Source organism: Protopterus annectens, chromosome 7.part0 (assembly GCF_019279795.1).
Source record: "Protopterus annectens isolate FY-2018-M chromosome 7.part0, PAN1.0, whole genome shotgun sequence".
In the NCBI taxonomy this organism is placed as follows: Eukaryota; Metazoa; Chordata; order Ceratodontiformes; family Protopteridae; genus Protopterus; species Protopterus annectens.
In genome coordinates, this window is record NC_056739.1 from 836835134 (window position 1) to 836907222 (window position 72089).

Genomic DNA, 72089 nt, shown 5'->3' on the forward strand with positions numbered 1-72089 from the left:
AACTGTTTTCAAATGATGTAATTGATGTCAAGGAAGTCTCGGTAATAGAACTGTTGTTCATGAATGAAACTAACTGCTAATGATGAAACAATGCAAATGATGTCCATGATCTCTGTATAATGGAGCTTTTCTCCCAACGTCTCCACTGGGAAAAGCATTGCTCAATCTGACTTTCTCAGTAAACAAATGCCAGTAGATGAATAAATGTCACTTTTTGGCTAACTAAAATTTTCTTTGACCCGTTAATTACAAGCAGTAAACTGAAAAAAATATATAGTTTCAGAAATGCATTTATCTTCTTTGACATGCACACACATGTTTATTTAATGTTTTATGTATTAATTATTGCTACTGTTTGGCCAGGTTGGTCCCACTAGGTCTATGGTCTTTTTTCAAGGGAAAATATGGGGTGGTATGTAAACGTTAGGATAAATGTAACCATGGTAATGGTAAAAGTCCCTCTTCTTCCTGTGGATATGCATTTTGTGAGTTCAAATAGACTTGTCATTTTTAAGCTAATTTCAAAAGATTTGTCTAAAGAAAGTCAAATCGATTTGAAGAACTGTCAGATATTATTGAGTTTCAGACCATACCTGAAGAGATGAGCACAGAAGTAATGAAGCTCACCAGCGAAGAATTAAGCTCTGAAAAGTGTACAAAGTAGTAATAAAAATAACTTGTAGAATCGGGGTGAAGTTACAAATTAAATGGATGAAACAGAAACAAGAATGCAGCCTATTGTTCTGTAAGCAGAATATTTGCAGAAAAGAAAAAGATCTCTGGATTTTTTTAAACCTTTGAGTCCTACACACTGCAACTATTAATGGGAACACTTCTAGAAGATACAAGACTAAATATAAGTAAAACTACAACAATAAAGCAATTGGAGTAGAATGAAATTGATACAAATGACAGTAACATGAAAAAAGTCCATGGTGAAACTTTTTTTACAATGAACAAGAAAAGGACATTGTGGGAAACACTGTTAACCTCCAGTGAAATTCTCGCATTCTTCTCCAACAGCTCACAAAAGATTCATTCTCCACCAGAGAAAACTGGCTAGTGAAATCAGACCAAATACTAAACCCAAAAAGACAAAACTTCACCTTTTCACTCTTAAGTGTTATACCAAATGCAAATCTAACTTTAAATCACCTCTGCAAATAAAACAAATATTAAGGTAGTCTACAATATTAAATTGCTGGCGGTTACAGTAGATGAAATGGTTTACTATCAAAATGTTGAAATTCATTTGTTCTAATGTCCATATGATCGACCCATATGGTCGACACATGAATATTAAGTACTTCATTTGGTCGACAGGAAGTGCATGCACATTACCTGTCGACATTATGTTGCAAACGGGGCAAGGATTTTGCCTTGTCTGCACTGTTGTACAATCTCAGAGTTGTAATATATAAGTAGCAGGGGGTGTGGGGGGCATTAGTTTGCAGGTGTTTTTCGACTATTTAAATTTAGACATTTTTTTCAGTATTTTGAACATTCGATGTAATGAATTCCAACATTATGAATGTTGACCATTGGAATTTCAACATTTTGATAGTAAACCAGATGAAACCATCCATGACATTCAACCTCCCCATCCAACAAGCAATCAAAAACCTCATCAGAAATTAGGTCTGCTATATAGAGCCAAACATCTGACTGAAAGCAACCAGATAACATAAGCATCACCTGCCTGCTGCCTACAGTTCTATATGCCTCTCCTGTTTTTACCAACCTCCATTTCACCCTCACAACTACACCAGAGCAATGCCATAATAAAATATGCAAATTTACTTCCAACAAACCATAGGCCATACATCAGTGTATTGTCCTCAGGCACCTACATTGGCTTGAACTATATCACCTCTTCAACTACTCTCAGCTTCAATTTGCACGTAGATTAGTCTTTCACCCTGAAAAATACACTGCCTTAAGTGGTATACCACAATTCCACTTCACCAGAAGAACTCTCAGCTCTACTGACAAACATCTGCTCTGAATTCACAAAGCTCACAACAAAGCAGGAAATGCTCTTTACTTTAATTGTATTACAAAATCCTGAAACTCAATTCCTTCGCCAGTCAGACTTCTCAACAATGCAAATACCTTCAAAATTATTTGCAACTGTTCCTGCTTGACTTATGTCTATGCCTTTGCTATCCCCAGGCTAAATTATTCTTAAACTACCTCTCTTATGTACACATACATATCCGTGATTTCCTCTGTCTTCTTATTTTTCTGTTGTTTACTCTTCTTATGACTAAATCCATATAATTGTATCTGATCTAATATACTACTAAACTGTATCCAATGCTGATTATGTTGCTGTAACATATACTTGCTTATTTCATAATTATCTGTTACATTCATCATCACTTTGTATGTAATGCTGCCAATGTTACCTGAGTATTCTGTGTGTTATAAAAATACTACTGTTAATAGTCCCTGTGGGGCTTTGTAAGTAATGCTGCTAAATATTACTTGAGTATTCTTTATGTTGTATAAGTATTACTTTAAATAGTTTTCTTGGAGTTTTGTATGCAATGCTGTCCAATGTTACCTGATTATTTTGAATGTTGTATAGGTACTACTGTTAAACTTTGTGGAGATTTTCTCCCTGGGTCTCTGCTGAAAAGGGGCTTGTTTGTCCAGTTGTACTCTCCTGATAAACAAATGTAATTAATACATAAATAAAATGATGCACAGCACATAGGTTACTAGGCTAGCAGCCCTAGAACCTTTACAAGCATAGCCATGTTAATCCCAAGTATCCCCATTTGTTCTTTTTGAGCAGTTTGCAGAACAAATTTATGAACAGAGTGGATCTGTGATCAACAGCTACTACACCTGTCCATGAGGAACATGGGTGCCAAACCAGGGGTGAATCTGTGGTCTCTCATCCAATTATCTAGGTTGAATTTGACTAGGGTCAGTGAGGAGCTTTGTTTATGTGAATAGGAAGTCTATTCTAGAGAAGTGGCAGTCTCTGGAAGACATAACTGTCTCTCCAGTATGTTCTGTTAATGTCACAGGCTAGGTTGAGATCCCTATAGTGAATGATTCTTGTGCCATTTGACTTGTAAATGTGCAGCATTTCCATTAGGGCAGTGTCAGTGCCTGCCCTATAGGTCAGGCACAAGTCTCTTCTCAGCAGCCTATAAGATATAGAGTAAAGTGACAGGGCTTTCAGCATGTCGGTGTAGATCATGGGTTGGAGTCCCTTTATTTTTTAGTGAGAAGCCTCTGAGGTCTCTCCAGCTGCTTCAGGTGTCTGGTAAGGTACATGCAAAAGGGTGCATTATACTCTATTACTGGTCTGCTGAGGGTCAAGTACAGTGGAGTTATGACATTCCTTGACCTGGATGCTATGCTTTTGCTTATGAGGTACGCTATGTAGAAGTCTTTCCTTACCACTGTGGAAACCTGGTGGTCAAAGTTCAGATTCTTATCAGCCTGTGTTCCCAAGTCTCACACCACTGGATTGGAACTCAGGCGGGTGTTGTCAATATTGCAATTTGTGTGGAATTCAGTTTTGCCCAACTGAATAATAATGCATTTGTGTTAGCCCTTCTTGTAATATGTTGACATCATTGGGGGACTCCGTGATTGCTCCCAGTTTGCAATCATCAGTGAACTTGGTGAGCCTGAGGCCATTTACTTTGGCCACACAGACCCCTGTGGTACTCCACTGGTGACAGGTCTACCAGTGGAGGTGGAGTCACCGATTTTGACAGAGTGCATTCTGTCGGTGAGCTAACTGGCTACTCATCTAGTAATGTAAGAGTTAATCACCAGCTGGGAGAGTTTCTCAATGATGCCAGAGTGAGGGATTGTGTCGAAAGTCTTGGCAAGGTCAAGATAGGATGTGTGCACTGTCTTACCTTCATCCATGGCTTAGGTGATATTCTCAAAGAAGTCTACTAAGTTTAATAAGCATGATCTACTCTTAATGAAGCCAAATGGGGTCGGGTCCATCTTTTGGAAGTTGCCTATGTCCTTGTTGATAAGGTCCATGATAATTCTTTCCATGGCCTTACAAATGAGTCTGGTTAGACTTCTGGGTTTGTAGTTCCCAAAGTCAGTTGATGGCACCCCTTTGTGGAGGGGACTTATTGTTGCTTCTTCAGGAACATAGCTAGTTCTCAAGCTATCATTAAAGAAAATGCCTAGTGGGTCTGCTAGGTCTTTTTTTAGCTTGTTTAGTAAACAACCTGGAAAATTATCTCAACCTGGGATACTATCTGGTCCCATTGAGGCCATGTTTTTGGCCTTGGTGAGCTCAGAGAAGACCTCTTCTCTGGAAATACTAGGTAGAAGGCTGGTGTCAGGTATGCTTTGGGATATGGTAGGTGAGGATAGGCGGGTGAAGTTTGTACTGTATCTGTCAGCTAGCAGGTTGGCGATATCTGCCAGTGTAGTATGAGTAATCCCATCTACAACCAGTTTGGTACATAGCTGGGCATTCTCTTTTACACTTGGACATAGTTAAAGAATGTCTTATGATTATTCTTGGCTAGGGATCTGATTTTAGTTTCATAATTTGCTTTAGAAGACTTTACAAGGTTTCTGATTTTCTATTTAAGGCTTAGGAGGGAACTCTTCCTCTTCAGAGTGATATCCCACTTGCTTTTGGACAACAGTTTCTTCATCTTGTTATATAATCTGTTTATACTTGAAGTCCACCATAGTGACTTGTTTTTATGGGAAGACCTGGTTTTGTTCCAGTCAGGCTCAGCAGAGTTTATGCAGTCGCTTAAGTGTTTATATAGGGCATTTCCATACACTTCTGAATAGTGATCTTTGATGCCTGTGATTGTGGGTGGCATGAAGCTTTTTATACCATCACTGGGGTGGGAGGATGGCATAATGGTTAAGGTGTTTACCTTACAAACACAAGGTGCAGGGTTTGATTCTTACATGGGCTAACCGGATAGGCTTGAAATGACCCACAAGGGTAGTTAGCCTAGTACTAATCTATGAACCTATGAACCTTAGTAGGTTGCAGTCAGCTTTGGTAAAGTTTTTTTATCATTTTTGTTCCTTTGAGAGTGTCAGTTCCAGTAGTTACTTCAAACAAGACTGATTTGTGCTCTTCCTACCCAGGGAGGGCATCACGCATGAGGAAGTACAGTGACCCGCCCCCCATGTTGGTGAGTACTATGTCCAGAACATAAGAGACCATAGTGGGGGTGCAGACTATCTGTTCCAGAGCATTTGTGATAACAAAATCCAGGAACCTCTGGATGAGCGTGTTTTTGCTCGTGTATGTCTCCCAGTCTATGGAAGGAAAGTTAAAATCTCCCATGACTAAGGTGTTGGGCTGTATGGTGAGAAATTCCAGTAAATCGAGGTAGGCAATGTGCTTATCCTGGTTTATGGTGGTGGATTTATAGCTAGCAGTAATATGGTATGGTACTTTCTCAATACTTATTTGGACATGGAGTAGTTTGAGGGAGTCATGCTGTTTGACCAGTCTCAAAGTTTATTTGGTTTTAATGAAGATGGATGCAATTCCACCTTTGGTTCTTTCACATTCATTTTGAGGTCTGAACACGTGGAAGGCATTGTAGCCTTGCACAGCTGGGGTGCTCTAAGTGGCCTTGAACCATGTCTCGGTAATTGCACAGAAGTCAGCATCCTCCAATGTGAGGAGTGCTTCCAGGGAGTGCAGTTTCATGTTTAAACTCCTAGCATTAAGCAGCATGATGCTGAGTTTGTCTTGACTGGATTTTGTTATTTTGGAAAATGTGTTCTTTTGACATTGCCTAAAAAAGGCACTATGTGGAAGGTCAGGGCCTTTACCAGTACCCAAAAGACTACAGGGGAAGAGGTGCAGCCCATCTGTAGCAAAGCAGTGAGATCTGTCTGCCATATCCTCCCAGGCTGACAGAGACTGGATCCTGTGGACTGACACCAGAAGCTAAGCCAATTGCTGAAGACAATCATTTTTTGTTTATATTGTGGCATCATCCTGGGTGAGTGAAGGATACTGCTTAGGGCTAGGAACATACCTGTCTAGAACACATAATCAGAGAGTTCTGCCATGTCTCTTTTTATATAGTCCAGAGAGGTACATCTCAGGTCATTCACTCCATCATAGACTACGACAGAGTGAGTGCCTGCATGATTTGTTGGATCCTGGCAGCTGATAAGCAGCTGACCGTGACCTTCTCCTTGTCCATTCTGGTGAGGGGGACATGTGTGTGCCTCACTATGGAGTTGCCTATGACCAAGATATTTGATGTGTTTTGCCTTAGGAGCTTATTTGTTGAGACATGTATGTGTGTGTTGATATGTGTAGTGATTTATTTTTGCTTAGTGGTGAGTGTGGGTGGTGTGCGTTTGGGAGATCTTTGTTCTTTTGGTAGGGTTTTAGAGAGTGCCTCCACTTATGTGGGTTTGTGTCTCGTGACCTTATTTTGTGTGAGAGGTGAGGTTTGCATGAGAGGTGAAGCATGTGTGCTGACAACCTGTTTGATATCTGGTTTGTTTTTACGACAGAGAATTGTCTCAAATTCCAGTGTATTTGTGTAGATCAGAGTGTAAAATGTGTGTGCTTATGTCTTTAAGAAGCATGTGAGGCTGTATGTGTACATAACCCACACACGTGCAGTCCCTTAGTGCCATTTTGAAGGAGCAGCTAGGGAGTGAGCATACATGATCATAGTCATTAATTGTATATAAGTTACTTATGTTACAGTCAATAGTCAACAATAGTCATGTGTTTGCATGAAATAAAGCTGCTTGAACAGAATCCACAAAGACTTGTTTATTCGTGTCCTATCACAAAAGCGACATGGTGTCAGAACCAGGATGGAAGGGCGAAGAATATTCGGAGCCATGAGATGCAAAGAAGACAGTGAAGCTAAAACCAAGAGAAAAGAGCACAAACATAGCCAGAAAGAATCAAAGGTAATGAGAAAAAACACAAACTATAAACTCAATGGGAAAGACAATAAAAGGGGCATTACAAGGGCACAAACCACATTATCAGGCAAGCAGAAAGTATGGAAAGTTTGTTAAATAAAGAAAATGTTTAAGATAAAAGTATTTGATGAAATTATTGTAAAGCAAAACAAGTATGTCTAAAGCAAAAACGAGCATGTTTAAAGCAAAATGAGTGTGTTTAAGGCAAAGCTGGGCATGTTTAGAGTCAAATGAGCACAAGAAAAGTACATTGCGCATGAAAAGGGCTTAAATGAGCAAAACAATTACAATAAGAAAAGAAAAGGTTACGTTAAGAGAAAATAAAGCAAGGTGACAGTATGTGTTTTGGCAAAGTGCTGTATTTGGGCATAACTATGACTTTGTATTGTATAAAGGGCATAACTAGAGTTATTCAAAGTATCTCAGAGTGTGTAAAAGTGCTTAGAGTGTGTGCTTCTTACAGTGCGTGTATTTTGAAGAGTTTATTGCGTACAAAGTGCAACTATTTTGTGCACTACAGTCAAAGTATAGCTATTTTGAAAAGTGTCTTGTGCTGGGTATGTCTATTCGCAAAGTACCGCCATTACAGAGTGCTTTTTGTACTGTAAAGAGTTGCCTAGCAAGGTACTGCCACTTTGGGGACATTTTAGTGTGCTGTATGAAGTTATTCACAAAGTGCAACTACTATGAAAAGTTATTGAGTTTAAGGCAACAGATGTTCAATTTATTCGCATTGTGCAGTTGCTTGGTGTGTTTCTTATACTGAAAAGAGGTGTTTTCTTGCAAAAGATGACATTACAAGAGTATTACAGTGAGGGTGAGTTACCCAGTCACATCATAAAGTTCTGGAATGTTTCTTAAAGTGATGACTTTAGCAAAGGGTGGTATGACTGTAGCATTTCTGCCTTTACGGATAATATTCCGAAAGTATTGAAACACCCGAGACGTTTATTTAGCAAAGTCCAGTTATTCGAAAGTACTACGAGTTTGTTAATTTGCATAATTCCAATAAGCCCAATGAAAATAGAAGTTCAGAGTATGAAGGCATTGGATAAGTTCTGTTTATGCCAGAAAATTCTGCATATGTGCATGTGTGTATGTTTATCTTTATTTGTAAATACCCTTCACTGGTATGTGTTAATATGGCAGAAAAATTTCAAAAACCTCTACCACTTGTGTTTGATCAGAATATTGCAGAGAACTGGAGAATATTTGAGCAAGAGTACAATATTTTCATACAAGCAGCTTATGCAGATAAAGATGCATGCACAAGGGCATTCATTTTTCTAAAACTAGCAGGGTCAGAGGCCATAGAATGAGAGCGTTCTTCTGTGTATGCACCAGCAGTAGATGAAGGAGAAGGTGCAGACCACCTGGTCTATATTATATGTTCGAAGTTTGAAAACTTCAAACGTTAAATAATCAAATTTAAATGTTTGAAGTTTCAAACATCAAACATATAATTAAAAAAAAAAAAAAAAAAACAAACGGAACTTACCTGACTAGTGTAGGTAAGGGGGCAAGCACTCCTGCATCCTCCACATTGGGGTCTGCGCCCCCACATCCCCTCTCTTTAAATATACCAACTCCAAGACCACACTATAGTGTGGTAAAGGGAAGATTTCCCTTGCCCCCTGCCTACAGCCTTTAGTTTTGGGTTTGGGTTTTTTTTTTTTTGTTATATGTTTGATGTTTGAAACTTCGAACATTTAAATTCGATTATTTAACGTTCAAAGTTTTCAAACGTCAAACATATAATATAGACCCCAGACCACCATATTGTTGTACAAGCTGAATGAAGGGAAGACCCTGAGTGTTTGAAGTGCAAGTTTAGAGAAATGTGCAAACCCCAGATGAATATTACATTAGAGTGACATTTGTTTTACACAAGTGATCAGAAACCAGGGGAAACATTTGCAGCTTATATAAGTGACTTGAGAAACAGAGCTATAATGTGTTGTTTGGTGATCTAAAAGAGGACCTGATAAAGGACAGGCTTGTATGTGGTACTAACAGTGCTGCTGTAAGAAAGATTTTCCTTCATGACAGTGATTTAACATTGAGTAAAGCCATAGAGATTTATCAAATCCATGAGGTGACAGAAAAACACACAAGTATGCTTGTGAGTGACAAGACCTTGAGTTCAGTTAGCTCCAGAGCACATGCAGATAGTATGCAACACGTGGTAAACAAGAGCAGGCCTAAGCACGTGGCAGCTACAGGATTTCCAAAGAAGCCACAAGGTTTTCTAGAAAGTTTCAAGAAAGGGGCAAGCTCCAGAGTCAGCTCAGTGCAGTACAAGCATAAATCAGAAAAACCCAAATCTAGCTTTATTGTTAACTGTCACAATTGTGGTGTGAATCATGAGTCTAAATGAGAGAAGTGCTTAGCATTTGGTCAGCAATGTCACAAGTGTAAAAAATGGAACCATTTCCAAAAGTTTTGCAAATCAAGAAAGCTTCACACAGTTGTAAAGAAAGGTTGCACAAAAAAGCAAGTTGATCAAATAGAGCTGAAGCAGTCAGCTTTCTTTGTAGATGGTGTATCAGTGCTTGGTGAAAGAGCTGATGCAGTAAACTTATTGACAAGAAGTGAAGTGTTTTGTACTGACTGGATAAATAGAAAATCTACAGAGCTCAGTGAACACTGGGTCAAAGTGCAATGTTATATCAGCAGACATTTGCAAGAGTGAGAACTAACGAATGACTCAATGTAACCAGCAGTGCGAGACTTGTTGCTTATGGAGGTGAAGAAATTCTAACCGAAGGTTCAATGATGCTTTCATGTTATTTGGCCAAAAACTGTTACAACTTGTTATTCTATGCAGTCTGAAAACCAGTGCAATCTTTATTGGGTCTCAAAGATAGTTTAAGAATGAATATGTTTTCTTTTGCTAAAGAAGTTCCTCATGTGAGTGCAGTTCTAAGTTCTAATTTTTCAGAAACCATTTTCTCAGAGTATGCTGACGTTTTCAATGACAAATTGGGCAAACTTCCAGTTGTGTATTCTATGAAGGCAGACCCAGAGGCCACTCCAGTAGTCAGACCAGCAAGAAGAGTTTCGATAGCTATGCAAGATAAAGTAAAAGCTCAGTTGGATAAAATGGTGCAGCAGAGTGATTTGTCCAGTCACAGAACCAACTGAATGGGTATCATCATGGCAGCTGCTCACAAAAACGGCTCAGATGAAATCAAAATATGCATTGACCCAAGAGAATTGAACAAAGCAATAAAGAGACTGTATCATCCTATGCACACAGTTGAAGGAGTTGCAGCTCTAACACCAAATGCCACTTTATTTTCTGTTTTGGATACAGAGTTCATTTTGACAAGTGATGCTTGATCGCAAATCCTCATTTCTAACTACTTTTGGTACTCCATTTGGCAGATACAGATTCTTAAGGATGCCATTTGGAATAAATTCTGCAAGTGAAGTTTTTAGTATGCAATAGAACAAATGTTTTCGAATTATCCTTGTGCCATAATAGTGGACAATCTATTGGATGGAGGCAATGGTGAAGCAGAACATGACAGAAACCTTAAGAAAGTTCTAGACAGAGCACACAAAGTAAACTTAAAGCTCAATCCTCTGAAGTGCAAATTCAGACTTCCAGAAGTTACTTACATAGGACATTTGTTTACAAGTACAGGCTTGAGACCAGACCCGACCAAGCAATTAGCTATTCTAGAAATGTCAGCGCCAGACAATGTACAAAGTTTACAGCATTTTCTGGGCATGGTCAATTATTTAGGCAAATTTATACCAGACTTCAGTGAGAAGACAACATCTTTAAGAGAGCTAACGCAAAAATGTTGCATGGTCATAACTGGAACATCATCAGAAGGCGTTTGAAGACCTTAAGCAGAAAATTGCCACCTCACCTATGTTAAGATACTATGATGTGAACAAACCAGTTATTCTTTCCTGTGATGCTTCAAAATTTGGCCCAGGTGCAGCTATACATACATACATACAAATATTTCAAGCATGGGCATTAATGCCCTTCTAGCTTGACAATATACCAAAACACTTGTTCCCATAATAAGTGTCCAGGCTGTTCTTGAAAATATCTAAACTAGTACTTGCTTTAATATAATTTGGTAGTATGTTCTATGCATCAGCTGCTCTCTCAGAAAACCAGTTAGTGCACTTCTCATTCCTATAGAATCTTCTACATAGGTTGTCTGATGATTCTCTAGTACTTTTTGATAACCCAAACATTCTCAGAGGTAGTTGTCTTGAAATGCCCTATATACCTGAATAAGATCTCTTCGATATCTGTAAGAGACAATGTACAAGTTCAGATATTTTACTCTTTCATGATAACTTAAATTTTTACATCCATGGATGCCCTTGGTATATTTTCACCGTATTCTTTCCAGTTTACTCATGCTTATTTTCTTATAGGGTTTCCATATTGCTATTCCATACTCAAGATTGGATCTAATGTAACTAACAAATAATGACTTCATTATGTTTGATTTCCTAGACTTTATAAATCTTTTTATACAACCTATAGTTCTATAACTATCATTAACCAATTGGTTGACATGATTAGAAAAACTCATAGCTGAATCTATCCATATACCCAGGTCCTTAAATGAGTCTACAGTTTTAATCACTGTGTGCTGTATTAAATATTCACCTTTCAATTTATGTCTCCCAAATCTCATATGTTTAGTTTTTGATGTATTTATCAGCATATTATTCTCCTTTGCCCAAATTGTCAGTTTAGTCAAGTTATTTTGCAGACATGCCTTATCTGTAACACATGTAATCAGTTTACCCATACTTCAAGAGGGCAGACCAGTAATCTATGCATCTAGAAAACTAACCCAAACTGAGATGCAGTATGCACAAATTGAGAAAGAACTTTTGGCAGTAGTATTTTATTTGCATGCTCCAAGTTTCATGATTATATTTATGGCCAAGTTATTCAGATTGAAACTGGTCATCAACCTTTAGTCACAATTCTAAAGAAGCTTATGCATTCCACTCCAGTGAGATTACAAAGAATGATGCTTAAATTGCAAAAGTACAATTTCAAACTGGTCAACACCAAAGGCAAATTGCTGTATCTGGCTGATACTTTATCCAGATCTCCCAGAATTAAAACAGAACAGCTTGATGCAGAGAATTTTGACTCTGATGTGATGTCAGTGCGTAATTTTTCCACCACTAGATTTCATGAGTTAAGAGATCACACTAAGACTGATCTAGTTTCACAGAAGCTCAATCACTATATTAATGTCGGATGGCCATCAAAGCAATCTAGTGTATCACTTGAGGTGCAAGCATATTTTCCTTACAGAGATGAATTGTTGATGGACAATGGAATTATTTTCAAAAGTCCTAAAATTGTTGTTCCTGCTTCCTTACAACAAGAATATATTCAGATTTTGCATTGTGGTCACCCGGGATCCACATCCACTAAGAGAAGAGCAAGAGAATTAGTATTTTGACCTTTATTATCAAAAGACATTCCCCCGGATTCACAAATCCTCCATGTAAGACTTAATAAGTTTTACTCGGAGGCTGCAGTTGAACGGTATGATGTCAGTGTGCCATGAATATGCATGAGGGCATGCTGACCCAACCGTAAGTCCTACACAGACTGTGTAAGAAAGCAGGGGGCGTGTCCAACTGCCAAGCAGTCTAAATGTCCACGCCCCTGCAAGTGTTGAAAATAAAAGGAAATAAACAAGAGCGAGTCCACTCAAATGTCCCTGCACCCAACACCTCACTGTCTGATATTGCAAACCCCCATCACACATCTAAAACGCATAACATTAAATTTTTTTTTAATACTCAAAATAGCTGCCCCTATTTGCGCATGTGTGCGCGGGTGTGCCCATTGCTTAGCTACAGTTAGCAATTCTGACATGGAAGAGCATAAGAAAGAATGTTTATGCAAATCACACCAAATAGCAATAGCGTAATGGTAGAGCGTTCACACAAAGAAGAGGCATTCATGGTTCGAGTCCCACCACTCCCTTTCGTATTTATTTTTTAAATCAGTATATGGAATAATACCCAAAATATATGTTTAAACATAACTAAAAAGCAGTCAAATGGCCAATGTATCAGTGAATAAAATAGATATTTTAAAGGATCCCAATATAAAATTGCCCGCAGTTAAGCAGCGCTTCACCCAGCGCAATATACTTGCCCCTAGCTAACTCGCACTTTACCCAGTGCAGTGTAGTTGCCCATAGCTAAATCGTGCTTTACCCAGCGCAAAATAGTTGCCCAAAGCTAAATAGCACTTTACCCAGCGCAATTGGTTTGCGCAGAGGTGTGCGCCGCGCTAACCAGCGCACCATCGAGCAACGTGGAGCAACGTAGAACAAAGTTGCTTAACACAGCCATGCCCCCTAACTTGTCTGGACAGTAGTAAAATAAAATGCAATGATAAGGTTTGAACCCAGGACACTGTGCACTGTAATCAATGTACTGAACCACTAAGCCACGACAGCTTAGGATAAACTTCCACTGTTAACATATATATAGTAATAAATGTTTGATTAACCATTGCTAAGCAGGCCTGCAGTCAGCCGAGAATATTCAAAAATGGCCAATCACAGAAAAGTGCGGGAAATGCGGCATATTTAAGCCACATAGGCGGGAATACTCGCCATAACTGATTGTAGCTCCCATCTGCAGTTAGAATGTCTGGTACTGGAGAGGGTATACACTTTTGAGCGCAACACTGGGGCATCGAGGAGTCAAGATATATGGTTTGGCTCCTAGTCCATCGGCATGAGACTCGACTCCTGCAGGGCCAGTTCCAAGGAACGGAGTATAAGGCGGAGGCTTGGAACCGGTTGGCTCATGAACTCACCAGTGCCACAGGCGTCTCTCAGACTGGTGAGCAGGTCCGTCACCATCATGCAGACCTGAAGAGGCAGAAGCAGGACCTTCTGAACCAGTGGATCCAAGAGGCCCGTCAAATGCGGGATGCCCCACTACTAAGTAGGTAGCCATGGAATGCAGTATGTAAGATAAGCTAATATAGTCTAAATAATGGATAGGTATGTCTCAATATCCCTTTATTTACTCCACAGCTGCAGGTGCTCGTGCTATGAATCAGCAAGCCTATGTAGATAGGCTGAGCCACCAGGCAGGTTAGTAAATATTCTGCATGTATTGTTACATGATATATGTGAGTGAGCATGAGAAAAGTGTTTAAGCCCAATAATACAGCAATAAAATGTCCTGATTAAATCCTCTGCATGTACTGTTATATAACAAACGTCAGTGAGCCAGAAATAGAGTGTACTAACCCACCAATCAAGGTAAAATAATTCTGGAATACTATCCCTACATGTACTGTCATAACATATAAGTGAGCAGGCCTGAAAAAGAGTGTTGTAACCTATCAAGAAAGGTATAATATGTCCTGACTATGTCTTCCGTATGCATTGTAATAACAAGTAAAGGAGAGAGCCTATAGAAAAGAGTGTTCAATGTAATTAATAAAGGTATAAAACTTGGAGTGAGCCTGTGTCACTTACTTTGAAATGTTGTTGTACCCTTGCAATAAAAAATAGTACTGTTATATTAGGTGCTGTCAACCCACAGTTGTGCAGTCCCATAGGAAGTGGATGAAGGAAGTGGCAGTAGTTGTGAAGTATAAAACATTCATTCCCTGAATAAATCCTCTGCATGTACTGTTACATAACATAAGTCAAATAGCCAGGAATAGAGTGTAGTAACCCATGAATAAAGCAAAAACATGTCTGGAATAATATCTCTGCATGCACTGTCATAGATAAAAAGTGAGTGAGCCTGTAAAACTGTCTTGTAACCTATCAATAAAGGTATAACATGTCCTGAATAGGTCTGCTGTATGCAGTGCAATGTCAAATACAGGAGAGAGCCTGTAGAAAAGAGTTTTAATGTAAATAAGAAAGGTATAATACTTGCAGTGTGTATGTGCCAGTTACTCAGAAATTTTGTTGTACCCTTGCAGTGAAGAAATGTTACTCTGTTGTAGTAAGTGCTGACAACCCTCAGTAGTGCAGTCCCATATAAAGTGAATGAAGGAAGTGCCAGTAGCTGTGAAGTATGCAACAGTCCTAAACAGTTGTGAAATGGCTGACATGCATAGGTAAATCTGGCACACGAGTAGCCTGTCAAGGTATTAACCAGAAATGTTAGTGTGCTACCTGAAAAGTAGGGTTGTGTAGAAAACAAGTAAAAAAGACATGTGAACACATCCAGATGTGCAGATACATAAACAAGTCAATTTGATACAAGTATGCAGCAGTAACATCTGCATCCTGGACAGTTACCATGTCAGATATAGGCCAGGTATATCATGAAGTAGCAAAACCCATAACACAATCAAATGCGTGTTGCCTAGTGTAAGAATACATGTAGGGGATATACACCTGCAGTCAATAGGAATGTAGTGTACAGTTAAAGTACTAATAAGATGTTAATGGAGGTTTCTTTTTACACCCTACTCCATGTACATAAACAATGCAATTCCACACCTCAGTGGGTATGTCTAATCTCATAACATTTGTTGGGACATATGTCCTATTGTTATATAAAATCTGCACTTACTTTGATGCATGTCCTCTGTTAAAACACCACAATCTTGGTGGCCTGTTGCCACCAATCATCCCTGCATGCTGTTGGAATGTCCACTATTGTTCAATACATGCATGTGTTATGCTTGCTGTTCAACTGTTGTAACCCTGGTGTGCTGGGTTAATGGGAATATTACTGCATGCTGTTACAACTAACTTGCAATGCTGTTGTCTATGTTGTAATTAAACACACCTAATCACAGAATGTATGGGAAGGCCGGTCCCAGCAGACCCACCTGTCCCTCCTCAGCTGGCAGTTGCACCTGGCACCAGCAGGTCTGGTGCCCAGCCCGGGCCACCCTCCTCCGTAGGTTCTGTGCCACCTTCGGGTGGAAGCAATGCAGGGGATGGGGCTCGCCCCCCCCCCCTGCAAGCATGGGCGAAGAAGTGCCTCCTGTTACCCTCCAAAGGGTCCAGGTTGTGGTGCGTAGGGAGATCCAGTGTTTAGTCGCTGATCCCCTACGCCAGCTCGAGGCGAGAGTGGAGCGAGGCACGGGTGAGCCTGCCCCTCCAACACAGCCCCCAGCACAGCGACCCTCGGGTCTGTGAAGTTCCAGTGGTGACTGTCCATGGGTGGGGATCTCAATCCCACTGTTACCATCTGTGGGCTCATGGGCTTGCAATTTCCAAACATCCGTCCCCGTCAATTGTGTTCACCCACCCCATGTGTCATACTCCGCCCCTGTATGCATCTTGTTTGTCTTGTCTGTTTACCTACCCAACCTACCTCCCCAAATATACCTACTTCCTCTACCTCACTTTCCACTCTCCCCTGAAAAAAAAAACAAAAAACAAAAAGGGCAATCTGTACCCGAAAAAAAAATTACGCCCCATACATAGCTTTCCATTTCGCACACATATCCATTGGACATGTACACTGATAATTCTAATTGGCAGTACAACAAACTATGTTGTCCTCACCCCTCTGTCAGGAGTGGAAGGTTTCAAATTTCACTCCAAATTTTCAACATATGCACAGCTGTTGCTGGTAAAGAAATGGGCAGCTATGGACCTTCCCTACACCTGTCCTGCACATCCCGAGCTTGTTTTCCTACTGTCTTTCCCTCTCTGTGCCTCCTTTTACACCACTTTCCTATCTCCCCATTTTCTTTTCTTTCAAAGAAATTAGCACGGGGGTTAGCGGGAGTAAGCACTTTTAAGCAGTAGTAAGTGGGATTAAGCGAGTGTGCGCATGTGTGCACTTAGCTAAGCATCGCTAAGCGTCATGCAAACCTGCACAAACCCGCTTACAACTGCTTAAAAGTGCCTTAGTCACTCTATGGCAGGGCCCTTGTTCTGCTGAGCAGCAAAATAAAAAACCTCTGCCAGTCTCGAACCCCAGATCATTGACACAATAGACTGCATGAATTACCACTAAGCCACAGCAGATATACAAATAACTTTGTTCTGAAATAAATGTATCATGCATTACAATGAGGGAATGGAAATGGAAATTAGGAATGGTATAACACAAACCCTTTTCTGTGGGTCTTTACCAGCAGTGGATGTGGAATTGCATGACATGACTGTGAAAGGAGAACCAGCCATCCTAGCAGGGAATAATGTTACAGTAGCACCTTACAAACACCACACAGTATCAGACCAGGATAAATACTGGCCACAGGAATACAGTGCAATAACCACATTTGTATGGCAGTTAATTGTGTAAGTGAGAAAAAAGTACATACTCCCATGTATCCTGTGTTAGCATTTGGAGGGGTGCATACATGTCTACACTGAGATGTGTGTACTGGAAGCAGCAACATGCAAGTATGAGTACAACATGCATATAACTGGCTACAACCCTAGCATCAGATAAGAGACATATACCAACCTTCAGACTGACACAACGGTGTCCAGAGCAAACAAGCATGGGCCCCACCTTGGAAATCTGAAAGGGCTACGCCTACCTAACCTAGCATTTTATAGCAGTGGGCTGCAATCACAGTGAGTAATGCAATCACCAAACAGCAGGCTGCATGCAATTACTGAATGGTGGGCAGCAATTTGTGCAGAGGCTGTCACATGCACAAGTGCAGATAACTAGAAAAGCAGGCTGTACCTGCAGTCCACACATGCAATTATATCATTGCAGATGCTGTGAGATAGAGAGTGAGAGAGAGAGAGAGAGACACGGACACAGACACAGACTGAGACAGAGACAGAACAGAGTGAGAAACAGAGACCGAAGGTTAAATAGAGGGTGAAAACCCAAAACAAACCACCAATAAAAAAAAAAACTACAAAACCGTAATACACGGAGCAGGGAAATACAAAGGTAAGGTATGTAACTCACATGTATGTGTTGGCATGTTGTAGATGTTCCTGAAGAGTACTCTACACACTGCAAATCATCCATGTGTGGCAGCAGTATGTATCTATCTGTATCTGCACATGTGCATAGGGCAAGGGACATACTGCAACTGTTAGTGAAGGGTGGACAGCTATCTGTCAGTGAAGGTTGATATGTGCATATATCCATGTAGGTCATAGTGTGTGGCCTAGAAGACAGCATGCAGTGCGCAGGAGTGGCCTTAGGTCAACTGGTGCCCTAGGCAAAAGGGCTCCACGGCACCCCCTACCACACTTCCTGGTGCCCCCATCCTTGTGTCCACATAAATAGTGGAAAAGCACCCCTGCTAGAGTGGCGCCCTAGGCGGCCGCCCAGTAGGCCTATGCCTAAGGCCAGCTATGGTAGTGTTGATATATGTCATGTGGTGGTTAAATGCTGTGGGACAGATTTGTCAGATCTGCTGTGTTACAGACAGTGAGGCCTGCTAATGCTACAAGGGCTGAGGACACCCACATGCACTCTGCACAACACTGTGCAATTTAATCACATACCTGTACATCCCACAACTGTCGCATAAGTGATATTCCCACCATGAAAGGTGGAATGTACATGTGCCTATATGTGCATCCATGTGTATAGCAATGGATGTGTACATGTATGTGTATAGATATGCATATATATATATATATATATATATATCTATATATATATATATATATATATATATATATATATATATATATATATATATATATACATATACATATAGAGTGAGAGAGAGAGACAGAGAGACACAGGGTCATATGCACCGTAACAGGTGTGTGGTGACCAAGGCATGGACTGTAGACAAGTGTTGATACTGCAGTGCCATTCCACCTTACCAAAACAGTGTACCCATTACCTACCACATAGGTAGAGCTCTACCTAACAGTGAAGGTGTGATAAGGGAACATGGGACACAGGTGGACAGTAGCCTCCACTTTGATGAAGACAGTGCCACACTACACCTGTAATCTGTCTGTGTGGTATGTGTCATGACAACAGGTGTGTCATCTATGGAAGTATAGGGTAGAGTTCCCCTCTACTCATCACAATGCCCTGTGTGGTATGTACTTCACATGACAACTACACCAGGTGAACAGGCCACAGACAGACCTCCCAAAGGGTAATACTGTCCGCAAACAGATGCCCTATGCAGACTGACTCAGAAAACCACAACTACACTGTATTGCATAATGGCCACACAGAGGTGACCTCTGCCGGACATACAGAGGTATGTCACACCCATAGCTGGGTGACAACCACCATGGCAACATATCACATTCCCTTGGGGATACATGCTCTAGGGCCCTAAACCTTGTCAGCTCACTTAACAGTACATGCTGGAGGGATAGGTTCCCATCTCAGAGATATGCCATAGACTGGAATAGACCACATAGCAATAGCAAACAAGGCTCCTCCTTAGCAGTTGTTATAAATAACCCTGATGATTTTGTGGGAGATTGGTAATACACCCCAGGAAACACCACTGTGGTTCAGGTTGGCAGGGGCAAGTGAAATCAAAGTACATGTGTGTCAAAGGTCAGGGTAGCATATGGCTAGGCTACCGTAGGCCCTAGGGCCAATAGCATATTACCTACCTATGACACTATGCACTCACACATGTACTTAATGCAATAGCTGCTATGTGAGGTTGAATAAGTGTAATGCTGAATGTGTGCAAGGTCTGTAAATGTGTGATAGCTTAGTGTGATGTTGTATCTGACATGGTAGTGCCTATCCTAGCTGTGAGGACAGCAACTGATGTGTAATGTACTGTTAGGCAGACATAGTAGTACGGCATATGATGTGACATAGTTCTCCATTGACGAATGTGGTGTCTCATTGTAGGTTAAAGCAATACATGTATGCTTAGTGAGTGGTACTGCTGGTGAATCCATCACCAATATGAACTGTAGTACTACCTGAAACTGTAGGCCTAAACAGCACAGTATGGTGTGCGTTCACATTGCTTGGAAACACTGTCATGTGTGTTTCCTGTAGTCTGCACAGAGGACAGACTGCAGGCATAAGGGTGTATAAGTAGTGGCACACGGTACCGTGTGGTACACAGGTAATGCTCATCTGTGTTGGCATACAGTGGTGTGTTGTATGTTTGCCTGATGTGTGTGTGATTATGCCTGTACAATGGCTGCAATCATATGTGTGTTACAGGGTTAACGTGTGTATCCAGCAACATATATAGTCTGTTACAGCAGTATGCCACCTATAGTAACAACTGGACACATCTGTTAGGTATGGCTATGACATCAATGACTAGGGTGGTTGATTGGTGCTACTGTACCTGTACTTTACATCCATTGCAATGGATGACATCTCTGTTGGTGCATTGGTATGATATACACCCCTGTCTTGAGGTTGTGCAATGTGTCACAAACAGTGTATTGGGTACTGTTGTATAGTGGTGTGATATATAGAGTCTGCCAGGCAGTGTTAGTTAGTTGTGGCCTGAGAACCAATAAGTGGTATTGAACGTGTGTAACCTCTGACAGACAATAGGACGGTATATATGTCAGTAAAGTGATATCTGTGGGTAAAGGTGTAAAGTGTGCCACAGGACACTCTCACACATATTGTTCATATCTTTTTCAGCCAGATGACCCACCAACGCAACCCAGCGTACACAGTGGATGAGGTAGAGGTGATACTCGACAGCCTATTGCAGCAGTACACAATGTTCTTCTCCAGAAGCAGCCAGCACCAGCAGGAGCGGACTGCACTGTAGCAGGAACTTGTTAGTCAGGTAAATGACATAGGCATGCATAACCGGACATATTAGCAGGTACGCCATCACTGCAATGATTTAATTAGACAAGTCTAGTGGCGTGCATCTGATATCCAAAGACAGCAGCTTGCCATAGGTGGTGGGGTGGCCATTCATCCCCCCCTCACCAGAGCAGAGGAGCTGCTCCTAAGCGTGGTGGCTCCTGGACAACAGCTACATCAACCTCTGACATGTGTTGTAATGGAGGCCGGAGCCACCCAGCACATCCACCTGGAGCAAGCAGGTAACATGCCCTATCTGTAGACTACAGTTAACTGTATTGTTAGATTATGTGTACGTGAGATGTGTACTGTGTGTTTAGCAGTTCCGCTGCCTAGTTTTGTTCAGTAAGGATAGTTTGAATAATATCCCTACACCTGTGACTGTTGACTGTTGTTGTACTGCAGTTTAGCAAAGCCACAGCTGTGGCCACTGATGAACCCTCTCATATTCTCATAGGTCCTTCTGGTGTGATGGCAGGGCAGCCGATCCATGCTGGTGAGTGTGTTATACCTGCAATGCTGGTAATGAAATATGCATGTCATAGGTGAGGTGTAGGCCATGTACACGTAACACACCTACGCATAATGCATGCCGTGCATGTTTGCTGTGAGATGTTGCACAGCTCAGTAATGTCAGTAGCTTCCTCAATGACATGCAATACACAGAGCATGACACACAGTTGTGGCAACCCCATACTGCACATTGCATAGGCATAGTTGCAACACCTGTACACAACATAAGACATTTATCACATGCAGTACACAAACTTATGCTACATATGGCGTAACCACACACCCGCTGTAAGGTCACACTTCAGTATCCCACATGTCATCCACACACACATGCTGTACCTCAGGGGTAGAGGCCTATCATGGGGCTGTGCAACACTCTTCAACACATAACACAGTCATGTTAGGCATTGATCCCAACTGGGCACCTCATACACCCATGTACAAAGTGGCTGTGTAATAGTGAACGTATCCACAGCACTGCAGTTCAGGTACAGCATGCTAGGCGGTGGTCTGTCACACAGTAGTAGCTGTGAGTGACCACAAGATGGATGATGATGATGATGGCACATGGTACTACACCCCATCCGGTTACAGTGACCACAGTACTACACATAGCAGTCTTTGCTGTGCACCTCATTGTTCTGTGTGTGCAAACATATGCACCTATACACACCATGCATAGCATGTTGTGTGTGTGCTTACATATGCTAGTATACACATTTTGCACAACAGTCGCCATATGTACAAAGAGTCGCATATATGTCCTGGAATGCTATTGGGTGTATAGGTCACATGACACACATTGGGTATGTGTGGTGTTTAATGTTGCAGTCATGTAGCATGCCATGTCATGGCTGGCAACAACATATCTGCAATATGTCCCACATGCACCATAACCACTGTGCAATGTCCATGTCGTGCATTGGGATTCCTTCACGTCTACATGCACCACTCATCCCATGTCTGTACATTGCATGCATTTGCTACACCTGTGCCCACTATTATGTGCTATGGACACAGACACCATCATCAAACATGGCAATCTATGTGTCACACAGATAACACATGCAACCATGGTATGTATACCATTGAGTGATGGTGCACATGACATTGCAGAGCAAATAATACTTGCACAGAAATGTTGTGTCCATGTACACATTGTGTTCCAGGGTGTAGCCAATCACTGAACAACTACACACATGCATCAAAGCCATGTATAATGTCATTAGATAGGGCTGTCTACACTTGCACTGCATGGTGTTGAGCAACACATGGTCTGCCTGCTGACACATGTGTGGTGACTGTTTGCCTTGTGATACTGTCACCCACCATCACCCACTATTGTGTGTGTGTGTTGGATTGCTGGTGTGTGTGTGTGTGTGTGTGTGTATGTGCTGTGGAGAGCAGTGTATTTATGTGCATGTGTGCATGTGTGCATGTGTGCATGTGTTCATATGTTCATGTGTTCATGTGTGCATGTGTTCATGTGTTCATGTGTGTATGCGTTCATGTGTTCATGTGTTCATGTGTGCATGTGTTCATGTGTGCATGTGTGCATGTGTGCATGTGTGCTAACATCATGTACAGATTGTGAAGTGCGTTTCCTGTCTTCCTTCCACAGGTGCTGAGTTAGGCGTGGCTGAATGCAGCAGGGAACCTGATGTCACCGCCACTAATAGTGGAGATGATGATACATGTGTTGTGGCACAGGAAGGTCTGACAGGGTCTGTCGTTAGTCCACTAATCAACAGTACACAGTGGTCAACCCCATCTATACACACACTCATACTGCCAATACATCCCTCGTCACCAATGGCCATAGCTGAGGGACAGCATACAGTTGGCATTGACCAGGAGAGTGTGGTACCTATGGCATGTGCATCTCCTCACAGCAGCCATAGCTGGATTACCAAAACGGTACCACATAGGCAGATGTCCAGGGGTTCTCGGGGGAGCACCACTGGTCGTATTGCCCTGGCAGACATGCCCCCGGAGGTATTACAACCTCCAGTATGTTCTGGGCTGTAATGCAGGCACAGGCACGTAAGGAACGGTACACCCGATAGGGACTAAGGGCGCAGAGGGCCCATTACATTGCTATCAATGACAGCATCTGTGACCTTGCCAGTGCCATCCGGAATTACACCGAGGTCATTGATAGCCATTGGAGGGAAACATTAGATGTCCTCCACAATATGTTAGCCATGAGCCAGGACCATGCGGGAAGGATGAGAAGCTGACGCGAACGCATGCCAGCAACAGCATCAGCTGGCAGTCGTCACGGACGGACCATGGATCACAGCCGCTCCCGTAGTGGCAGTACCAGCCCCAGCAATGCTGGGGCTGGCCTGTCCATTGACCATCCTACTAGACCACGTGCACGTGGTGCTGACCAGTCCCAGCAGGGACATGGGTCCAGTCATCATACCTCTGCCTCTGATGATAGCACCCAGTCAGGGTTGGTACCCGATACTGCCCATAGCACCCCTGCTAGGCACAGGTACTGTGTCCGTGGCTGGAGACAGTGATCTGTATGGCCTAGCAGGTACAGTCTGTGGCTGTCCCACAACTGCCCGTATATGGCAGCCACATGGTGGAGTTGTGTGCATGCAGACACACACACATTTACCATACAACTAGGGCTCACACATACACACACACACACACACACACACACACACACACACACACACACACACACACACACACATACACACACATTACATCAACATTGGCCCATGCAGTGCTGTTGTCCCTCACACACACACACACACACACACACACACACACACACACACACACACACACACACACACACACAGACATGCCGATTGGATGGGTCAATGTCAGGCTCTGGCAAACCTACAACACACCCTGTGCATATGATGACACCTGTGCCACCTCCTGTCATCTGTCACATTGATGCAGGAATAGGCTAACATGGCTCTGATGCACAGGGTGACATTATAGCAGTGTAGCAATAGTAGTAAGTTGCCAACAGGAAGGTGTACTGATATCCTTGTAGGTATATCTGAGCAGGCATTATGCATCACAGCTCTGATAGTCATTGTAGCATTGTTTACACCAGTGTTAGGTCTGAGTATGTATTGTCCACCCATGTGCCACTTGGCTGAAGTGTACAGTGTTGCCAGCATGTGTTAGTGAGCGGACAGTATGTGTGTGATGTGTGCATTACAAATTAGCAGGTGTACATCTGTGAACATGCTGTGTGCGCACTGTCTGCATGTACGTGCATAGTGGACACGTGGGATGTGCAACATACCCTGTTCTACACATTGTTAACATCTCATGGTATCTTTCAATGGCCAGTATGCATTCTACTACAGATATGTACTAACATGGGTACACATGTGTGTATGACATGGGTTGGCACTATGCTGTGGGTGATACTGTTGATATCTGTCAATGATCTGCAATTTGGCAGTATACACCACCTCAACAGCATGACTATAACCAATCATTAGATGATGTCCTGACAAATGTCTCACAGTTGTAGGGAACTCAGTAACAGTTGGATCCTTCCAGTACTATACTATAACAGTAACCAGTGGTATTGACCACCACACGTTCCTGGGACCACACCTATGTGGCATATAGCCCTCTTAGGTACATGCAAACATACTAGGGATATGTCCATCCACATCTGGAAATGCATGCATTGGCCTACACTGCATTCCCCGGATGGGACGCATATCCTACACAAGGGTATCATACAGACATAGCTGTTGTCCAATACATGCTGTATAGCAGTACGCCGTCTATGGCATAGTCATCCACATTTACTATACATACTATCCCGACAGTACCACATAGGTGGTAGCCCTGAACATGCATGTTGGGTACCAATGTGTACAGACAGACACATGTTATGTCATCTGTCCCTTGGTATCCACATATCCATAGGTATTGTGGGGTCCCTCTGTGTTTCTCATAACACATTAGGGGCCTGCATGCATATCCACAGGGCTGGTGCACACCTATAATGACTGTCCATTATTGCCAGTCATTGTTGTGTATGAACATGTCTGACATATACCCCAGCAATTACCCTTGCTCACAGTACTCTATAGTACGTGTCATGGGTGTGTGTGGCAGGGATGTTCTTGGCCACAGAACACTACATTGGCCGGTCTTGACGCATACATACATATGTGACCTATGATCTGAGAAGCAGCGGCACAATCTGTCGGAGGTTACAAATGTATTCATGTAGTATGCAGGCTTCACACCTATGTACTGATTGAGGTCACATGTACACAAATCTATTTGACACGCAGATACTCGATGTGTGCAATGCACATACTGTTTGAAACATATGTCATACCGTAGTAAAAGCAAAACCCACACTGCGTTGACTACCTGTGGCACACACACTCAGCATTTGCAGGACTCAAGCCCCTACCTAACTATGTTATGATGCTAGAGAGGTACGCATTAACATGGCACGCTATATACATTACTGGGCGGTTTCTGTTCTCCTTGAATATTTGTAGGATGCTGACATCATCAGACTTTCCGAAGAGGGATGTACCTCTTTTAAAATGTGTTTTCACAGTCTCCAAAAAGGCTACTCCTCTCAAAGGAAATAACACACATACACACACCCCCCACACACACACTTGGCATTTGCAGGACTCAAACCCCTACCTGACTATGTTATGACACTAGTGAGATACGTATTAACACGACGCGCTATTTGCTTTACTGGGAGCATTCATTTCCAAAGCTCTATTTGTAGGATACTGACATCATCACACTTGGCAAAGAGGTATTCACCACTCCTAATGTGTTTCCACAGTCTCCAAAAAGGCCACTCCTCTCAAAGCCAATCACACACACACGCACTCACAGGATTCAAACACCTACCTAACTATGTTATGATACTAGTGAAATATGCATTAACACGACGCGCTATATGCTTTACTGTGTGGTTTCTCTTCACATGCTATATTTGTAGGTTGCTGACATCAGACTGGACATGGTAATGTGTGTGCACTTAGTGTTATGCAATCCCAGGAATGAACCTTGTGGGTCAGCAGGTGTGAGCATCTTGAACAGGAATAAACAATTCATACCTGGTGTGATCTATCTGTGGACAAATTACCATTCCTTCATATGACAATACATATTCATGCACGGATTGTAGGTTTTGTGGATACAACATGTGCCTGTGATGTTGGTAAAGGGCTATTCAAAGTCTATGTGGGACCTGTGTTGCTCCTGTCAGTGATGTATGTCCTGGGAGGCTGCCTTGCAAGATATCTAGCAGGTTTGGGGAACATGATGTGCTCATTAACATATCACAGACATTTAGGTTGTGTGTTTGTCAGTTTACAATATCTCTCTTCCTGACTGTAATCATGATGGACTCCATGGACTAGCATTTCAGACTTCGTAGGCTTATAGGAATATAGTTCCCATGGTGTATTGTGCACCAACACTTGTGGGGTGTGTCACATGTTGCTGAAACACATTCAACAGTGTAAGATCCTGTAGAGAGTGTGGGGCTCAACAGACTGTTCAGGTGCAGTGCCTGTTTGTCCTGTCATTCACTTATGGCACATATGGGGAAACAATGTTATCCACATGATGGGATTCATTTGGCATTGGAAGGACCAGTTTACACATTCTACATGTGATATCTCCTGGTATGATGTTAGGGCCTTTTGTCACTGGGAGGTGGGTATGTATGCATGGGCCTGTCTGACAGGATGTTGACATTGTCAGTCAGGTACAGTTGACCCTGACTCAGGACATATATGACTGTACATCAATATTTTTGACATAGCTGAAGGAGGTGTAATGTTTCTGTCTGTACTCCTTTGCAGATTATCTTTCCACAGCAACAACAAACCTGAACTCTAAAACCCTGTTATACTCTTTTACACACTTGACACACTACTGATCCTTTGTGATCAGTCAACAGTGTATGTCATCATCATATCCTGGCATGTCCAAAGGTCAGTTTTGTGTGTACTCTCCAGTCCAGCTGGTGCATATTGGAATTCTGACGCATTGTTACAACTGCCTTATGTACACAGGTAACACTGTCCTCCTACCAACAAACTCAGATATATGTAAAAGGTGCAACTGAATAGACAGACAGGAGGCTGAGCTCTCCCAAGCCATGACTGGCACAGTCTATCGGGTGGTGAAGGTAACCACACACACCACAAATACAGTCGCACATGCACCTATGACAACAGCAAACCATATACATTGACACACAATGACATACCTGGAGCATCTAAATATACTCTGCCTAAGCAGCTGAGACATCCAAAGCAGACACACAAACAACTGCTAACACACAACCATACACACATATCACATAGTTCACAAAGTAATTGTGCCACACAGTCACTGCCCTTAGGCCTACACAACACACCTCATACACGTGTATTAGGTGACTGTAATAGTCGGTCACACTGACATCCCACTCACCAGGCTGAACAAGGTGATGGTCACTTTGTGCTGTGTGTCGGGTGCCAGGATATGCCACATGACACATGCACTGTTGTCAGTCCACTGCAAGTACAAATATGGCTCCATCATTGACCATTCTGGTGTGTAAACCCTCAGACGTTCCTCCCTGGACTACATGACAAGAGACATAGAGGAGCTCTCTGATCATGTAGCCCAGGACAGTATGACCCTGACCTTGTGTAGCATCTTACCCTCACCAAGTACTATGTCACAGTATACAGATGACATGATCACTTTTAACAGTTGTCTAACATATTGTCATTCACAGGGGATCCAGTGCCTGTCGGCCTGGGATTACATGCTCAACAGGCCATGTACATTTGCTATGGACACCATGCACCTGTCATCCCTAGGCTTTCACAGACTGCCTTAGGCTCTTGACACACACATAGTGGCTGTTTGAAGCTAGGGTCAGAAGACATAACCACAGCCATAGACATTACAGGGTACAGGAAACGGAGAGTGATGGTGCTCAACAACTGATGTCTAACCCTCAGAATGCATGCACTCAGGACTCAGATCAGTATGGAATCTGTCGATATATGTGCAGTAACAAACACCTGGTTCAGGCTCACAAAAGCACAGCAGCACTAACAGGTTTTACATCATACCATGGTTTTCAGACACAAGACTCGGACCGGACAACAACAATAGGGGGGGGTATCCATATACATCATTCATACATACACCTCCAGGTTGGTATCAGTACACAAAGCATTGGGGAATGTACATGTGCAACTGAGGGTGGGCAAAACTGCATTTCAGTTTGTAGACTGTTACAGACCACACTCCCAAACTTGGGCACAACAGTCGTTATTCCTGGGAACACTGAGGAATGTGAAGGTCTCACCAAACAGCATTATATTGTGTGACTTCAAATACATAAACATTGACTGGGTATACCACTCAAGCACTGACACCCTCGCACAACAGTTGCTAGGATTGTTACACTCAAATGATATGGCAGACCTGGTCACCACACCCACAGGGGATTAAACATATGGGACCTGATCATCACCCACATGGAGACTCTATGTTCCACAACAGAGATATACCTGCAATTGTTAAGGTTGGAACATACATTCATCTCATACATATCCCATACACACACACATCCTATGTGATCTCAGTGACATACTTCTCATGAGCAAACATCACACTTGTACAAACTGAGGTGGTATCCCTCAATGACCCTGGGACAGTGTTAATTATGACTCAGACCACTTCATACTTTACAAGCACATTCTATGGACAACTACTGAAATGCATGGATCATGCTATCCCAGATAACTAAAATACTCACTCCTCCAAATGCAGGGGACGTGTCTACTGGACCACGGCCATTACTGAGCTATACAGGGACAGGAGAAGGCTACAACATTATAGAGCACAATCACAATCAGGAAGGCATCTCTGATCAGTACTATGGTATAGCTACGATCACTTATTGATTCATCTAAGGCCAACTTCTAATGGACACTTGCAACAGACACTATGGACAATCACAAGGCCTTATTTAGTTATGTCAGGGACCTGGGTGGGAACTCACAGATAGGTTCATAGGTTCATAGGTTCATACTAGGCTATCTGCCCGAGGGCATTTACAAGCCTAGCCCATCGTTTTGTGGCTTAGGCCACCCCTTTAGTATGGGGAACTATACCCATTATTTTTCTGTGCCTCTGTCGAGCAGTGACACTGAGGTAATCCCTGGGGTATATCAGCGATCTCCCATCCATTGGTCAAGATTTCTCTTGAACAAGGCCAGCGAGGTGCTCTGCCTCACATGAACGGGATTTTGTTCCACAGCATAGGGAGTCTTTGGGTGATGAATCTATCGCTCCAGCACGTCCTATTAATAGCCGTGTCAAGGTTTAAGTCTCCGCCCTTGTGGCTCTGATGGATCTAGATTTTTTGAGGTGATGCATATTCATCAAATCTGGGTTTGACATGGCCTTGTATGTTAGGCAAAGGTCACCTCTGAGCAAGCGATGGCGACTGAATAGAGCTGGAGTTCTTTCAGTCGGGCAGCATAGGACAGATTTTGAGACCCTTTATCCTTTTGGTGAGGAACTTTTGTGGCCTCTCCAGCTGCTGCAAGTGTCGGGTCAGATACATTCCGAATGGGGCATTGTACTCAATCATTGGTCTGATGGTGATGAGTAAAGGGAGACTATGACCTCCCTTGATCTAGATGAGAATCCCTTCATGATAAGGTGGGCAATGTAGAAGGTCTTCCTAACTACTTTAGCTACATGGGTGTCGAATGACAGACTACTATCAACCTGGGTCCCCAGGTCCTGATAACTTCTTCTGTGCTCAGTGGATTGCCACCTATTTGGTAGCTAGGGGTAACCTTGTTTTTCCCGAAGGGTATGACTATGCATTTTTGGCATTTAACTTTAGGCCGTGGCTCTGGCACCAGTTATCCGTTTCTGTGAGACCCTTCTGAAGGATATCTGTGTCAGATGTGTTTTCTACTATGGCGCCCAGTTTGCAGTCATCTGCAAACTTTGTCAGCCATAACCCTCCTGTGTTTGCTTGTACTTGGAAAAGTAGATGCCAAACAAGAGTGGGCCCAGGACTGAGCCCTGTGGGACACCACTTGTGACAGGCTTTGAGTCTGACATGGCGCCAGCAGCTCTGACCCTGTGGGTTCTGTCACTCAGCCAGTTTGCAACCCATCTTGTGATGTATGGGTTGACATTTAAGCTGATGAGTTTTCAATGATACCGAATGGGGTATTGTATCGAGCCTTAGCCAGATCGAGGTAGGCTGTATGGACTGCCTTTCCCTCATCAATGGCTTTGGTGACTGTTTGAAAAAGTCAACCAAGTTTAAAGGCATGATCTGCCTTTGACAAAGCCAAACTGGGTTGGATCCAAAGTCTGCAAATTCCTATGTCTTTATTTATGAGGTCCATTATGATCCTCTCCATGGCTTTGCAGATAAGGCTTGTCAAGCTAATGGGCGGTAATTTCCAGGGTCGGTGGAGGCACCGCCTTTGTGAAGTGGTACCACAGTTGCAGTGCGCCACTCCTGGAGTGCGTATCCAGGTAAGACTTTGATTAAACAGCTGTCCTAGCTGTGGGTTTAATTCCTCATTGAGTTCATGGAGCACACAGCGGGGACACCATCAGGTCCCATGGATGCTGTGTTTTGCTTTGGAGAGAGCAGTTCTCACTTGGGCGCTGGAGATGTTTGGGGGGCTGCAATCGTTTGGTATAGATATCTCTCCTTTTTGGGGAGGGAGAAGTTTGCACTGAACCTGTCAGCCAGTATGTTGGCAATGTCTGTAGGATCAGTAATCTTCACATCATTTTGAACTAGCTCTGAGCATATCTGGGTTTCCTCCCAGGTTTCTTATATAAAAGAAGGCCTTATGATTGTCTTTTGAGTCTTTAGCTATTTTCTCTCGAAATTTGCTTTGGATGATTTTATGAGAGCTCTTAGTTTTTACTTATAGTGATCAAAGGGTGTCTTACCTTTTAAGGATTTTGCTCTATCTTGTAGTAGCTTCCTCCTTTTGTTGTAGAGTTTGTTTATGGCTGGGGTCCACCAGACTGGATGCTTGCCTTTGGTACAAAGAGTCTTTGTTTTGCTTGGGATTGCCTTATCCATGCAGTCCTGCAGGTGCTGGTAGAAGGCATTTGTAAGTGATTCAGCGGCTTGAGTACTGTTTTCCGCGGCTCGGGGGCCTTAAAGGAGACCACACTAGTCTTTAGAAGTGTGAAGTCGGCTTTGAGAAGTTCTTTACTGTGGTCTTTTTTATTTCAGGTGGGGTGGGATGAGGACCTCCAGCGAGATTAGTTGTGGTCTGATCTCACCAGTGAGGGTACACCTCCGGTGTTGAACATTGTGCTCCCATGTTCGTGATGATGAGATCAAGTATGTTATCTCCTCTTGTGGGGATGGTGACTAGTTGTTCCATGGCATTTGAGTTTATGAATTCCAGGAACTTTTGGGCTAGGGTGTTTGGGCTTGAGTAGTGTTCCCAGTCTATATTAGGGTAATTGAAGTCACCTAGTATGATGGTGTTTGGTGATACATTTATCCCTCTAGTGTTTTCAGGAAGGCCATGTGAGGTTCCTGAGTTTGTGAGGGTGGCCTGTAACATGCTACAATTTGCAGAGCAGTCTTGCCTATGGTTAATTGCACCTGGATGGTCTCCGATGCATCGTGCGTTGCCACCAGTCTTGAGGTGTGGGTGTCCTTGATGAATATGGATACCCCCTCCTTTCTTGGTATTGTCCAGATTTTGGGGCGGAGCATGATATGAGGTAAAACCTGATAAGCGGGGTGCTCTCAGGAGCCTTGAACCAGGTTTCTGTCACAGCACAGACATCGATGTTCTCCATACTGAGAAGGGCCTCAGTGCGTGCATTTTGAGATTTAGACTTCTGGCATTGAGCAGCATTACCCTTAGTTTTTTCCTTTTTTGTGTTCTAGGGTGGTAGGTTTAGAATTTGAGCCTTGCCTAAAAAGGCACTATGGGGTGGCAAGAGCCTTTGCCAATATCCGGAATCCAGGGGTGACAGGTGCAAGCCGTCCCTTGCGAGAAACAGCGTGGCTTGTCCAGCATGTCATCCCAGGCAGACAGACACTGGATCCCCTTTGAATGACACCAGTGTTTAAGCCAATTGTTAAAGCTGATCATCTTATCTCTGTATTGTGGCATCATTCTTGGTGAAGGTAGGATACTGCTCAAGGTCAGGGTCATACCTGTCTGGGCTACATAATCAGAGAGCTCCTCAATGTCTCTTTTCATGTAGTCCAAGGAGGTGCGTCTCAGGTCGTTTACACCAGCGTGGACAATGACTGAATCATATTTGTACCTGCTGTTGAGAGACCTGAGTGCTTGCGTTATGTGGCGGATTCTAGCGCCCGACAGGCAGCTTACTGTGACCTTCTCCTTACTCAGTCTGGTGGCGGGGCGTCAATGTGTCTGACTATGGAGTCACCAATGACTAGTGTGTCTGGCATTGTGTTTGGCCTTAAGGGCTGTGACTGTTTGACACTCTGACTGTGAGGTCTATGTGTTGCAGGTGTTGTGTTCTGAGGTGGTGGTTGTTTGGGTGTCTGCTTTGGTGGCCTCTGCTGTTTTGGTAGATTTTGATCAGAGCCTCCAGTATGTCTTTGTGTGTTTATGTGTATGATTTGAGGTTGTAATGGTAATATGTGAGACTGGGTCTATAGTGTGTGTGGTAACCTTCTCCTCCTGACTGGTCTTGCCAGTCCTATGTTGAGAGCTCAGCCTCCAGTTTGGCCGTGTAGTTGCATCTCGCATGTATTTGTGTTTTGTGGGAGGAGGAGAGGGTTGTCTGTGTACATGAGGCAATTGTAACATTGCCTCAATATTCCCAGGTTCACCAGCTGAGCAGGAGAGGACACTAGCAACTGATCCCTCGACATGCTAGAAGGAATAGACAAAAAACTTTAAAAAGATTCCGGGGGCGTGGGTGACCGAGAAATGGGGGTTGCTTTTGGGGTACTATCTATGACAAGAGTGCCGTATCAAGGTAATAAGTACTGTAGGAGCAAGTGCTACGTTTAACAGATAGAGAATAGTCTACTTGAGTCAAGTAGAGATGATCTTTTAATTATAGGATCGCTGATTAGATCAGTAGTATAGTTCGAGGAAGGTAGTTTTAAGGAAAATTTGAAGAGTGGACTTTAGGTAGCCGAATAGCTTAAACCTGCTTAACGGGCGCTGCCTAGTGTGCAACAGTAGCAACTCCGGCTAAATCGGGGCTCATCGCGCTAAAGCGTGCTTTATAGCAGGGGCTGGATAAGACAGGAAATGACCCAAATTGGCCAACAAACCACAAGTCACTGCCCTAAACCACTCCTCCGAGGACAAATGAAGGAGTTATGGAAATGACCCTAGTGGCCAATAAAACTACAGTTTCAAGTCAGTAACCACCTCTCCGGGGGCAGGAAGCTGCTCAATGTTAGTCACTCCCACTGATAAACACAGAGACCCTCCTTCAGCCCAAGCAAAAATGGCCTCACAGAAACTTTCAAACAGTTCAGGAACAGCAAGCCTGTAACTGAACTTTTTTAACTCTCAGAAAAGTGGGAAAAAGCAAGATTTTTTTGTTTTGTTTTTTACAGAGATAGCAGAGGTTCACAAGTAATATCAAGTTATAACAGTGCAGTAAATGACCCACACAAGAGTGCTAGGTCAAGGACAGAAAATATGCAAGTTTTAAGAAAAAACGATTTAAAATTAAGTGCAAACAGGAAATTCAGCAAACAGCTTTTGGTTGTGCTCTAAATACAGCTACTAATACAGAAATCAAGTTTAACAAGCCAGAAAATGCTCAAGCTAGGCAGCTATGCAGAAAAACTTAGCAAATAAACAGAGAAAAATACTTAAAATCTCAAAGTGGCTCCTTCTTCTCTCAGCGTTTTCCTCTTGGAGGGTGCTTCACCAACAGCCAACAAGCCTGAAAAGACAGCTCAAACCACGAGGCAACTAGGTTTTAAGAGAGGAAGATGAAGGAGTTATGGAAATGACCCTAGTGGCCAATAAAACTACAGTTTCAAGTCAGTAACCACCTCTCCGGGGGCAGGGAAGCTGCTCAATGTTAGTCACTCCCACTGATAAACACAGAGACCCTCCTTCAGCCCAAGCAAAATGGCCTCACAGAAACTTTCAAACAGTTCAGGAACAGCAAGCCTGTAACTGAACTTTTTAACTCTCAGAAAAGTGGGAAAAAAGCAAGATTTTTTTGTTTTTGTTTTACAGCGATAGCAGAGGTTCACAAGTAATATCAAGTTATAACAGTGCAGTAAATGACCCCACACAAGAGTGCTAGGTCAAGGACAGAAAATATGCAAGTTTTAAGAAAAAACGATTTAAAATTAAGTGCAAACAGGAAATTCAGCAAACAGCTTTTGGTTGTGCTCTAAATACAGCTACTAATACAGAAATCAAGTTTAACAAGCCAGAAAATGCTCAAGCTAGGCAGCTATGCAGAAAAACTTAGCAAATAAACAGAGAAAAAATACTTAAAATCTCAAAAGTGGCTCCTTCTTCTCTCAGCGTTTTTTCCTCTTGGAGGTGCTTCACCAACAGCCAACAAGCCAGAAGAGGCGCTCAAACCACGAGGCAACTAGGTTGTAAGAGGAGAAGATGAAGGAGTTATGGAAATGACCCCTAGTGGCCAATAAAACTACAGTTTCAAGTCAGTAACCACCTCTCCGGGGCAGGGAAGCTGCTCAATGTTAGTCACTCCCACTGATAAACACAGAGACCCTCCTTCAGCCCAAGCAAAATGGCCTCACAGAAACTTTCAAACAGTTCAGGAACAGCAAGCCTGTAACTGAACTTTTAACTCTCAGAAAAGTGGGAAAAAAGCAAGATTTTTTTTTGTTTTGTTTTTACAGAGATAGCAGAGGTTCACAAGTAATATCAAGTTATAACAGTGCAGTAAATGACCCCACACAAGAGTGCTAGGTCAAGGACAGAAAATATGCAAGTTTAAGAAAAAACGATTTAAAATTAAGTGCAAACAGGAAATTCAGCAAACAGCTTTTGGTTGTGCTCTAAATACAGCTACTAATACAGAAATCAAGTTTAACAAGCCAGAAAATGCTCAAGCTAGGCAGCTATGCAGAAAAACTTAGCAAATAAACAGAGAAAAAATACTTAAAATCTCAAAAGTGGCTCCTTCTTCTCTCAAGCGTTTTCCTCTTGGAGGTGCTTCACCAACAGCCAACAAGCCTGAAAAGACGCTCAAACCCTGAGGCAACTAGGTTTTAAGAGGAAGATGAAGGAGTTATGGAAATGACCCTAGTGGCCAATAAAACTACAGTTTCAAGTCAGTAACCACCTCTCCGGGGGCAGGGAAGCTGCTCAATGTTAGTCACTCCCACTGATAAACACAGAGACCCTCCTTCAGCCCAAGCAAAATGGCCTCACAGAAACTTTCAAACAGTTCAGGAACAGCAAGCCTGTAACTGAACTTTTTAACTCTCAGAAAAGTGGGAAAAAAGCAAGATTTTTTTTGTTTTGTTTTTTACAGCGATAGCAGAGGTTCACAAGTAATATCAAGTTATAACAGTGCAGTAAATGACCCCACAAAGTGCTAGGTCAAGGACAGAAAATATGCAAGTTTAAGAAAAAACGATTTAAAATTAAGTGCAAACAGGAAATTCAGCAAACAGCTTTTGGTTGTGTTCTAAATACAGCTACTACTAATACAGAAATCAAGTTTAACAAGCCAGAAAATGCTCAAGCTAGGCAGCTATGCAGAAAAACTTAGCAAATAAACAGAGAAAAATACTTAAAATCTCAAAAGTGGCTCCTTCTTCTCTCAGCGTTTTTCCTCTTGGAGGGTGCTTCACCAACAGCCAACAAGCCTGAAAGATGCTCAAACCACGAGGCAACTAGGTTTTAAGAGAGGAAGATGAAGGAGTTATGGAAATGACCCCTAGTGGCCAATAAAACTACAGTTTCAAGTCAGTAACCACCTCTCCGGGGGCAGGGAAGCTGCTCAATGTTAGTCACTACCACTGATAAACACAGAGACAGATTCCAGCCCAAGCAAAAAAGGCCTCACAGAAACTTTCAAACAGTTCAGGAACAGCAAGCCTGTAACTGAACTTTTAACTCTCAGAAAAGTGGGAAAAAGCAAGATTTTTTGTTTTTGTTTTTACAGAGATAGCAGAGGTTCACAAGTAATATCAAGTTATAACAGTGCAGTAAATGACCCCACACAAGAGTGCTAGGTCAAGGACAGAAAATATGCAAGTTTAAGAAAAAACGATTTAAAATTAAGTGCAAACAGGAAATTCAGCAAACAGCTTTTGGTTGTGCTCTAAATACAGCTACTAATACAGAAATCAAGTTTAACAAGCCAGAAAATGCTCAAGCTAGGCAGCTATGCAGAAAAACTTAGCAAATAAACAGAGAAAAAATACTTAAAATCTCAAAAGTGGCTCCCTTCTTCTCTCAGCGTTTTTTCCTCTTGGAGGGTGCTTCACCAACAGCCAACAAGCCTGAAAAGAAGTTACTGCATAATTACAAATGATACAATGAACCCACTGACATTGTGAACATTCTGGACAACAGGTTCAGTGTGAACATGTGTGTGCTGCCCTCTCCATAGCAGCCAACACAGCATCAGTGGGACCAGATGGTGTCCCAGATTGTGGCATACACGAGATTCATGACAAACTTCACACTCACATTATGTCACTGTTCAGTATCACAGTTACTACAGGATGTGTACCCATGGAATGGCATACAGTTATGGTGTACCTGCTCCACAGTGCTGGTGCCACAAGGGACCCTGGACATTATCCCACTATATGCCTAACTATCCTGGTCTGCTATGCTATGGAGTGTATTATCATGAAACACATACACATACACATTGTGAACCTACAGACACTGGATCCTACACAATTTGGTGTTGTTGTGGACATATCTTGCCTCTTGCAGATGTTTGATGTATTTAAACAGTTAACAGGTCCATAGACATACACAGGGTTGTCCACACAGCCTACCTGGAGCTCACACACCACTTCTACACAATACCCCACTTGGTCTTTACACATTAGATCACTGGATTCAATATCTACACATATGTCACAAGATGGATTGCTAACTGGATCATGGATAGCACACACAAGGTCAGTATTGCAGGCGCCATGTCTGACTATACACCAGTTATACATGGCATCCCACAGGGCTCAGTCCTGGGACCTCTTTTGTTCTGTATATATTTCTGATACATACTGGCTAACACAGGAGGAATATGGATGACCATGATTGCAGATGACTGCAAACTGTGTGCCATAATCGATTCCACAGCTGGCACAAGCATCCTCAGAAAGGGTCTCACAGAGACGGATGACTGGTGCCAGAGCCATGGCCTACAGCTACCTTCCTTTAGATGCATAGTCATCACCTTTGGTAGTAACATTGTGCACACACATTACCACATAGGTGATGATACATCACGTACAGTGTGTGTGATTTGTGATTTGTGGACATGAATACTTAGTACTCTCGCCTTTGACATTCACATTGCCAATGTTGTTGGACACACCTTCTATTTAGCCAACCTTATCCCATACGGTTTTACATCCAGATCAGGTGGGGTCATTGTGACCCTATAGTCATCAGGCACATGCTTGGATACAATGCCCCATTTCGGATGTACCTTACCCAACACCTGCAACAACTGGAATGTACACAGATTTACATAACCAAGTGGGTCTAGGGACTCACACAGATGGTATGCACAGTTTGGCTATGGTGACCCCAGCTCTCCTCAGTTGCTTACTGCCTACTTGGATGCAGTCTGTGCCTTTTGTTTGAAGCCATGTCCATCATAGCATTGATGGACAGGCTCCACATGAGGATATCAAAGTCCCTTACAGCTACATGCTCCAGGGACAGGTACATGAGCAATGATGTTAATAGGACATGCTGGAGGGGCATATTACCATCACAGAGGCTCCAATCACTCAGGAATGTGATCACAGTCCCATATATGCAAAGACCCACGCTGACCACCTACAGGTGACATCTTCACAGGTGGATGGGTGATCGTATGTTTAGCCCTGGGATATGTTATGGGTCCTTGCTAGACAGAGGCAGAATGAAATGAACATATGTGAGATATCTTGTGTGACCTACTATTAATAGGCACAGCCTACTGATCTAGCTTGGTTGCAGAATACAAACACACTGTGGCTAGGCTTCTACATACCCTGGGGCAGATAGCCTAGTGTCAACCTCTGAACCTATGCTAATGTTCGGGATGCACATTGTTCAGTGATGGTACTGATTGCAGGTTTTGTTTCTTCTTTGCTTTACCACTTCCTATGAACAACCTAGGTTTCTGCATAACATATTTGATTGTGACATGATTTCACTATATTATATTGTGTCTGTTGTCATATCACTGTGTGCACATGGTGGATTGGTGAATAGTGTGAGGTTCCTGGATTGACACATGCAACTGAGGGATATGTGTGGCCCACTGCTGTACTCAAACTTGCCCTAAGTGTGTGAGCATGCCCAGTTCAGACTTTCAGTGTTTTGTTGCCTGACATTTGTCTCATAGTTTCAAGTGTGTGAGCATGCCCAGTGTGACCTTGCAGTATGTTGCTGTCTGAGGTCCACTACGTTTGTTGATGTGTGTGAACATTACCAATATTAACATTTATACTATATGTGTGTTGAATATCAGGTTGTATTATTACTGCAGGCCTCACCTTTGTGTCTTAACTCAACAGGGATTATGCTATGCCTGCAAGGTTTCCATGAGATACTTAGCATTGACTTATCAACATTTTTTCATGCAAGCTGACTGTTGACATACTGTCATGGTTTAGTGGTTCTGTACTCTGACTATAGTGCACTGTATCCTGGGTTTGAGGGCTATCGCTGCTTCATATTTTCATACATACCAGAACAGACTGATTCAAGAAAAGTGAAGCAAATATGAACTTGTTAACCTGCTTTTGATGAACTATACCCACATTTGACCAGACTTGCACAACATTGCTCAATGTTGCCCAACATTGCTGGACAGTGCACAATTTGCCTGTAGTTGTGCTACTTAGTGTGTGCAATTTTGTTTACATATATTAAATAGTGGTGAGAGCTGCTTAGCAGTGCTTTATATTGCTTAACACATAGCAATCATGCCTCAGGTGGTGCGGCAGGGCTGCCTATGTCGGATGCACATTTTACACTCCCTATACATGTTTGTTAACAGGTAGTGTCAAGTTAGGCATCACTTTTACTATATGTGCGAGTCAGAGAGAGGTATCATTTCCAGGGTTCCTACTGAGCCACTGTATATGCTATGTGTTGCCTCTTTGCCAAGGCCAAAGCATACTGGGCATGCCTCCTTCTGCCTACTGGGGCAGGCTCAGGTTGTTCCTCCTCCGAGTCACACTCTGCCTGTGATGGCCTTGGCAATGGTGGGGGGTTGTTGTGCCCAGCCCTATGCTGCTCCTGCTGCAGCTGTTTTCGCAGGAGCATATTGTGTAGCATAGCACATACCATGACTATTTGGGTACATGTAGTTGGTGAGTACTGCAAGGCTCCACCAGATGTGTCCAGGCACCAAAACCATGACTTGAGCAGCCCAAACATACACTCAATTACATTTCTTGTTTGTGCATGTGCCTCATTATGGCATTCCTGTTCAGGTGTGTGTGCATTTCTGATGGGTGTCATCAGCCACAGCTCGAGTGCATATCCAGCATCCCCCACTAGGTGACCATGAGGGATGTCCCCATTGGCAAATGTCTGGTACAGCTGTGTCAGATGCCAGATATGGGAGTCATGGTAGCTTCTAGGGCAGCCAGCACAAACATTCATTATTATGCCCTGGGCATCACACACGACCTGGCAGTTGATGGAGGGGTAACCCTTGCGGTTATAGTAGACCCTACCCCACTCACCGGCTGGTGCTTTGATGTGAGTGTGCATGCAGTCTATTGCACCCACTACTTCAGGTTATTCTGCTATTTGCTGGAAGAGACGCATATTGCTGGACAATACCTCATGGAAATTGGGGAAATATACATGATCACTGACATGTGCTGCCATGGCATTCAAGAACTGGTGCAGTACCCTAGATGCTGATGCCTGTGAAATCCCCATCATATCGCTGGTTGGTCTCTGGAAGGTACCTGTTGCTAATATTCTTAGGCCAACACTTCTTTGTCTCAGTAAAGCTTTTTCAGTTTTCACTTCTATTAGCTTACTGCAGTGTTGCAGTGTGTCTGTGAAAAACATACTGGAATGTTTTTTGCTGAGTTTTAAGTGCTGGGCTGGGCTGGGCTAGTGTACTGCCTGTGTAATTGCCTGATTCTGATTGTTTTCACCTGCTAGCTCTGCTAGCACTCCCTGGTTAACTTCCTATTATTTGTTGTGCTTCCTTTTCCCTTTCTGTTTCCTCAGGGGGCAGCACCACGCAAACAAGCGCAAACACACGCACACTAGCTCACACATGCACACACATGCTTACACGGACTAAATCTTGCTTATTCTTGTTAAAACGCATGCACACCGGCGCAAACGTGCTTACAACTGTTTACACAGCCTTACATATGCTTACTCAAGCCTACACACACGCACACATGCTGACACGTGCGCACACTGTCTTACTCGGGTTTACTGGTGTGCACACGCACGCATGCACACTCAGCAAGAAACTTTGGTGTTATCCACAGCATACACCTTCGATTTCTTGACTTTACCTGGCCTACCTGTTGACACACCTCTTTCACTATTATGTAAATGTAAGCTGACACATGTCACTCTGCTCCAATGAGCTGTACTCCTTTCATACATACCCCCCTCATGATGTCACCTATCTTCTACTCTGTTACTCCTCTTATCCTACTCCTACACTCCACTGACTGTGCTCATTTGCTATGTAAACTTGCGATTCACTATCATAACTCTCATTTGCATAGGATTGCCTCCTAATGCTTAGTTACATCTCTTAGACTGAGCTTCCCCCCTTAGCAACCTCTACTCGGTGACCATTTTGTCTTCAGCCTGCCATTCCCTTGCATTGTAAATTCATTTTAGCTATGAAATCCACATTTGTGGATCATAATTATTAATTTTCTGCTTTTTAGGGCACAGTGCGTTTGCGTGGCGCTGCGCTACGGTTAAACCCCGGAAATCGGGATTAAAAAAAAAGTTATTTTATTTTTAATTTGCATCACTTCCCATTGCCAATGGCCATATTTTTGGCCATTGGCATGCTTCCTCCTGTGAATGCATGCTTTTTTTCCAGCTGACACAGCTCTGTTTTGCTATTTGCAGAACCGTACTCAGTTATCAACTGAGTACATTCCTGCAAATAACATTACTCCTACTCGGACAGGTTTGGGTTCCCTGGATCGCAATTTTATCTCATTTGCATGGCTTTCGCCTGCAATTGAGGTAATTTGCATATCCCAGCCCTGTCCGTGTAGGACTAGTTTGGAGAGCTCAGTTGCACGCCCCTGATGGCTGTTCCTGGATCGCTCGGTGGACATGTTGGCTTGCTGGAGTCTTACTCTACTCTTAGACTTCGTGCAAGCCTTCATGGATCCGGCCCATTGATAGAGTTCTTTCTTCAGTACGCAATAGTACTAGACCGCATTTCCAAAGAGAATTACTTCAGCTAAGTCCAATTCCTGAACTACCTTGGTCTACTGTAGCAACTAATTTCTTTAAGTGGAACAATCAACACTACTTACTTTTGGTAGACTCTTATTCAAATTGGTTCGCGATTGATCTACTACCAAACTTAACCTCAACTCCTGTTATTACTCAGTTGAAATGTCATTTCTCAGGTCATGGCAGTCCACACAAACTTTTTTTCTGACAATGGTACTCAATTTAATAGCCAGTTGTTTCAGAAATTTGCAAAAAGAATGGAACTTTGTACATGTCACTAGTAGTCCTGAATATCCTCCATCCAATGGTCTAGCTGAACGAGCAGTGCAGAGTGAAAAGGAATTACTTGAAAGGTCAAAGCCTGACAACACCAATGTATTCTTGAATTTTCTTAATCTCAGAAACATACCCTGTGATGATATTCTTGACTCACCTGCTCAAAGACTACTTTCCAGGCAAACTAGAACTATGCTACCTATTTCTTCAAGTTTGTTGCAGCCTAAATCTAAAAACACTTAAACCATCAAGGCTCAATTGTTTCAGAAGTGTAATAACCAGAAATCTAGTTATGACAGCTCAAGCAGATTACTTAATCCATTGAGGGAAGAAGAGACAGTACGAATCCAGACAATAAAAGGTTTTGATTGAATAGGACAGATTACAGGCATCTGTGCTGAGCTGAGATCTTACTTGGTAAATTCCAAAGGAGTGGTGTATAGGAAGAATTCCAAACATCTTCTTCCTGTACCAGAATCAGCATCATCATTACAGTCACAACATTGTATCTGCAATGCATACTCTAAACCAAAGAATGAGTCAGACACTGTTTCCAGACCAGAATGTGTTCAAAAGTCTGATTCTGTTCCAGAAAGTAATTTGAATATTCCACAGCTCAACCATTTCACAGAAACTGCTGCTAAATCTAATAGCCAGTTTTATGTTACACGATATGGACGAGTGTCTAAACCAAGTGTGAAATACGCAGCAATGTGGACTTGATTGTACATACCTATATGTTTAATATTGTATGATGCATGCCTATAGATTACCTGTGATTTCTGTATGCCAAACAGTCTCATAACAATTGCATGGTCTATTTCTCAAAGAGGGAGGATGTAGATCAGAGTGTAAAGTGTGTGTGCTTATGTCTTTAAGAAGCGTGCAAGGCTGTATGTGTATGTATCCCCACATGTGCAGTCCCTTAGTGCCATTTTGAAGGAGCAGCTAGGGAGTGAGCATAAATAATCATAGTCATTAATTGTATATGAGTTACTTAAGTTACAGTCAATAGTCAACAATAGTAATGTATTTGTATGAAATAAAGGTGCTTGAACAGAACCCACAAAGACTCATTTATTCATTTTCTAACATGAAAGAGACATTTTGCATCTCTTATAGGGTGTTAGCTTGCTTTAGGAGTAAATGGTTGCCAGTATACAAGAAGCAATTGCTACATTGCCTCAAGATGCCTATATCAATCAAGCTGACAGGAGAAATGATGGAAAACTGCCCATCTATTCTGGCAGGATTTTTCTGAATGTGGTATTTGGGAAGGAGGTGGGATAGCTGAGCTTAGGACTTTGACTTAACTAGTGGGCTAGATTGACTTGGAGTAGCAAAAGTAGTGGGTGTATAGTAGGTTGTGGATAATAAGTATGCGAATATTGGTTAGAGCGCAACTGAGTTGCCCTTTGCTCAGCAGGGAAGCTTGGGGGGTTTCTACTGGAAGGTCTCTAGGGAAAAATAATGCTCCCAGGTATTTGCATCTATACAGGGCACTGCTAAACCCCGTTGAGTGGTGTGTAGCAATGAACAAGTGCAAGGCTTATATACAGGTGACTTTAAACAATTTTTAACACAACTACAAATGGGAAATCCTCGAACCGAGCCTTTCTCCAGCAATCCCCAACTCAGATGGGTTCTGAGCTATACACTTCTGCCACCAGGGTGCTCATATTTCAACCCTAGGGTCAGATATACTATTTGTTACTGTTGTTAAAGAAGGATTTACCTAAACTAAATTTCCTTGTCTGTTGTATTTAAAATAGGTTTGTATATACCTATTTTTCATTTATTAATGACTTCTTGTTAGATATTATACACAAGTCATTTTGGATAACTCTTATCTAGGAGAGGAAACAGTGATTTTAGATGAAGCAGAAGGCTCTTATAACAATTTTATTAAATAGGATTTTTGCCCTTTTATTTGTACATATTCAAAAGATAGCCACATTATACAAGATGTGATGAAGAAAAATTGGTCTAGTCTTATGCAAGAAAAAACAATGTATGACACATTTGGTTTATGCACTGGTATTGTTTTTAGAAAAGGTAACAACTTGAAAAGTTTGTTTGAAAAACCTAAAAAAAGTGGGCATGAAGGACATATGTCACCTTGTGGGTTTTGTCAACAATGTAAATATGTTATGAAAACCTCAGCTGTTAACATAGGGGGTAAAGTGATAGATATTAAAGGGAAATATAGTTGTTATACACATGCTGTAGTTTATGCCAGCCTCTGTAGTCAATGTAGCACTTTCTACATAGGTAAAACACAAAGAAAATTAGGTCAACGAATATATGAACACTTTTATGAAATAAAGCAAAAGGATGAATAAAATGCACTATATAAACATGTTAAAGCAAACCCAAATCACAGGTTTAAATTTGTGGTGTTACAACATGTAGAGTGAAATAAGAGGTGGTCCTTGGAAACTTTATTTAGAGGACAGAGACCTGGGGGCAATTATATTTAAATGTTCACTCTCCACCAGGGTTAAACAATATCATATCCATCACAGGTAGGCTGAAGTTGAGAACTTTTGATAGAGATTTATGAATTTATTTATAACATAATCTATATTTTTTATTAAGCAACAATTTGTTTTTGGCTTATATTACTTAAAATGCTTGGTTCTGTACATTATTGTTTATATTAATATTTGATTATAGTATTATAATATTATAAATAAAGTTTGTCCAACAGTATATTAATTTTGTATACAAATGTATTTATTAATGGTTAGGTTAGAATATTGACTTAACATTCATTTTTTATTTTTGGTATTACCTTTGTATTTAAATTTTCATATTTATGGGTATAAACTAAAACAATGAAAAAGTGGAATGTATTGCTTTAAAAGCTCTTTTAGTGATGTAATGATGTGTTTAAACACATTAGTTATTTTATTGGCTGACGATTTAATTGGAATGAGTATTTCAAGAAGGGTTGTGATTTTGAATATTGTCTGATAAAGTCTGGTGATTAACACCGGATGAAAGCGCTAACCTTGTGTTAAATAAAAACTTTTTGTTGACGTACTTCTACTGGTTCAAGTCTTGTGTGTGTATTTGAGAATCACTTAAAGGTAAAAGTGAGAGTGTTTAGTATTATACTATTAGATGACCTGCAGTGGTATCACCTTCTGCACAAACTGACAGCTCTTCAAGCAGCTGTGAACAATGGGAGACTATGGAGAACATTTCCTATAGAGGATTTTTAAACTGGAGAGGTTTGCTTATATGCAAGCATGGGCTTTTATATCAGCAGGATGAAAAACTTTTACAGAGATAAACCCACAGGCCAATCAGATAAATGCTTTACAACAAAAGTATGAATTCCTGCAATATTAGGAATCCTTCTAAATACGTTCACTAACCCAGAGAAATTTTGGCAACACACAAAAACTTAGAAATATTTTGGCAGAACTTTGGTAAACTCAAAACAGCTTTTGCAGTATCAGAGGAGGTTAGGAAATATCAGAATACTGTTAAAACAACCTAAGAGCACTACAGTAACAAACAGATGGAACTTCTTTAACAAGTGCAGGATAAAAAACAGTGATAGATTCAACAAAATCAATAAATGCAGCACAGAAGTGTTAAATAACACTGAAACAGAGCAAATGCAAAATATATATATATATATTTATATTAGCTTGGTAGGTCCAGATGGTTTTAGAAGCAATCCAAGTCTTATAGTCACAGGTATCCAAGCCAGGCACAAGGAAGCTCTTAATTAAGGATCAATTTTCAAAAGAACAGCCTTGGACCTCAGAAACAAATTTTAAATGTCTCTTTCATTCACTGTTTGAGTCAGGAAAGTGGGAGAAAGGTAAGTGTTATATTTTTTTCACTTTCTCCCTTTTCTCTGAGTTTTTAAATGGTACAGCACTTTTGGTAATTGTTTCAGTTCACTAAGATGACTGGTTGTTATTTTATCAAATTTGGTTTGGTCGAATGGTCTATTGCAGCTCATGTTTTATTTTTGCCCAAAATAACTGAATTGTGTGGTAAGCAAATTTGTCCTTTTCCTCACAGTTTTGCAGTCTTGTACTTGTTATATTTAAGTAGGATAGGATGCTGGAGATTGTTTTAGTTTTGTGTTGTTTTTGACCATATGTGTAGTCAATGTTCATTTTATGGTGTTTTTACTTTTATTATTTTTTGTTGTTGTTTGCCTCCCTACACCACTTTAGTAATGTACACTAACCCTAAACCAGCAGCTGTCTCTCACCCTAACACTACACCTTACTTTAGAAAAACCCTTTCTGTAGCATTAACACTACTCAAGGCACTCAGACATGCACCACATATCTCAGCACTCATTCATGATATTAAATCTAGACCATTACCTAGTCATTACTCTAACCGTAAATGCAGACACTCATACAGACATTCACACTACCTAATGCCTACATGTTTGGAAAATTCAAAAGTTTTAATATTAATCTCCCAATCCAAATATTCAAGTGATCTTCATTCTTCCAACATCTGAAGCATCCAGTGACATATATACCCAATGTAATTCTTATACCATTCACTTTGTCAATGAATGCAGATTTGACAGAAAGAATGGCACCTACATATAATAACACAGAGATGTAAAAATGAACTATTCTGCTTTCCCAAGCTGTAGGGAGCAAATAAAAAGACTTTCTGAGATTTTCTTTATAGGAAGGTTGGCTATGCTGAGCAGATTATTACGTGTACTGAATCTCTAATTGAATTTCCCTGGGATTCAATACACTCTGTGTAGGCTTCTCGTGAAGCCTACACAGAATTTACATGTGTGTGCAAGGTGATGTAAGGTGAGCAGCAGCACTAGTTACATATTCATGCCTCACACTGCGTTTAAACATAAATAAGCATGGTGAAACTGTTTAAAGCAGCACAAATAGCAAACCTGTTTACCTCAAAGCACAGTAGGTTAGCATGATTATGCAGAATGCCACAATGATTGCCAGGGCTTAACATATAGTTATGTATATGATCCAAACACAGTACAGAACAGTGCATACACTGAAAAGTATTGTGAATTCCCATTCCAGGCATTCTGTAGCGAAGGTGTGTATTTAATTTGTAAGGGTACATGGACTGCCATGTAAAATAAACACTCAGGGGAAGTGTGTGTATTGAATAGTGACTCACATATGAATCATAGGAATGAACACAGGGAAAGAGGACAGGTGAAACAACCTAATATACAGCAGATGAGGGCATGTCAATGGAATGCAGTTGTAGCAGAACACCAGTCACATATTAATATGGTACAGTAAGGACTGCACAGTGCAAATGTGTATTAGGTGACTGTCACACAAAGTGACATAACAATGGGAGAGATATCTGTGTAAGATAAGCATCATTACATGAACAATGCAGACAACATCTATCAGGGATGTTATATACAATTGGGGTTGGGTGCATATTGTGAAGTCGTGCAAACTGATTTGCCTGAATACGAGTGAAATCTCAGCAGAGGTCTTCAGTAAGTGGTTAACAGGTAAAGGCTCATGGACAACAGTAAAATCAGTGCACACAATCATGGACAGTATCAGAATAATACCACCAGTAATCCCATGTCTCTGACATAACATGCGTGGTTTAGAGTGATCATAGGATCACAGGATCATAGGAGTTTACTAGGCTATCAGAGGTTGTTTCATGCCTAGCCAATTCATCCCAATATAATACCATATATATGCTAGTCAGTACTGAGGATTGCTTTTAGTAATGACTGCCATGTCCAGGAGGGTTTTGGGCACTAACCCTGGTAAGAATTTACAGTGCCCCATCCACTCTTCCAGGTTCCTTTTGAACAATGTCATAGAGGTGCTCTTCTTCACATGAATTGGAAACCTATTCCAAAGATGTGGCAGTCACTGGGAGACAAATATGTCCCTCCAGCATGTCCTATTTAAGTTGCAGGCCATATTAGGCCCCAGGAATGGGTAGCTCTAGTCCCGTTTGATTTGCGGATATGCAGCAAACTCATAAGGTTTGGGCCTGAGATTGCTCTATAAGCCAGGCATACGTCTCCCCTTAGAAGTCTATATGATACAGAGTAAAGTGACAGGGATTTAATCGGTCTGTGTACGGCATGTGCTGGAGTCCCTTGATCTTCTTTGTTAGAAACCTCCGAGGTATGTTCAATTGCTGCAGGTGCTTTGTACAGTACATGTCGAGTAAGGCATTATATTCAATTATGGGCCAGATTAGTGCCAAGTATAGAGGGGTTATAACATCCTTTGCTCTTGAGGTGATGCTTTTACTAATCAAGTGTGTTATGTAGAAAGACTTCCTTACTACAGTAAACACATGGTGGTCAAAGTTAAGGTCACAGTTTACTTGTGATCCCAGATCCCTTACCATTTGTTGGGTACTTAGGGTATTGTTGTTGATTTGATAGTGTGAAGGGACTTTGTTTTTTCTGAAGGAAATGATGATGCATTTCTTTGTATTCAGTTTGAGACCATGACTAAGACCCCAGTAGCTGGTCTGTATGAGACCCTCCTGGAGTATACAGACATCATTTGTGGATTCAATAATTGCACCCAGTTTGTAGTCTTCTGCAGACATGGTCAGCCACAACCCCTTAGTTTTGGCCTGAACTTCTGAGAAGTATATATCAACCAGTAGGGGGCCCAGGGAACCAGAGAGATTTCAGCTCAAACACACGTGTTCAACAATTATGACATGTTTGCACCCTATGAGGGTAATCATGCACACTGTCCTGATATTGTGACATCTGCTGTAGGTGTTGAGGGGCACTGCTATTCCTGTATGTGACATTACTGAGACATGGTTTAAAGCCATGGAGCGCACACCAACAGTGCAAGGTTATAATGCCTTCCACACATTTAGACCAGCTACTTCACAGGCAGGGAATAAAGGTGGAGGTGTCTTTATTTACATAAAAAATAAACATACTTAAAGGCTGGTCAAACAGGACAATGCACTTGAGCTGCTCCATGTTCAAATCACCATAGGCAAAATCCAATACCACTTCCTTGCAAGCTATAGGTCCCCCTCTATGACCCAGGAAACCCATACTATGCATTTAAACTTATTAGAAACACTAACCATCCAACCCAATACCGTATTCATGAGTGACTTTAATTACCCCACTATTAACTGGGAATCCTATACAACACCAAACATACAGGCACAGAGATTCCTAGATTTTGTAAACACATACTCCTTGGACCAGATAGTCAATACAACAATCAGGGGTGCAACCATACTGGATCTGGTCCTCACTAATATGGGAGAGTGCTGCACACCACCTACTGTAATGTCTTCCCTGGCAAGGTCAGATCACAAAATGGTCTCCTTTGAAGTAAAATAAAACCTGGACCCCCAGCTGAACCTGGAATATTCAGGAACTACTCTAAGGCTACCCTCCTGCTACTAAGTGATAACCTGGAAAAATGTCAATCCCCCATAAACCCTGAGAACACTGCTGCCTATGCAGGACTGTTCACAGAATCCCTGTACAAGCATGTAACTAGCTGCACAGAGGCCACTGCACCCATCAGGAAGAAGTACAGAACTATTTCAAAAAACAAACCACCCTGGTGGAATCACAACATCAATAGGCTGTATAATGGAAGGAAGAAAATTATGGCAAAAATTAGTAGGTGCAGCAACCAGCTGGATAAAAGCACTCTCATCAAACTAAGCAAACAACTCAGAGGGCAAATAAAGTCTACCAAAGCAAAATTTGAGGTAAATTTGGCCTCTCAGGCTAAGGATAACCAACCACAAACCATTCTTTAGCTATGTCCACAACCTCAAACACAATACACAATTGTGTGCAGAGCTCATTATAAATGGAGCCACCTATACTGAGCCAGAAGATATAGCAAACCTCCTGGCTGATAAATTCGGCTCCAACTTTACCCATTTCTCCCCCTCAACCTTCCCTCAGGAAATACCATCAAATACAACTCTCCCTACTATCAATAGGGAACAGGTCCTTAATGCTCTCTCTCCAAGACTAAGAACACTGCATCAATGAGTTCAGAAAATATCCCAGGATGCCTTCTAAATAGCATGAAACATGACCTATCAGTGCCTCTGGAATTACTATTTAATTGTAGCCTCCAAACAGGCTTTGTGCCTCATGAATGGAGGACAGCAACAGTCATCCCTCTGCACAAAGGTGGGCCATCTACAGACCCTGCAATCTATAAACCCATGTCTCACTAGTCTTATATGTAAAGCCATGGAAAGAATTATCATGGAAGTGATCAACAGATATATAGTACACCTCCAGACACAGGACCCAACCCAATTTGGTTTCATCAATGGCAGTTCATGCCTACTCAACCTGGTGGACTTCATTGAGTAGGTAACCAAAGCAATGGATGAGGGATAAATGGCTCACACTGCCTACCTTGACCTGGCCAAGGCATTTGACACAATACCCCACTCAGGCATTGTTGTCAAACTCAAGAGCTTAGGTATAAACATGTATGTCACTTGGTGGATAACCAACCAGCTCACAGACAGGACCAAGGAAGTTAGAACTGGGGAGTCCACCTCTACAAAGAGGCCAGTCACAAGTGGAATCCCTCAGGGATCAGTCCATGGACTGCTCCTTTTTGCAACTTACTTCTGTGAAGTCAAGGCCAATGTCAGTGGTCTCTGGCTGACTAAATTTGCATTTGATTGCAAATTAGGAGCTGTCACTGAATCTCACACTGACACAAATGTTCTCCAGGAGGGGCTGACACAGACAAACAACTGGCGTCAGTGGCATGGACTAAATCTAAATGCCAAGAAATGCATAATAATATCTTTTGGGAAGTCATCCACCCCTGGTAACTATCATATTGAAAACACACTGCTTTGAGTTGACCCAGTAGTCAGGGACTTAGGGACACACATAGATAGTAATCTAGCCTTTGACCATCATGTGTCTACAGTAGTGAGGAAATCATTCTATGTTGCACAACTTATAAACAAAGGTATGGCATCTAAGTCCAAGAAATTCATTGCTCCACTATATTCAGCATTCATCAGACCTATCATTGAGTACAATGCCCCCTTTGGTATCTACCGAACCAGGAATAACCAACAATTGGAATGTCCACAGAGGTTCCTCACTAAAAGAATACAGGCTGTAATTAAAATGTCCCATGCAGACTGCCTCAATGCCCTATCCCTACATTCTGTCTCCTACAGGCTTTTCAGGGGCGATCTATGCCTGACATACAGGACATTGTCAGACCCCACTCAGATGGACCTCTTGCATATCCACAAAACAAACAACACTAGAATGATCCATTCTACAGACTTAAACCTTGCCTGTGATATAAATAGGACCTGCTGAAAAGACAGGTATGTATCCCAGAGACTACCCCATCTATGGAACAGGCTCCCCATCCATGTAAAGCAGACTTTCTCCTTAACCTAGTTCAAGTACAACTTGGACAATTGGACAGGAGCAGGAAATTCATCCCTGGTTTGGCGTCTATGTCTCTAATGGGCACAGGCCAAATGGTTCATCTCCCATGCCCCTGCTTGTAAACGTTTCATCTCCCAAACCCCTGCTTACACTTACCAAGAGTATCAGAACTTGTCATAGATTTTGGATGCATGGCTAGACTTAAAAAGGCCTTTGTAGTCGTTAGCCTAGAAAACACCTAGGGACCTTTTAGGATCAATACAGGCTAGTTGACTGTTGTGCATGGAAAACATATATGACACAATCCACACTGTCACGAATGTTACCCATTCTATCAATTTTGTCAGACAGCTAGGTATGTAATGTGTGCATCACCAGAACAAGTATCACGCATGCATTTGGTAAAACAACTTGATGGGGGTTCTGCACCATCAGACATTAATGTTTATGCCACAAAAAGAATACCTAGGTATGGTCAATAAGATGTGTGACAGCTCACTGTGGCAAAGGTGGCACACTTCAGTTACACATCACTGGAAGATGTATAGGGAGGTACATGAAGAAGGGTGCACTCAGTTATTGGTGTGATGAAGGCTGTGAACTATGGAGGCCAGTGATGTGGATGTCCTTCACATACTCAGTAGTTGTGTTACATACAAGGGAGTAGTCAGCACTGTGGCCACCTGCTGGTTGACATTCCACATACCATCTACCCCAGGACACAGGTTACATACTTAGTGATCTGATTATAGGGTGTGATGTCTACATTATCCTTGGGTTGTTGTTTTCCTGATGTAACACGTCCCCCTATGTTTTTGTTTCATTGCAGGTGTTGTCATGGCTGTGACAGCAGTCTTTGGTGAGTGTTGATAGTGTCTGTATTATAACAATATCAGAGTTGGAATAAATGATTGCTCACAATCTGTAGTTCTTCAGACAGCTGTGTGGACACATGATGTGCATATCATTCGTGATGTCTGTGACTTAAATAATGGATAGGAAAAGGTCTAGCAGACAATCCTGATGTATGGACCTGATCACTGGACTTGATATATAGGTCACTTCACACAATTCAACATAATCATAATTAGAAGCCACATATATGATATAGTGGTCTCTGGGTGATTAAGGTGTTTATGGCCATATCTGACAGTGTTGAGTAAATACCTCACTGTGGATTTGTGTTAAATGCCTCGGGGATTTTCAAGTTCAAAAAGATGCTAGTGTTGTCATCATGCATGCCCTCCATGACCTCTTTGAGGACATCTAACAGATGCAACAGGCATGATGTAGGATTAACAACTCACACAGGTCTGTTGCACACAGCCTGAATATTATTAATGTCCATTTAGTAAAGGCCAATGATAACATGTTGGTCTACCTCACAGATGAGGAGTGTCAGGATGTGTCTATTCATGCATGCATCAGGTGCTGCCCCTCAACTCAGATGGATGGATGTTGATGTACACCCTTCTACAGGAACATTGTCTGTGTGAATGGAGTGTTGAGGTGTGTATTCAACTGTGTCAGGAAGGTGTACATGCTGAGTCATGCTATAGGTGATCTGTGATGTTGTCACAGTCCATTGATTCTGTGTGATAGGCCTGGATGAAGGTGAGACAGTACAGACTGCCTATCCTAGTCTGGCCTAGGGTTTGGACACAATCCCCCATGCAGGTATCATTGAGAAGCTTTCTCAGCTGGAAATAAACCCTTACATCACTAGATGGGTAACCAGTTGGCTCGCCAACAGAACACATGCTGTGAAAGTTGGGGACTCAACCTGTACCAGTAAGCCTGTCACCAGTGGTGTACCCCAGGGATTTGTGCTTGGCCCTTTACTATTTGGAATATATTTCTCGACAGTTCAGGCTAACGTATATGGCCTTTGGCTTACCATGTTTGCTAATTCTTGCATACTGGGTGCAATCATTGAGTCCACCAGTGATGATAACATATTACACAAGGGGATAACACAGACAAATGATTGGTGACAAAGCCACATGGTCAACAAATAAATGCAAAAATGTGTCTTTATTTTGTCCTTCTGTGGACAATGGTAATAATGTAAATAAGGATAACATGGAATCAAATATTGGTCTTGGTTTATTATATGTTTTAATCAAGATGTTCAGAATATTGTAGATATTATTTTTAATAATTGGGACATTTTACAATCTGATGTCACTGTATCACAGCAAATGGGAGGAAAACCCAAAATTATTTTTAAAAAAGATCGGTCTTTCAAAAATATAATGGAAGGAACTAAGATAAATAGGGTCACCAGCACAAATAGAAGAAAAGGGAATTTTAAGTGTCAGCACTGCAATTTTTGCCCCCATATTTTAGAAACTGGGGGCAGTTTGTTTTAAATGGAAAAACATTGAAGATCAATGGGCATTTTAACTGTAGTACCACTAATGTGGTTTATGTAGCTAAGTGTTTGATGTGCCCTATTTTTTATGTGGGTAAGACTGCTAGATCTTTTAAGAACAGAATAAGTGAACATTTATTGGACATCAGACATAATAGGAAAACCAATGTATTAGCAAGGCATAGTAACGAATGTAAAGACCATGTGTTTAGATTTTTTTGTGATTCAACATTTGCTTAAAGATCCACAAGGTAGATGCCTAGACGTCCACTTGGATATCTGTGAGCTAAGATGGCAACTTAGGCTTAGGGTGAATTTACAGTCACCCATCCAGTTGGCAAGGTTGTGCTTGAATAGCATCATTGAGGAGCTCTGCTTCACATGCAGTGGGAGCCTATTCTAGAGGAGTGGCAATCAATGGGAGATATATCTGTCTCTCCAGCATGTTTTGTTTATGTCACAGGCTAGGTTGAGATCCCTGGAGCAAGTTATTCTTGTCCCATTTGATTTGAAGATGAGCAGCACTTCCATTAGATCAAGGTCTGAGACTGCTCTGTAGTCCAGGCACAGGTCGCCTCACAGCTGCCTGTATGACAGGCTTTCAGTCTTTCCATGTATGTCATGTTTTGTAGGCACTGGATTATCATGGTCAGAAACCTCTGTGGTCTGTGCAGTTGTTGCAGGTGTCTGGTGAGGTACATCCAGAAGGGAGCATTGTACTCATTTAGTGGCCTGATAAGGGTAGAATACAGCGGAGCTATGACCTCTTTGGTCTTGAATGTGATGGCCTTATTTATGAGGTGCGCAAGATAGAATGCTTCTCTTACCACTATGGACACATGGTGATCTAAGTTTAGGTTGCTATCAACCTGTGCTCCCAAGTCTCTCACCACTGAGTTTGATATATATATATATATATATATATATATATATATATCATAATTAGCAGGGACTACTTCTTTGCCAAAGTGGGCAATGAGGCATTTTTGTGTTAAGTTTCAGTCCATGTGTTTGGCACCAATCATTTGTCTGTGTCAGCCCTTCCTGTAATATGTTAACATCATTGGGGGACTCTATATGATTGCACCCAGTTTACAGTCATCTGCAAACCTAGTAAACCACAGGCCATCTACCTTCACCTGAACTTCAGAGAAATAGTTTCCAAACAGTAGAGGGCCCAGCACAGATCCTTGTGGTACTCCACTGGTAACTGGTACTGGAGCAGGTGGACTGCCCAACTTTGACAGCGTGAGTTCTGTCAGTAAGATAGCTGTTTGCATTCCATTTTTGCTACTAGAGTCTTATATTCTGTGTACCATTTGTCTCCTGAAAGTTGCATTCCAGTGCCTTTATGTTTGCTACATTGATATTGTTTTCTGTGGTTCTTGTGCCTGCCCTAGCTCCCACTGTTACATTACTCTGCTCTCCATAGTGGTCCCTACTGTTTGTATACTAATTACAGTCTTTCCCTGCCCCCCCCCCAATAAAGTTAAAGTGTCTGAAATTCTCACCTACCTGGGGTCATTGACCTGTAGCTCAGAATAATAGGACCAAGAGAACTGTGAATTGCTACAGGCATAGTGCTCCACCACTGACTTTATTTAATTGGCTCTCTCTCTAGTTAGTCTGTTATAACTAGCACAGTGCTATAGCCACACATGGTTTTTATTCAAGACTCTTAGAAGCGTGATAAACCCTGAACTATGAGAATGAGCTTTTCATCAAAAAGGGAAGAAAAAAAGCTGCACCAAATTGTGCTAAGTGCACGTCTACCACTGGACTTGCTCTGTAGTGGATTCTCTGTGCAAGAGATTTTTTTCCATTAAAGAAACCTGCAAAATCTATACAATCTTAGAAAACCAGGTCTGAGGCTCAAATAACCTGTACTAAGTGCAATGTAACATACCTTGAGTTGCAATACACCCCTGACCAAATAACAACCACTTTCCCCATATCTTAAAAGTAAGTCAACCCAAACAGTATCCTAAACAAACCAAACTCCAAGCAATTATATTAATCCTGTACCAGAGTCATTCTGTCAGTTCTATGGACCAGCACTTCACAACTTCTGTAGCCAGTCTGATTGAAATGGGTATCTTGAGACAATGTAAGAACTTTCTTTTGCTGTCTGACAATCATCTACTACTCAAACAGTATAACACAGTGTGTGAGAGATGTACCTATATAATGTGCTTGGAGGAAAAAAATGCGCACACAGTAAACTTAGACTCCAAAATGTCAGTGGTACACCACACACTACACCTCACCAAGGCCATCATGATATACATAATCCATCAAATACTGAGCTTCTAAAGATTAAATTGCCTAAGTCTCAAAGACCTCCAAAACACAACACTAACACAAAGCAGAATCAGCAAGTTAAGCATACCACCTTTCATAGCACAAGTCCCAAAATTATGGATGCTGAGCACATGAGGGAGGCATATACCCAACCAAACATTCTTGTTATTGATGACTCTATTAGAAGACACACAGATGTACCACTTAGCTGAATGAGCAAGGAAAGTGTGACGGTTAGTTGCTTGCCTGGTGCCAGGGTCTATCAGATCACATGTGCACTCAAGTACTTGAACAAGTACTGGTATGACTTTGTCGTAATACATTTGGGTGTCAATAACTTGAGAGGTATTTCCCTAGATTTCATGAAGAGAGACATGATGAAGCTCTCAAACTATGTGTCCAGGCAGGTATAAGCCTAGCACTGAGCAGCACTCTACCTTCTCCACAGATAATGCCACAATACTTGCAAAAATGAATTCACTTCAATAACTAGCTAAGTTTTTGGTGTCATTCAGATGGGGTCCAATATTTGTTACCCTGGAGAATATGATCAGCAGACCACATTACTTCACCAGGGATGGCCTGCATCTGTAGGGTTTTGATTATTAGCAAAAATATTAACCATCCCTGTATTGCCTTTTTCAGACAATACTAACCTGATAAACCTATCAACATAATGAAGCAAGCAAAGGAGAATATGACAGTGTTACAGATCAATGCTAGGAACCTAAGCAAGAAACTTTACTCCCTAAATGTCCTTCTCACCTTGGAAGATGTAAACAGCTGTGTAGTGATTGAGACATGGTTTAAAATGGTGGAGAGCACTGCAGCTGTGCAGAGCTATAAAGCCTTCCACTCATTTAGACAAACAACTGCACAGGAGCAGGAAAAAAAAGTGGTGGGGTCCCAGTCTTTACCCAGAAGAGACTCACTTCAAGGTTAGTAAAGCAACATGATGCACTAGAGTTTCTTCATGTCCAGATAATTATCAGCAAGATCCTGTACTATATTTTAACTAGCTACAAAACTCCCTCTATAACCCAAGAAAGCCACAACTCCTATTTACAGGAACTGAAATCACTCAGTATTAAACCCAGTACCATTTTCTTTGGTGATCTAAACTACACAGCTATAGATTGGGATACCTGTACCAGCACTAGTGCACAAGCACAGAGATTCCTGGAATTTCTCAGTACAAATGCCCTGGAACAATTAATAAGAGCACACACTGGGGTGAGCAACATCTTGGATCTTATCCTTATTAATATGGGGGCATCTTGCACTATACCTTGCATATCTTCACCACTTTTAGGTCTTACCGTAAAGCTATCTCCTTTGAAATATAACTGAAACCAAAGACCCCTTCTACCCAAGATATCATCAGAAATTTCTCTAAGAAAAACTATCTATTCCTAAGTGATAAATTGGCAAGCTTCAAATTCCCACCAAACCAAATTAACTCCATTGAGTATGCAGCAACGTACACCAACACAGTATACCAGCATATAAGCAGCTGAATATATGCAGTTGTACCCTGTAGGAAAAAGCACAGGGCAAACTTCAGAAACAATTCCCATTGGTGGAAACATAATGTAGAGCAGAGTGTGTGCACTGTATCTTTAAGAAGCGTTTCAAGGACTGAATGTGCATATAAATAACAAGCACATGCTAGCTTCAGTGCCATTTTGAGAGTGCAGCCAGAGAGTGAACATGTATGAGTGTAATAGCTAGTTTGTATATAAGTTTACCTAAGTTAAAGTTATTAAGCCTCACTACTATGTTTGTACATAATAAAGCTGCTTGAACAGAACCCACAAAGTCTTGTCTATTACATCCTCACTAGACGAGCGACACATAATATCAGCAGGCTCTACATTAAAAGGAAGAGAATTTTGACCAGAAGTCATTGAAATAAACAACTACGGAGCTAAATAAAATCTACCAAAGCCAAGTTTGAGGCAAAAATAATCCCAAAGCCAAAGACAATTACTAGGCCTTTTTTGTTATGTTCATAATTTCAGAAGGACAATGCAACAATGTACTGTGCTGATTGTAAACAATGTTACCTACACTGAGGTTGAAGATATAAATAACCTACTGGCTGCTAGATGCAGCACAAACTTGACCCCTTTTCCAGTTATCTCACAACATATACCTGAAATGGAGTTGTCTCCAGCTATCACACAAGACCAAGTCCTGAACGCATGATCAAAAGCTAAAAATACTGCATTGATAGGTCCTAACAATAACCCCAGAGGCATCTTAAATATCATGAAACATGATTTAACCTCCCCCCAACAACACTGCTCAACCTCAGCCTCCATAGAGGTTTTGTACCAAGCAAAGGGACAAAAGCTACAATCATTCTCCTGTATAAGGGAGGACCTCCCACAGACCCAAGCAGTTATAGTTCCATATGTCTTACCAGCTTCATATGCAAAGCCATGGAAATACTTACCATGGAATGAAGCAAAAAGGAAATAGTGAATATTCAAACACTGGATCCATCTCAGTCTGGATTAATTAAGGTCAGGTCATGCTTACTGAACCTGGTGGACCTGTTTGAAAAGATCACTAAAGTAGTGGACGAAGCTAAAACAGTACATATTAAATACCTCAACCTGGCCAAGGCCTTTGACACAATCCCCAACTTGGACATTGTAAAAAAGCTAAGTAAACTGGGAATAAACTCCCACATCACCTGCTGGATTGTTAACTGGCTCATAGATAAGACACAAAAAAATCAAAATAGGGGAGACTACCTTTGCAAAGAGACCAGTCACCAGTGGAGTCCCTCAATGTTTGGTACTGGGACCTCTTTTGTTTAGCATCTACTTCTCTGAAGAAAAAAACAACACAAAAGGGCTCTAGCTGACTAAGTTTGCAGATGACAGAAAGCTGGGAGCAATTACTGAATCCCTAAATGACTTGGCAATCCTGCAGAAGGGTTTCTCCTAAAGACATAACTGGTACCAGAATCATGGACTGAAACTAACTGTCAAAAATACATTATCATATCCTTTGGGAAGTCATCTACCCTGGAGAACTACCCCTATTGACAACACACTCCTGAGAATTGACTCAATTATTTTGGATGTGGGAACTCGTGTGGACAGTGATCTTTCAACTAACGTGTTCACTGTAATAAAGAAGTCCTATAGTATGCAACTCCTAAACAACTGGATTGCTTCTAGAGCCAGGGATATTATTGTCCTCCTTTACTCAGACCTCACTAGACCAATCATTGAGGATAATGCCCCCTTTGTTTTGTACATGTCCAGACCCATGCAACAACTGGAACTCCCACCAAGATACCTTACTAAAAGGATACAAGGCCTAACAAGATACCTTATTAAAGGATATGAGGCCCTGTCACTATTCTAGGTATCCTACAGAAAGTTATGAGGTGACCTGTGTCTGACATACAAGGCATTCTCTGCCCCAATACTGATCAACCTACTGCACATCAACAAGTCAAATGGCATCAGAAATACTTGGTCCATGGATTTAAGCCTCTTCTGCAGCATCAATAGAACAGTTTGGAGGGACAGGCATATATATACAGACAGAAGATACCACTGCTCTGGAACAGACTCCCCACCCATGTAAAACATCCCTGCCCATATTCAAGAATAACTTGGATATACAGATGTCCTTTGTACTACTAATGAATACACACAGCTCCAAAATGCTTTATTCCATGCATGGGTCCCCTCAAATCATTAATGGTGATATTCCAGTTATTCTCACTAGTTGTAATATGTAATTATCAACCACGAGATGGGTAAGGCTAATCTAACACCAAATTGGGATAAGTAAATTCAAGCACCAAAAAAAATTGCTAGGCTTAAAATGGCTCACAAGGACAATTAGCCTATTACCTACCAATAAATGTATTAATAAGAGGGTATTAACTTTGAATGGTGACTAACTGCTGGTATCATCTCCTAATTGGCCAAAATGCTCTGCTATACATTACTTGTGTTTATGGTTCTTTGCTTCTTTCTCAAGATTGGAACAGTAACTGAAGTTCACCAGTCAAGTAATCTGGAGTACTGCAAGGGCAGTGGGGCTTCACAAATCAGTGCAAATAACTGCCTTTGCACTAAAGTACTATGTGCATGGTAATTTAATTGTAAAAAATGTAAATGAGCAGCTTGTGACAATTTCAGGCAAAAAAAGTAAAAAAAAATATTTTTGATGTTCAACTTAAAATTGATGTGTTACTAGTCTCATTAGTGGAACAGCACAAACTGCCAAATCCAGCTATGGTTCTGGCATAAAGACAAGAAGGATAAAAAGGAGTTTTTCTGGAATAGCTATAATATGGACTTCTAATCACATCAGCCTTCAAAAAGAATAATCTACATGCAGTAATATCTGTAAGTGAATTATCATATTCCCACATAAAGGACACCACTGTACCACATTGTTTGAAATAAAGTTGATGTTCAACAAACACACTGCCTTACTGGCATATGAGCAGTAGTGCCCTGCTACCCTAACTGTAGCAGTCTACCAAAGCTCAGAGCTCCTTCCTCTGCCTGTCTTTGGGTATGATGGACCAATCACCTAAGAGTACAGGGAGTGCCTTTTAGACCCATAGACAAAACCCTTTCAATTTTCTAGTGCCACAGTAAGAAAATTATTTCTGAGAAGACTTCTTCTTTCTCTGGATTTTCAGCTGCTGAGCTTAAGTAAGGGATCCTTTTAGGTTTTATTTCTTCCCTGTGCATTTTCTTCTATTCATATTGAATAGTGTATTTTGCTGCTTTATTTCTCATTGGAAATTTTGTGTATTCTTCTGATTATACTTTGACTAGCAAAGTAAGGCCTATGCTATTGATCAAAAGCCTCATAACCACTTTCCCCATGTCTTAAAAGTAAGTCAACCCAAACAGTATCCTAAACAAATAGAAAGAAAAAATTCCCAATGAGCTCCAGTTACCTCCAGGAACCAAACGAGGAGAAGACAGTACAATGCCACAAAACAAAAGTCTCTCCAGGAGGCAGGCTATAGCAGTTTCAAAGCAGCATTAAATGTCACAGAGATGAAACAGGAACAACTCCAATCCAATAAAACACAGCACTGCTTTATTTAGACACCTGAAGAAGCAGTAGTGAAAGCGCTTGTGTGGTCTAAATAAAGCAGTGCTGTGTTTTATCGGATTGGAGTTGTTCCTGTTTCCTGCTGCTTTGAAACTGCTATAGCCTGCCTCCTGGAGAGACTTTTGTTTTGTGGCATTGTAGTATCCTAAACAAACCAAACTCCAAGCAATTATTATCCTGTACCAGAGTCATTCTGTCAGTTCTGTGGACCAGCACTTCACAACTTCTGTAGCCAGTCTGATTGAAATGGGTATCTTGAGACAATGTAAGAACTTTCTTTTGCTGTCTGACAATCATCTACTACTCAAACAGTATAACACAGTGTGTGAGAGATGTACCTATATAATGTGCTTGGAGGAAAAAAATGTGCACACAGTAAACTTAGACTCCAAAATGTCAGTGGTACACCACACACTACACCTCACCAAGGCCATCATGATATATATAATCCATCAAATACTGAACTTCTAAAGATTAAATTGCCTAAGTCTCAAAGACCTCCAAAACACAACACTAACACAAAGCAGAATCAGCAAGTTAAGCATACCACCTTTCATAGCACAAGTCCCAAAATTATGGATGCTGAGCACATGAGGGAGGCATCTACCCAACCAAACATTCTTGTTATTGATGACTCTATTAGAAGACACACAGATGTACCACTTAGCTGAATGAGCAAGGAAAGTGTGACAGTTAGTTGCTTGCCTGGTGCCAGGGTCCATCAGATCACATGTGCACTCAAGTACTTGAACAACAAGTACTGGTATGTATGACTTTGTCGTAGTACATTTGGGTGTCAATAACTTGAGAGGTATTTCCCTAGATTTCATGAAGAGAGACATGATGAAGCTCTCAAACTATGTGCCCAGGCAGGTATAAGCCTAGCACTGAGCAGCACTCTACCTTCTCCACAGATAATGTCACAATACTTGCAAAAATGAATTCACTTCAATAACTAGCTAAGTTTTTGGTGTCATTCAGATGGGGTCCAATATTTGTTACCCTGGAGAATATGATCAGCAGACCACATTACTTCACCAGGGATGGCCTGCATCTGTAGGGTTTTGATTATTAGCAAAAATATTAACCATCCCTGTATTGCCTTTTTCAGACAATACTAACCTGATAAACCTATCAACATAATGAAACAAGCAAAGGAGAATATGACAGTGTTACAGATCAATGCTAGGAACCTAAGCAAGAAACTTTACTCCCTAAATGTCCTTCTCACCTTGGAAGATGTAAACAGCTGTGTAGTGATTGAGACATGGTTTAAAATGGTGGAGAGCACTGCAGCTGTGCAGAGCTATAAAGCCTTCCACTCATTTAGACAAACAACTGCACAGGAGCAGAAAAAAAAGTGGTGGGGTCCCAGTCTTTACCCAGAAAAGACTCACTTCAAGGTTAGTAAAGCAACATGATGCACTAGAGTTTCTTCATGTCCAGATAATTATCAGCAAGATCCTGTACTATATTTTAACTAGCTACAAAACTCCCTCTATAACCCAAGAAAGCCACAACTCTTATTTACAGGAACTGAAATCCCTCAGTATTAAACCCAATATCATTTTCCTTGGTGATCTAAACTACCCAGCTATAGATTGGGATACCTGTACCAGCACTAGTGCACAAGCACAGAGATTCCTGGAATTTCTCAGTACAAACACCCTGGAACAATTAATAAGAGCACACACTGGGGCGAGCAACATCTTGGATCTTATCCTTATTAATATGGGGCATCTTGCACTATACCTTGCATATCTTCACCACTTTTAGGTCTTACCATAAAGCTATCTCCTTTGAAATATAACTGAAACCAAAGACCCCTTCTACCCAGGATATCATCAGAAATTTCTCTAAGAAAAACTATCTATTCCTAAGTGATAAATTGGCAAGCTTCAAATTCCCACCAAACCAAATTAACTCCATTGAGTATGCAGCAACCTACACCACCACAGTATACCAGCATATAAGCAGCTGAATATTTGCCGTTGTACCCTGTAGGAAAAAGCACAGGGCAAACTTCAGAAACAATTCCCATTGGTGGAAACATAATGTAGAGTAGAGTGTGTGCGCTGTATCTTTAAGAAGCGTTTCAAGGACTGAATGTGCATATAAATAACAAGCACATGCTAGCTTCAGTGCCATTTTGAGAGTGCAGCCAGAGAGTGAACATGTGTGAGTGTAATAGCTAGTTTGTATATAAGTTTGCCTAAGTTAAAGTTATTAAGCCTCACTACTGATATGTTTGTACATAATAAAGCTGCTTGAACAGAACCCACAAAGTCTTGTCTATTACATCCTCACTAGACGAGTGACACATAATATCAGCAGGCTCTACATTAAAAGGAAGAGAATTTTGACCAGAAGTCATTGAAATAAACAACTATGGAGCTAAATAAAATCTACCAAAGCCAAGTTTGAGGCAAAAATAATCCCAAAGCTAAAGACAATTACTAGGCCTTTTTTGTTATGTTCATAATTTCAGAAGGACAATGCAACAATGTACTGTGCTGACTGTAAACAATGTTACCTACACTGAGGTTGAAGATATAAATAACCTACTGGCTGCTAGATGCAGCACAAACTTTACCCCTTTTCCAGTTATCTCACAACATATACCTGAAATGGAGTTGTCTCCAGCTATCACACAAGACCAAGTCCTGAACGCATGATCAAAAGCTAAAAATACTGCATTGATAGGTCCTAAAAATAACCCCAGAGGCTTCTTAAATATCATGAAACATGACTTAACCTCCCCCCAACAACACTGCTCAACCTCAGCCTCCATAGAGGTTTTGTACCAAGCAAAGGGACAAAAGCTACAATCATTCTCCTGTATAAGGGAGGACCTCCCACAGACCCAAGCAGTTATAGTTCCATATGTCTTACCAGCTTCATATGCAAAGCCATGGAAGTACTTACCATGCAATGAAGCAAAAAAGAAATAGTGAATATTCAAACACTGGATCCATCTCAGTCTGGATTAATTAAGGTCAGGTCATGCTTACTGAACCTGGTGGACCTGTTTGAAAAGATCATTAAAGTAGTGGACGAAGCTAAAACAATACATATTAAATACCTCAACCTGGCCAAGGCCTTTGACACAATCCCCAACTTGGACATTGTAAAAAAGCTAAGTAAACTGGGAATAAACTCCTACATCACCTGCTGGATTGTTAACTGGCTCATAGATAAGACACAAAAAAATCAAAAATAGGGGAGACTACCTTTGCAAAGAGACCAGTCACCAGTGGTGTCCCTCAAGGTTTGGTACTGGGACCTCTTCTGTTTAGCATCTACTTCTCTGAAGAAAAAAACAACACAAAAGGGCTCTGGCTGACTAAGTTTGCAGATGGCAGAAAGCTGGGAGCAATTACTGAATCCCTAAATGACTTGGCAATCCTGCAGAAGGGTTTCTCCTAAAGATATAACTGGTACCAGAATCATGGACTGAAACTAACTGTCAAAAATGCAATATCATATCCTTTGGGAAGTCATCTACCCTGGAGAACTACCCCTATTGACAACACACTCCTGAGAATTGACTCAATTATTTTGGATGTGGGAACTCGTGTGGGCAGTGATCTTTCAACTAACGTGTTCACTGTAATAAAGAAGTCCTATAGTATGCAACTCCTAAACAACTGGATTGCTTCTAGAGCCAGGGATATCATTGTCCTCCTTTACTCAGACCTCACTAGACCAATCATTGAAGATAATGCCCCCTTTGTTTTGTACATGTCCAGACCCATGCAACAACTGGAACTCCCACCGAGATACCTTACTAAAAGGATACAAGGCCTAACAAGATATCTTATTAAAGGATATGAGGCCCTGTCACTATTCTAGCTATCCTACAGAAAGTTATGAGGTGACCTGTGTCTGACATACAAGGCATTCTCTGCCCCAATACTGATCAACCTACTGCACATCAACAAGTCAAATGGCATCAGAAATACTTGGTCCATGGATTTAAGCCTCTTCTGCAGCATCAATAGAACAGTTTGGAGGGACAGGCATATTAGTGGTAAATTATTAAAGATTGAAGTTCAAAAAATAATTTGACACATTTTGACTTTCAGACTTGATATATACAGACAGAAGATACCACTGCTCTGGAACAGACTCCCCACCCATGTAAAACATCCCTGCCCATATTCAAGAATAACTTGGATCTATGGATGTCCCTTGTACTACTAATGAATACACACAGCTCCAAAATGCTTTATTCCATTAATGGTGATATTCCAGTTATTCTCACTAGTTGTAATATGTAATTATCAACCATGAGATGGGTAAGGCTAATCTAACACCAAATTGGGATAAGTAAATTCAAGCACCAAAAAAATTTGTTAAGCTTAAAATGGCTCACAAGGACAGTTAGCCTATTACCTACCAATAAATGTATTAATAAGAGGGTATTAACTTTCAATGGTGACTAACTGCTGGTATCATCTCCTAATTGTCCAGAATGCTCTGCTATACATTAGTTATGTTTATGGTTCTTGCTTATTTCTCAAGATTGGAACAGTAACTGGAGTTCACCAGTCAAGTAATCTGGAGTACTGCAAGGGCAGTGTGGCTTCACAAATCAGTGCAAATAACTGCCTTTGCACTAAAGTGCTATGTGCATGGTAGTTTAATTGTAAAAAATGTAAATGAGCAGCTTGTAACAATTTCAGGCAAAAAAAGTTAAAAAATATTTTTGATGTTCAACTTAAAATTGATGTGTTACTAGTCCCATTAGTGGAACAGCACAAACTGCCAAATCCAGCTATGGTTCTGGCATAAAGACAAGAAGGATAAAAAGGAGTTTTTCTGGAACAGCTAAAATATGGACTTCTAATCACATCAGCCTTCAAAAAGAATAATCTACATGCAGTAATATCTGTAAGTGAATTATCATATTCCCACATGAAGGACACCACTGTACCACATTGTTTGAAATAAAGTTGATGTTCAACAAACACACTGCCTTACTGGCATATGAGCAGTAGTGCCCTGCTACCCTAACTGTAGCAGTCTACCAAAGCTCAGAGCTCCTTCCTCTGTCTGTCTTTGGGTATGATGGACCAATCACCTAAGAGTACAGGGAGTGCCTTTTAGACCCATAGGCAAAACCCTTTCAATTTTCTAGTGCCACAGTAAGAAAATTATTTCTGAGAAGACTTCTTCTTTCTCTGGATTTTCAGCTGCTGAGCTTAGGTAAGAGATCCTTTTGGGTTTTATTTCTTCCCTGTGCATTTTCTTCTATTCAAATTGAATAGTGTATTTTGCTGCTTTATTTCTCATGGGAAATTTTGTGTATTCTTCTGATTATACTTTGACTAGCAAAGTAAGGCCTATGCTATTGATCAAAAGCCTCATTTGGAAGTGTTAACAAGAAAGCTTGTTTATATTGTATTTTTTTCTTTGGGGTTATGATTATTTGAGGTTATTGAGCAGGATTACTACATTTGAAATATTTTTTTCATTTAAATCATGATTTTGGTGCCACTTTGTATGTTAAACATTTCTGACAGGAATTCTTCATCAGTTTATGAAATATTTCTTGACTAGTACTGTTTTAGGCTGTATCCATTCATTTTGACTAAAACTAGCCCTTTTGCTACAAAATTAGGGGACTTTTGTGCATGTTCCCTATGCTTGAAACTGTCATTTCTTCAGTGAAGTATTTAGAACAGTAATCCTTGAAGAAATAGATGATTGCCTTTGGTGGTATTTTGTTAGTTAAATATTTCTGATAGGACTTTTTCATTGGTTTATGAGTTATTTCTTGTTTAATACTGCTCTAGGTTGTTGTTAAAAATTTGGTGCTGAAGTTAGTCTTTATTTGTTAAAATTGTGGAAATTATGTGACATGTATTTTGTGAGAGAAGCCCTTTTAAAGGCCAGATGGTAAGACTGGCTCACGTGGTTAAGTATGAAAATTATATTGCATGCTTACATCCACAAAACATAGACAATTTTTGAGTGGATAAATTTAGCTCTAACTTCTCCCCCCAACATTTCCAGATCTCATACCCACATCTACATCTCCCCCTCAAATCTCCAGTGAACAATTTCTCGTGGTACTACCCATGGCCAAGAATGCTACTTCTATGGAGCCAGATAACATATCAGGCAGCTTACTGTCCAGCCTGAAATAGGACCCGTCAGACCTCCTACAGAAGCTGTTCAATGCCAGCCTCCAAACAGGCTTTGTGCCAGATGAATGGAAGACAGTAACTACCATCTCCTTACACAAAGGTGGGGCATCAACAGACCAAGGAAATTATAGGCCCATAAATTTGACCATCCTCATCTGTAAAGCTATGGAAAGAATCATTATGAAATTAATATATAAGAACATCAGTAATCTATAAACTTTGAATAAATCCAGGTCAGATTTGTCAAGGGCAGAGCTGGCCTACGTAACCCAGTTAATTTCTTCAAAAAATTACTGAAGCAATGGATTAGGGCAAATCAGTACACACCATATATCTAGACCTCAGTAAGATGTTCAGCACCATCCTTACTCTGGTATCATAGATAAAATATCCCAACTAAATGTTAGTCCCTGTGTAACTCAATGGTTAGCATACTGGGTAACAGATTTAACTCAAAAAAGTATGGTGGGCTGCTCTACCTCCTCCAAAAGAACTGCCACTGGTGTTTTTTTTTTACAAAAAAGCATATTTATTAAATTATCACATATGACATAGGTGATCTTACATTTATATAAATAAAAAGCAAACATTGACACCACTTTAGTTGCAAACATTATGCATCACTGACATCCCTTGCTGAATCTAATCATGGTGACTGCCAAAAAAAGCAATTACTAGAAAGTGGAACTCACAGTCTAAACCAACTTTACTAGCAGTAGTGAATATAGTAACAGAGATAAAACAACTAGAACTGGGATCTTTAGAAAAGGGAGGGAGCAAACTACATAGGAAAAAATGGGAATTGTGGGAACAATATATGCAGAACCAGGGTTCAGTTCTTGGGCCATTCCTCTTTGGCATTTACTTCTATGAGGTCAAAGCCAATGTTAGGGTTTATGGCTGACCAAGTTTGCAGAAGACACCATGATGCTCCAAAAGGGCCTTTCCCAAATCAGTAGCTAGTTTCAAAACCACGGACTAAAACTAAATGCCAAGAAATGTATAACAATATCCTTCCTTAAGCAAGACATCCCTTGTGATTATCACTTTTAATAACATGCCCCTGAAAACTGATCTACTAGTTAGGGGGCTGTAAACTTACATAGACAATATGTCCTTGGATACACAATTGTAAGAAAGTCCTTTTTCATTGTACAACTTATTACTAAGGCTATGGTGTCCAGGTCCAGGGATGAGATCATTCCACTGTTTTCCACTCTCAGGCCTATCATTGAGTATAATACCCCCTTGGTATGTACCAGTCCAAACATCTGACACCATTTGAAATATACAATGCTTTTTCACTAAAAAAAAAAATCAAAGGTCTAAATCATAAAATATGTGTGGACCATCTCAAAAGCTTGTTCATAGGTTCGTACTAAGCTAACTGCCCTTGTGAGCCATTTTAAGCCTAGCCAATTATCCTTTTTGAGACTCAAACCCTGCACCTTGTGTTTGTAAGGCGAACACCTTAATCATTAGGTCATCCTCCCAACCCCTCTTCTTAGTACTATACATGCTACTGAGGGGTGACCACCTCATCTACAGGGCCTCAACAAAACTTATCAGACCTGTTGTACATTCACAAGTCCAGTGGTGGTATACACACCTGTTCAAGAGATCTCAGTGTCTTTTGCAACATAAATAGAACATGTTGGAGGGATAGATACATTTCACAGAGAATATCACTTCTTTGGAATCATCTTCCTCTCCATATAAAGCAAAGTACTTCAGTTGCACTATTCAAACATAATCTAAATGAATGGATGGGTCGCTACAAATTCAACCATAGTTTAGCACTCTTGTCCCTCATGGATAGGAGCAACATGTAAAACTTCATGGGAATGTAGGGATAGGCTTCTAAAGATCCTCACAGATGCTCACAGGTCAATAGTTAGTAAGTACTTATGAATATGATGCTTTTTTCCATGGCTCAAAACCTTCCACACCTTACAATAACTGGTAACCATAACAATAACATTTTCAATGTTTCAGACATTAAATACATGGGCCTTACCCTTGATCCTTCCCTCACCATCAATGCACACATTAACAATTGACTACATGATTCAAGCTGTGGATGTACAAAGCCAGCTGGATGAGAATTGTATGCTTGCAAATGTAATATGTAATGAAAACAGTGGGGTTAATAAGAATAATGGTGATGAAGATCATTCCTTTGTAACAATTGATAGAGCTGATATTACTTTATTAGAAGTTGAAGAGTCTTCAGATCTGGTCATAAAATATATTCCTGTAGCTGGAGATTCTATTATTAGAGGAAGTGGTACTTATATATGCAGAGAAGATAATGAACATCGAATAGTGTTATGCTTGCCAGGAGCAAAACTAGAAGATATGAGATGACTTAAAATGCCTTAATGTAAGGCAGTACGAATCTGTTTTCATTCATGTCAATACAAATGATGTCATCCACAAGTTAGTAGGAGCTTACAGGCCTCTTAGATAGTATAGCTTGCACTGGTGTTAGGACATATTTTTCACAAATCACATATAGAAAGGATAGTCAGGTCACAGAGAATGAAAAGATTTTTGGAGTAAATACTTACATGGAAAAAATGCCCCATTTAAAAACAATGGAAATGTATACAGCATCCAGGCCTTGTTTTGAGCACATGTTCAGACAGGATGGTGCGCATTTGTCAAGATCAGGGAAGATCATTTTTGCAGCAGATATTTTGCAATATTTGACAAACACTAGGTAGGATTTTTGCCAGGTCGAGAGTTTAACAGTTCATAGACAGCAAGATTGCTGCATCTCTGATGGGTGGTAATGCTAAGATCATTAATAATAAAGTTTTTAGTGGAAATTTGCTGAGTTTCCACAAGACTGATGTTGTTACTGTTTGTGAAACATGGTTAAAGAGCAATGATTGGAAACCAGTTGTGTCAGGGTATAAATGTTTTTACTGTACCAGACGTTCTAACAAAAAATCTGGTGGAGGTGTTATGATAGGGATTAAAAAGAGACCTGTGGTTATTACATGTTCAGTGATAACACCAATACTACAGATTATGTAACTGTGACAATACAGATGACCCTGGAACATATAACAGTTGTTAGAGTGTATAGACCACCAAAGTCAAGTACTGATGACCTGAAGGAATCTATATATTTCTTGCATGAAACACAGGAGGGAAGAATAATATTAGCTGGGGACTTAAATTAACCAGAAACTGATTGGAATAGTATTGATTCCACAACATTAGTAAGGAAATTATTCACTACATATGTTCAGGAACAACAAATGCTTCAGATTGTAAAAAAAAATACCAGAGAACAGAACATACTAGACATTGTTTGTGTTCCTAAAGAAATCATAAAATATGTGTGGACTATCTCAAAAGCTTGTTCATAGGTTCGCAAGGGCTGCTAACTGCCCCTTTGTTTTAAGCCTTTAAGCCTCCCCTTTACCTCATCAAAAACTGCACCTTGTGTTTGTAACTTGTTACTTCAAGTCAAGTGTTACCACCGTTGATACGCAGTGATCATGGGGTTATAAAGGTTAATTTGTTGCTAGATAATTCTGCCAAACTGAAATTTAAACCAGTGCACAGAAGATTAATTACAGATTATATGGAAGCAAAACAGACACAATGTAAACTAATTAGACTGATGTGTTCAGTGGAAAAATGCTGATGGAATGTGTAACGTTTTAAAAGAGAAATTGAGTGCAAAAAATCAAAAAAATGTTTAACAACAGGATCTAGGCATACAATATCAGGGGGATATATTTCCATAAGAACAAGATATCTGATGAAGGTAACAGACAAAAAATATAAGACATTGAAGAGAGGTCATACTAGGAACTTTGAAAACTGAAATAAACAAGCTGGACAAACAAATTAAGCATAGTGTGAGACAAGATCAAGACAATTTTGAAGATAATTTATATAAAGATATTGAGCATAATAGGAAACCTTTTTTATGATTGGTAGAAGGAGTAAAGGCATACAAATTGATAAACTGTGTGCAAATCCTAAAATTTATTCTCAGACACAACAGATTATAGATATATTTACAAAATTTTATACAAAAGAGTTTGGCTCCACAAAGGGTTGATCAGTTGATCTAGTGACATCCTGGTAACTGCAGGAACTGGAATTAAATAAGATTTTATTGAAAAAGAACTGCCCAAACTGGATAAAAACAAAGCACAGGAAGGAGACAGAATTAGTAATAATGACCTGAGAACACTTCAACAAGAACTTACAGTGCCATTATATCTATTATCTGTTTACTAGGTCATATAACTATGGGGAGAGTCCACAAGATTGGAAACATGGGCTTATTAAACCTGTCCTTAAGGGAAAGGGGAGTAGGACAAACACAGAGTCATATAGACCCTTAAGTCTACTTCCATGTTGTGGAAAAATAATGGAGAAGGTAATATTGGATAAGTTATTGTCAGAATTGGATAGGTTGGGACTTGAAACCATATATCAGCATGCATATGTTGAAAATAGATCTATTCCCACATGTAACATGATGTTCTATAACAATATATTAACAGCTATGAATTAAAAAATTGTGCTGTGATGTAATTTATATAGATTTAACTTTAGCACTTGACAGGATCATACACAAAACACTGATCAATTAATTAGAACAAGTAGGTATC